Genomic DNA, 68,612 nt, shown 5'->3' with positions numbered 1-68,612 from the left:
CAGGCTTTGGATCAGCATCTGAATGCTGGAATAAAGACTGAGCTCCAAAGAGAAGCCAGGAGAGAACTTCTGTGCCCAGCCCACTGCAGCTCTAACCAATACATGGAAAGTTCTTCCTCTGCCAGGTTGACTTCTGCTAATTCCTGATTTGCTGCAAACTGAACACAGCTTCTCTGGTGACCTATTTGCCCTGGAGCAACAACAGCAGAAGACAGATCACAGTGAGCAATCAAATAGAAATTAATCTATGTGGAGATGGCACTGGCACTGCTGGCAGCCAGACACTGCCAGGAGCAACTGCAGCAGCTCAGGAGCAGCTCTGGAAGCTCAGCAGCTCTGATTTTTCAGCTAGTAACAAAAATGCAGGTCTCATCCTTTGGGGCTGTAGACCTGGGAAGAAGTTACCTGACCTCAGGGTCCAGTGACCACAACTGCAGCTGCCTCATGGCAAGGTGCTAAGATGTTCCCTGCATGCACCTTATGCCAGCCATTGCTGCCTCTGCCAGAGCATGGCAGCTGCACTGAGACATCCTCACTTAGCTGAAGAGGCCCCAGAAACCCTCCTCAGTAGCTCAGATTTTGTCCACTCCTCTCCAAGGCAGAGTGTGGCAGCTGCAGGGCAGGATGAGGTTTCTAATGAACATGTTCCCCTTCAAAGGCAGAGGCAGCAGAAACTCCTGGTGGCCCCAGAGAGCCTCGTGCCCCTCTCTCCCCTTCGCTTCTCACCATGATCCTTGCACAGCCTTGGTGGAATCAAAGATGTTTGGGAATTCCTTCCTTTGAAACCATGCCACACCAAGTGTCCCACCAGTGCCAGACATCATTTACTGCCTTCACAGGTTTATGCCCTGACCTCATTGTTCCAGCTCCTGCCGTGGGGGCTTTGCTGGCTGAAGAAGCAGAGCGCAGCATGCCCGTGGCTCTGCATGAGCAAAAAGCTGGTTCTGCAAGGCAGACCTACCCCTCCTGGAAGCCTCTTTGCTGCTTTTCAGGGAATCACAGGGTCTCCATCACAAGTCAGTGATTTTAGCCCTTCTCTGCCAGCCCAGTGCCTGGCAGATGAATGCCACCCCTCCCTGTGATGAGCTTTGTGTGCTTGCAGAGCCTAGCGGAGCCTGCTGCCAGCTTTAACTTGCCAAGGGAGGGTCTCTGGCTGTTTCTAGGTATTCCCTGGAGCCTGTGTGAGCGCCGTAGCTGCCTAATGGGGTGTTCACTTCCCAACCCAAACCACCTAAGGACGACCTCCAAAGAAAAGGCAGGGAGCGCCCGCCCCAGCCCGGAGCTGCCGCTGGGTGCGAAGGCAGCAGGGGCAGGAGCAGGGGCAGGAGCAGGGGCAGGTCCCCTTTGCTCCGCTCGGCAGCAGGGCAGCAGCCAGGCTACCCCTTCTCTGCAGGCAGCTGCCAGAGGAGAACTCAGCAAACTGGGCTCCAATGCTTTCTCTTCCCAGGCCGGCTCGCAGAGGGATCTGCTCATGCTCCTGCCAGCCTGCCCAGAGCTGCTGCAGAGGATCCGAACGGCATTTACGGCGTGACAGCAGGGAAGCTGAAAAGCCAACACTGAGGACCTAAAGGATATCTGAGGGACCACCACCTCCTCTGCCAAGGTCTGCGGCTTGGGGAAAGGAAACCTGTGGCCAGAGGAAGCTCCAGCAGACACAGCCTGATCTGGGACTCCATCTGAAAGCACTGCCAGGCTGACACCTTCTGGGTCACCCCTTGGGACTGTCTTTGCACCCACTCCTTTCTGCTTGCGAGGGAATGGCTGCGATGCCACCCTGCAGTCAGCTTTTGCACCCTGAGGACTCAACCCTTCTGTGCATGCTCAGCAGAGGAGGGATCACAGTCAAGGACTTTGGGATCCCTCTCTGAGTGCAGCAGCTGTAGTTCAGCCTGACAGCTTCTCCAAGCACCGCTCCACATCTCCATCCACTTGTCTGCCTGCTCAGCAGGTTCCTGCGGCATTCCCAACCTCCCTGGAGGAAGGTCCTGCTCCGAATCCAGAGGGAAGCCAGCTGGCATCCTGTCAGGGTGTTATCTCAGGACCTCTGGCCATGCTGGACACTGTTGCCTCTTGGCTTTCATGGAACTATTGTCTACCTAAGCACGGGAGACAAACCCCACAGCTGAGAGAAAACAGCTTCTGTAGCTCTGTAACCAGCTTCCTGTTGGGCTGTGCTATCACAATGCTCAAATTCATCACTGCTGAGGAGCACTTGTGAATTTCCACACTGCAGAAGAAAAGTCACTGCCGTAGGTGACTCAATTCCACGTCTGAGTTCTCTATAATGCTGTCCGAGCTGGCGGGAAAGAAGCAGTGGGCACCTGGTATCAGTTTCCTAGCTGGGTTTTTCCACAGCAGAATGGGAATTTTGTGAAGACTCAATTAAAAGGAGTGCCTCTCCTGTGCTCTGCCACCCATCAGCCCCAGCTGCACATGGATGCCAGCATGCTCTCATACATCCTCCTGGCTGCTTTGCTGCTCCCTCTGCGAGCACAGAATTGCACGTTCAGTGAAATCATCCACTTCACAAACCACCTACTTGTAAGTGGCTCCCTGGCACCCTCACTCTGCCCAGACACACGCAGGTAAAGCAGGTGGCAGCAAATCCTGACCGCTTGCTGCTTCTTCTTGTTGCAGAGGGAAGGTTCTCTGAGCTGCCCATGTGGAGGGACAGCTGTCAGGGTGAGTACACTGCTCCTCAAACTGCCTTGACACTTGAGTGCTGGGTGCTGGCAGTGCTGGCTTCTAACACTCACTCCTCTCATTTGCAGTCCTGCTCCTGCCTCCCCATTCCTGAGGTAAGTGTTAAAGCTGCTGTAGGCATTAACAAGGTTTGCTATTAACTGAGTTTGTTCACTTTGCTCCTTACAGAACCTTTGCTTTTGCTTACAAGGAAGATTCTAATGTACAGTGCAGCAAAGCTGAGCCTGAGGAATAGGGGTGGGGAAGGAAGCACAAGTCTTCCCATTATCAGTGCAGTTACAACCGAGCCCAGACTCAGGTAAAAGTCCTTTGTGGGCTTGACTTACAAATCAGAAGATCCAGGCTCTTGCTCTAAAAAACCTCTGCAAGACCTCATTTTATGGCTGGGTGCCTAAATATTGAGTGAAGCTGGGCCAGGGAGGTCAGGCCTCAGATGCTGAGCTCAGGAACCATCACTGCCTTACTTCTGTAAGCCTCCCCAGGCATGGTGAAAGCCAGCAGGAGCTGAAGCCATTCTGCCAAGAGGCTTCTTTCCCAGCTGGGGGTTTTCTGAGAGCTGTGGCAGGTGTAGGTTTGGGCAGACAGGATGATTTGGTGCTCTGGTAGCAGCGTTCAGCAGGATGCCAACCGCGCTGGGTCTCCTCGGGATGCGCTGCCCCGTGCAGGGATTTGCCTTTCTTCCTCCTGTGGGTAAATCTCTAGCTGCAGCTGAGCTTGCTTCCTCTAATGCCTTCTGCACTCAACAGCCTGGCCACGAACTAGCCTGCTTTGTGGAAGGGACTGAATACATGCTGAGAAACAACTTCTCCTCAAACACAGTGATCGAGTGGCTGAACCTCACCTTCCAGATCCAGCTGGACAGAAACCTCTGTGAAGTAAGACTTCTGCCTGCCAGTTGACCTCTCTCCATCTTTCACAAAAGAAAGAATGGTTGTTGTTGTTGTTGTTGTCATTTCAACATTTATAGCCCAGTGTTTGAATGCTGCCATAGGGGTTTTAAGCACTTGGCCTCTGGTGGAGTCACAAATGGTGACCACAATATGCCTAGGGCACTGGGCAGCTCCTAAAATCAGCAGAGGAAGCAGGGAGATGAGTTCTGCCCCACTGTGCCCTTTGCTGTCTCCAGAGCCCCTCAGCATGAGGTTGTCTGGGAGGAGCTCTACTGAAATGACTTTTCTCTTTCAGTCTTCCTCAAACTGTGTTTCTACACTTAAAAAGTGATGAGGTGAAGCCACAGAGGAGATGTGCAGCAGGCACATGGCTGGGGACACTCAGGCAGAGACATCCTCCTCTTGGGAGCAGTAATGCTACCTAAGCTGCAGTGCTTCCAAGGATGCTTGGCCATGAGACACTGCTGTGAACTGCAGCATCTTCAAACCGATGAGGATGCTCAGAGAGGCTCCTTTATCCCCAGCTGCCTCTTCCCAGGGTCCTGAAACTTGCCATACTGAGCAGGACTGCTGTGCAATTCAATGAGAAGAGGAAAATGCTGGTGCTGTGGTGTCTGCAGCTCCATCACACCAGCTTCACACCTGCTCCTTACTCTGTGAGGAGAGGCTGAGGGAGCTGGGGGTGTGCAGCCTGCAGCAGAGGAGGCTCAGGGCAGAGCTCATTGCTGTATGCAGCTCCCTGAAGGGAGGCTGCAGCCAGGTGGAGACACAGAACCAGGGGACAGAGTCTCAAGCTGTGCCAGGGGAGGTCTAGGCTGGATGTCAGGAGGAAGTGGTTGTCAGAGAGAGTGATTGGCATTGGAATGGGCTGCCCAGGGAGGTGGTGGAGTCACCGTGCCTGGAGGTGTTAAAGCCAAGCCTGGCTGGGGCACTTAGTGCCATGGTCTGGTTGATTGGCTAGGACTGGGTGCTAGGTGGGACTGGATGAGCCTGGAGCTCTCTTCCCACCTGGCTGGTGCTATGATTCTGTGTTGAAACTGTCTGGTTTAAATTATTTGGGTGCATTAAGTGGTTCTCCTCCCCTTCTACTCTGCACTAGGGAGGCTAGAACTGGACTACTGGGCTCACCTCGGAGCTTCCCAGTTCAACAGAGGCAGGGAACTGCTGAGGAGAGTCCAGCAGAGGCTGCAGAGCTGCTGAGGGGGCTGAAGCATCTCTGTGAGGAGCAAAGGCTGAGAGTCCTGGGGCTGAGAGCCTGCAGAAGAGCAGCCCCAGAAGGGATGTGATCAATGTTCAGCAAGAGCTAAAGGGTGGGGGGCAAGAGTATGGGGGCAGACTCTGCCCAGTGGTGCCCAGTGAAAAGACCAGGGCCAATGGGCACAGACTGGAATCCAGCAGGTTCCACTTAAAGAGCAAAACTTGTTTGGTGTGAGGGTGCTGGAGGCCTGGAGCAGGCTGCACAGAGAGGTGCAGAGATTCCAACCCCAGCTGGACACTGTGCTCCTGGGCAAGCTGCTGTGGGTGCCCTGCTTAGCAGAAGGGTTGGACTGGATGATCCCCAGAAGTCCCTGCCAGCTGCCAGCACTCTGTGATCCTGTGGTTTCAGCTATAACTACAGGACAGTCCATCTGACACCTTCTTGAGCTCCCTGAGAAGCCACTCTCACACTGACTGCCACAGAGCAGCTCTCTAGGGCTGTTTGTGCACTCCTTGCTCAGCTCCAGAGGCTGGCTGCTTTCACGGCTTCATCCCAGCCTTTGTGTTCGCCCACATCGCCAGTAACCCTTTGTTCTTCCTTCCATCGCAGAGCCTGGCCCGTGGGGATCAATGTCAGTACAAGACCAAGGGAAATGTGAAGGAATTTCTGGATAAAATCCGAGCAACCTACCAAGGAATCAACAAATCTCGAGATTACAAAAGCCTCTTTAGAAAACCCAGAACCCTCCGGTGAGAAATGGGACCAGAAGAGTTATTTATTGTATTTATTGCCCACTCCAACTAGGACAGGTAGAAACAATACCTGCTAAGCCAATAAAACCACCAACAGCATTCAAGAGTCTTCCTTTGATGTGTTTTGTGCTTGGTGAATGCTTTGGACAAGCTGGGTTCATACTGGCGGGTGCCTAAATGCTTCTGCAGAGCTCTGCCCCAGCAGGTGCACCCAGCGGAGATGCTCACAGGCAGTGCACACACTCTGACCCCTCTGCAGCACCAGACCTGGGGCTGAAGCAGATCCTCTTGAGTTTTCTTCCTGCATCGTTTTCATTGTTTGATAACATCTGCAACCCAATCAAGAAGCTGCTTAGCTTCCTTCTTGCAAGGTTGCAGATTTTCCTGCCCAGAGCCACTTGTTTGTCTTCTAAGTATTTGGTAGCAACGAATTCAGGAACATCTTCACACACAAAAGCGAGGCCAGAGCCAGGGTTAATCGTCTCTCTGGGAGGTGTGCTGGACCATGGTTTCTTTCTCAGGCTTTGAAGACCTTTCTGCACTGCCATGAAGCAGAGGATTTTGCTCTCCTCTGTTTAGTCTTTGAAGGCCTTTCTGCAGCGGCACGAATCACAGAATTCTCTTCTTCAGGACTGCAAGATCTTTCTGCCATGAGATATGCTTCTCCATCACCCCTCTGCTCAGCCCAACAGAAACAAAAGGCAGAAAAGGAGACAAGTGCTGGGGGAAAAAACAAACCAACATAGAAAGGGCGATGTTTATCTCAGCCACCTATTCCAGCAGCAGTTTCTTAGCTCTCTTTGCACAAGGGAAAAGCCCAGACAGGTTAGAGAAGGTCAGATTTCATCTCCTGTGTGCCTCAGAGAGGAACAAAAGAAATGAGAAATTGGAACAGGGCTGGCCTTTGAGATGGAGGATCTTAGGAGGCCTCCAAGCACACATCATTTCTTCACCACCTCCACCGAAGTGTGGTAGATCTGTCTGGGAGGAGCAGACCAGGCACACCGTCCCCTGCAGCGTGACAGTGCCAACAGCACGGTGAAAACTCTCAGCTGCACAGCAGCAGTCTTAAGGTTTCCACTGATGTGGGCAGGGGCCAAAAGACAGCAGCAGATTGTAGAAGCTGTTACCTGATGGAGACACAGAAAAGGAGATCAATGTATGCAGTGGATAGCAAACCAAGGGCATTTCTGGCTGTGCTTCTGCCACCTGCCTCAAACAGGGTGAGGAAATGATCAGAATTACTGAAATACAAAGGACTGCTCCTGTGGTAACAGCGTCACAGGTGGAACCCAGCAATAAAACAGCTGCTTTGCCCTTCTCACATTTTCAGGTCTTCCTGCAGTTTCTAGTGCAGGGTAACTCAGAGAGGTTTCTCCTAAGCCACCTTTGGGTTTGGGATGCTAGCTGAATGCAAAGCTAGGCACACTGTGCACTGGTTTGTCCAGAGTGCTCCTGGTCTTGAACAGAAGCAGCATCGCCTTCTGTTGGGCTCATGGCTGTTGCAGAGCTTCCAGCTTCAGAAACCTGGCCAGGACAGCTTTCTACCCTCAAGCCTCTGTTATGATGTTTATCAAAGCAGAAGTACAGCAGCAGAGCCAAATCTGATGTGTTTCCAGTCTGATATTCTTGACTTAACTCCATGACCTTCTGCAGGACCAGCCCAAGCCCTAAGTGGCATCGACGATCGAACAAGAAGCTGTCTTTAACAATAGATTGAGGCTCCATCCCCTCAAGGGATGCTCACCTCAAGGTGAGGCTTGACAGGGCTCAGGGCAACCCAACTTAGTGCAGGATGTCTCTGCTGATGCCAGAAGGTGTTGGACTGGATGGCCTTTGGAGGTCCCTACCAACCCAGGCCACTCTGTGATCCTAAGTTATCAGCAAACCCTGGCTGAGAAGCTGGTTCTGGAGGGGCTAGAGCTGTCCCAGTGCATCTGGCTATGCTCTTGTTTTCCCCTGAGTCTCCTGCACCTCTGTAAGAACAAGTCTGGCATATGCCACGCTGTGGGAAGGAGAGGCACTTGGCTGCCATTCAAACGCTTCCCAGCCATAAATCACCTTTGAAAGCAGTGTGACAGATTTGTAGAAGGCAGCTGATGCTATCTGGCTAATCCTCACAACACCCTCCTGAGGCATGTGGACAAGCCTCCCGAACCTAGTCTGCCAGAAAAGCACGAAACAAGAGTCTGGGGAGACAGAAGGCACTGCCCAGCAGCTGCCACAGCCTGCAGCGTGTGCCTGCAGCGCTCAGCACGCACCGGCACTGGGCAGGGCAGGGCTACTGGCAGCACCAGGCAGGGCTGCTGGCGAGCCTGAAACCAAAGTAACTGCCACTCTGCTTTTGGCCCCAGGTGAGCCTGTGCCTGCCCACTCTGGGCAGCCTGATCTAGTTGAGGATGTCCCTGCTGACTGCAGAGGGAGTAGGCCTGGATGCCATTTGGAGGCTCCTTCCATCCTGGACCATTCCACGATTCTAGGCTATCTCCCTTCTTATCCTGTCTATTGTTTTCCCACTCTGGTTCAGTCAAGTAAACCTCCAAAAGTTAGAAGTGAAAATTCCCAGGAGTTTTAGGTGCATCTCTGATGGAGGAATGATCACAGGATGCCAGAGGTGGGACCCAAAGAGCTCATCCAGTCCAACCCCCCTGCCACAGCAGGACCACACAATCTAGTTCAGGGCACACAGGAACACATCCAGACAGGCCTTGAAAGGCTCCAGAGGAGAAGACTCCACAGCCTCTCTGGGCAGCCTGTGCCAGTGCTCTGGGACCCTTACAGTCAAGAAGTTCCCCCTTGTGTTGAGCTGGAGCCTCCCGTGCTGCAGCTTCCATCCATTGCTCCTTGTCCTATCCCAGGGAGCAGTGAGCAGAGCCTGTCCCCCACTCCTGACCCCCAGCCCTCAGACAGTTGTAGACATTGATTAAATCCCCTCTCAGTCTTCTCTCCAGACTAAGCAGCCCCAGGTCCTTCAGCCTCTCCTCACCAGGCAGTGCTCCAGTCCCCTCATCATCCTCCTAGCCCTCTGCTGGACCCTCTCCAGCAGATCCCTGTCCCTGTGATGGTGATCTATGAACTGCAGCATCTTCACGGGTGCACACTTTGCAGGGGGAGCTGCACACCCAGCACCAGTTCAGGCTGCCACCTTTTGCTGTCTTACAGGGACTAGTGTAAACAATCCTGAGCCTTCACACTGCTGCTGGCAGACACATGAGAGACCCTTCCTGTTGGGAGCCCAACAATGAGGTGTGACAGGGCTGGAAAGAGAAGGCAGAGCTCCTCATTAACACAGCACCAGCACTGCCATGTTGGTCCTTCTCCCTGACTCAAAGGTATATCTAGGTGAGCAGTGTGCCTGAGTTACTTCTGCTGTCTCAAACCTACCTGTGTAGGAATACCTGAAACAACCCTAAGCTTCTACCAAGTTATCACACAAACACACACACAAAAGTGCTGCAAAGCAAGAAAGTAGGCCAAAGATACCTCTCCAGGTGAAATCACAGATCACAGAGTGGGTCAGGTTGGAAGGGAAAGGACCTTCAAGATCATCCAGCTCCACCCCATGGCAGGGACACCTTCCACGAGCCTAGGTTGCTCAAGGCCTCATCCAGCCTGGCCTGGAACAGCTCCAAGGATGAGGTACCCACAGTTTCTCTGGGCAACCTATTCCAGTGTCTCACCACCCTCACAGTACAGAATTTCTTCTCAATATCTAATCCAAACCTAAACTCTTCCCAGTTTAAGGCCACCCCCCTTGTCCTCTGCTGCCTCTCTTGTAGGAAGTCCCTCTCCAGCTTTCTTAGAGGCTCTGCTTCAGTACTGAAAGCTCTCAACAAGGTCTCCCTGGAGCCTTCTCTTCTCCAGGCTGAACAAGTCCAACTCTCTCAGCTCGGACTCACAGCAGAGGACTTCCAGCCCTGACATCCTTGCTGTGGCCTCCCCTGGACACACTGCAACGAGTCTGTGTCATTCTTGTGCTGGGGCCCCCAGGCTGGATGCAGTGCTCCAAGTGAGGCTTTCTGAGCGAGGAGCAGAGGGAGGCAATCACCTCCCTATCAGTGAGGTTTCTTCTTACTCATGTCAGCAGCAGCATCAGCAGGAGGCCTGACATGAAAACAGATGCCCATGATTTGTTAGTGAGTTAGCACTGATGGGTTTCGTTTGATAACTCTCACACTGAGTATTTTCCAGGGCTAATAGGTCAGCAAGAAGTGCAGGAGTGAGAGGAGTTCCCCCCAGCTCCCCACGAAGTTGGAATTGTAAAAGAGCAAAATGAAGGAAATCATGAGTGAGGAGGTGCAGATAATGATCAGCTTACTTCTGACTGCGAGCAGCCTGGGGGAGAGCTCTGTGTGCCACACTGACTTCAGGCAGGATATCAATCAGCCAGAGAGACATGAGATTGTTCCACGGTGGCAGAAAAAGCCTCTTGCTTTCATTTTGCTGGGCTTCCACGCACCTGACACCTCACTGACCACAATGGCAGCACACACAGTGCACCAGAAAGGAAAGCCTGAAGGCTTAGAGACCCCCAAGCCCACGAGGGATTTTCAGCAACATGGTGTGATCAGAAATCACAGGACTGCTGAATGGGCTGGAAGGGACCTCCAAAGGTCACCCAGTCCAACCCCCTCTGCAGTCAGCAGGGGCATCCTCAATTAGATCAGGTTGCCCAGAGTCCTCTCAAGCCTCACCTTGAATATCTCCAGAGATGGGACCCTAACCACCTCCCTGGGCAACCTGGTCCAGTGTTCCACGACCTTCATGTGCTGGGACATGGGCGTAGGTCTCACTTCCCTGTCCTGGAACAGAGCCGACCAAAGGAAGCTGTGCCAGCTCTGGGTGGGAAGAGGTACACAGGACACTGCCTTTAGTAGGTCTCAGCTGTTTGTGGCTCACCTGTCTGTGCTCCTATGCAAACTCTTTGGGCTGCCTGAGTGTATCAATGCACCCAGGATAAGGGCAGAAGCAGCAAGGCTGTGGTGCTCCCAATGCAGAAGTGCACAAATGCAGTTGATTGTTGTCACTTCTTAAGAAGCAAGCAGCCCTAAAGAGGAGTTGCCTCAGCAACTTCATCAGCCCCTGTCCTGCCACAACAAGTCCTGTCCTGCTAAAAACTCTGTCCCCATCTTTCAGTAAAGTCTCCCTGAAGCCTTCTCTTCTCTAGGTTACACAACCCCAACTCTCTCAGCCTGGCCTCACAGCAGAAGGGTTCCAGCCCTCAGATCATTAGTTGTGGCCTCCTCTGGACCTTCCCCAACAGCTCCACATCCTCCTTGTGCTGAGGGATCCAAAGCTGGATGCAGCAGTCTAGGTGAGGTCTCGCCGGAGTGGAGCAGGGCAGCAGAGGCATATGGCAGCCCAGGCATGTCTGGCACTAGAGGTATTTCTGCCAATGCCCTGTCCCAGAAGAGGTCATCCCCCTCAACATAAACTCCTTACAAAGCCATTTAGAACGTACTGAGTCAAAGCACAGCACTGCTGCCCTAAGCAAGGCACACTGCTGGACTGGCTAAGACATCAGCAGAAGGTGCAAGAGTTCTCCAGAGAAGTGCTAGATGGAAGATCCTGACCAGTGCTGACAACTTTGCTACCTGTGGTCCCCAGGTGCTGATGAGTGGCTGAAATATATGAACTATGGAGCACGTTCCTGGGGCTTTGGATCAGCCTGGCCATGCTAAAACACCTTCCTAGGCAGGAACCACAGGGCTGCGTGGGACAGAAACCTGTCTGGCCTAAAAACAGCCCTCCTTCTTCCCTCTGACTCTTCACACAGCTGGGAGAGGATGAAGAAGAAGGGGGCCCTGTGCCAGCTCACAGTGGATCTGTTCCCCAAGAGCAGTTCCAAGTGCACTCGTCCAAGGCATCCTGTTACTGAGCACCTGCACAAGCTCCTGTGGCAACATGCTTCAACCTCGCCTCTGTGCTCCACAACCTCCCTGGGCAACCTGTGCCAGTCACTCACCACCCTCACTGCAAAGAACTTCTCCCTAACATCCAGGTTCAATCTCTCCTCTGCCACTTCAAACCCATTCCTCCTCCTCCTCTCATAACAAGACCTTGTCAATAGTCCCTCCCCAGCCTTCCTGGGGCCCCCTTCAGACCCAGCAAGGCCACTCCAAGGTCTCCTCCAAGCCTTCTCTTCTCCAGGCTGCAGAGCCCCAACTCTCCCAGCCTGTCCTCAGAGCAGAGCAGCTGCAGCCCTCTGAGCATCTTCATGGCCCTATTTACTAGCAGGTGACTCAGACACACAAGGAAGTGTCACCTCAGAGTATGCTGAGACATGAATCAAGCCCAGAATGAGGACCAGCACACAAAAACAAAACCCTTGAGGGCCTGAGAGGGTCTTCACCTTCATGACAGTGTTTGAGCCTACATCCAGGCTGTGGTACCAGCAGCATGATACATGTCCATGACTGTACTCCTGGCTTGTGGTCTGAACAGATGCTTTAGAGCTTTCTTGGAGCCACCCCAGACTTTTAACATCTCCACCATCAGATTGTGCAAACTCTCTTAGCTCATCAGCTTAAACAAACAGAACAATAATGGTATGCAGGTGTGGTGCACTTAAATTAGTAATTGGATTGTTTAATAAACCAGATGTGCAGATTGGAGATAATTACTAGTTCCATGCAAGCTCCTCTTAGAAGTTTCAAGACCAGCAGCCCTATCATCTATCAACCTGCCAGCCAGCCATGGGATCTGTGGTTCAGTAAGCAAGCTCAGGTTAGCAAAGCTGCCTGCTACCTGCACTGCATAAACAAGAACCATCTGATCTGAATCTCCTCTTTGCTTCTGGAAACATCCCCAAACACCTGTGCCCAGATCCCAACAGGAACACCTCACAGTTCTTCTGAGAACCACCCCCATGGCACAAGGCACCTTCCTCTTCTCCCAAGGGCCTCAAATTCAGTGTGGCACATCACTGATCCCTCTGCATCTGTGGCAAGGCCACGGTGGGGATGTTCTTCGTGGAGCTCTGCTGGAAGGGGAGCAGCTGTACAGCAAGAAAAGCTGAAAGGAGCCAAGGGACTCAGGAGGTCAGAGGACAAAATGGGAACTGTGCAAAAGGGACACAACACAGGTGAGAGACAAACCAAGCAGCAGCCCTTCCCTATGGCACAGGCATGCTGGCACAGTGCGGGGTCTGCAAGAGCTTCTCAGCCCTGGGACGAGCTGAAGCAGAGCAACGTGTGCTGGAGACAGCAGCGCTTACTGAACCTGTGCTAGGGACCAGCTGCACCCCAGGGCTGACACAAGCTAACACAGGCACCAGCCCCTAGGAAACCAACCACTGAGCATCTACAGCCCTCAGATCAACAGATCCAGACCCAAAACTGGGCTGCCAGAGGAGAGGCTAAGGGAGCTGGGGTTATTTAGCCTGGAGAGGAGGAGGCTCAGGGGTGACCTCATTGCTGTCTACAACTACCTGAAGGGAGGCTGTAGCCAGGTGGAGGTTGGGCTCTTCTGACAGGCAACCAGAAACAGAATGCTAGGGGACAGAGTCTCAAGCTGTGCCAGGGCAGGTCTAGGCTGGATGTCAGGAGGAAGTGATTGGCATTGGAATGGGCTGCCCAGGGAGGTGGTGGAGTGGCTGTGCCTGGAGGTGTTGGAGCCAAGCCTGGCTGGGGCACTTAGTGCCATGGGCTGGTTGATTGGCTAGGACTGGGTGCTAGGTGGGACTGGATGAGCTTGGAGCTCTCTTCCCACCTGGCTGGTGCTATGATTCTGTAAGTGTGCACAGGCTGCCTTCTGCAGCAGTCGGCCAGAAACAGCAGCAAGTCTGCCAAGAGAAGGTTCCATGCTGAGCTGTTTATGAGGAGCATTTCTGAGGTGTTTTCTTGAAGGCTCCTGCCAGCCTCTGAGCAGGATTGCTGACCAGCTGCCTCATCACTGGGAGCACCAGCACAGCAAGAAGTGTGCTCTCAGGGCAATGCTAACTCTCAGCTTACAAAGTCCTGGATTTATAGCTTTGTTTATTGTAGAAAACCAAGCCTTGAGCACTTGGACATGATCCATGTTGCTGCCACGGGCAGAAAATGAAAGTTAAGTAGCATTTGAGGCTTCTCCTTTAATGAATGCAGTTAACATCCAGGTACATGCAACAGAATGAATTCTGGGACGGATCCCAAGTGCTGTCAAGTTGTGGCTGGCAAAGGGCTCTGTAGACGTGAAAGGTGATTCTGGGCTGAAAACAGAAGGTTAACACTAAAGCTGCTTGGAACTGCTGCTGAATAAAATCGCTGCTGCTGGTTGAGTATCTCTGGAGATATTCAAGGTGAGGCTTGCGAAGGCTCTGAGCAACCTGATCTAGTTGAGGATGTCCCTGCTGACTGCAGAAGGGGTTGGACTGGATGACTTTTGGAGGTCCCTTGCAACCCAGAGCATTCTGTGACTGTTCCTTATTTCATAGAATCAAGCAGGTTGGAGGAGACCTCCAAGCTCACCCAGCCCAACCTAGCACCCGGCCCTGGCCAGTCAACCAGACCATGGCACTAAGTGCCCCAGCCAGGCTTGGCTTCAACACCTCCAGGCATGGCAACTGCACCACCTCCCTGGGCAGCCCATTCCAATGCCAATCACTCTCTCTGCCAACAACTTCCCCCTAATATCTCCCTTCGTTACCAAGAGGTGTGGGTATATAAATGTATCTAGACTTACACATACACACTTAGATGTCCCTCACACATGCACACCCTGGTGTGTTCTCTTCGTGACTCTGTAGGGCCCTCAGTTTGCATGTACAAACGCAAACACTACCAATGCAAACAATCTGCAGATGGAGCTATAGCTGTAACTGTACTTAGGAACACATCAGTCCATGGAGACAGGCAGAGACACGGTGGCGGCTGGTACACGCGCGCCCTCGTGTGGCCAAGAGCTGCTATAGCAACACCTGGAAGCTAACCCCAAATCCATGTCTAAACCCCAGGCCGTTAAGGCGGAAAGAAACAATTCAAAGGGCAGGGAACACCCCAGTGCTGCATTCCTGTGTTCACTTGCCAGTGAGCTGGCGTTTCAAACCCAGAATTTTACACCAGCTGTGCATGGTAGAGAAAACAAGTAACAGAACAAGGAGACACAGGCTCAAGCTGTGCCAGGGGAGGTCCAGGATGGATGCTAGGAGGGAGTTGTTGGTAGAGAGAGTGATTGGCATTGGAATGGTCTGCCCAGGGAGGTGGTGGAGTGGCTGTGCCTGGAGGTGTTGAAGCCAAGCCTGGCTGGGGCACTTAGTGCCATGGTCTGGTTGACTGGCCAAGGCTGGGTGCTAGGTTGGGCTGGAGGAGCTTGGAGGTATCTTCCAACCTGCTTGATTCTGGAAAGGGTTTCTCACAAACATGAGTCACAAAAGGTTGCTAAAGCTAAAACATGAGAAAACTTCAGGGGCACCTTAGTGCTGCCTGATGGCACCTAAAGGCAGCCTATAGGAAAGCTGGAGGAGGACTCTTCACAAGGGTGTCTAGTCACAGAACAAGGGGGAATGGTTTGAAGCTGAGGAAGAGCAGGGTTAGATCAGATCTTAGGAAGAAATTCTGCAGGAGGAGGGTGGTGAGACTGGAATAGGTTGCCCAGAGCGGTTGTGGATGCCTCCTCCATGGAGGTGTTTGAGGCCAGCTTGGATAAGGCCTTGGGCAACCAGTTCTAGCTGAGAGACATCCCTGCCCACAGCAGGGAGGTTGGAGCAGATGATCTCTGAGGTCCCTCCCAACTTGAGCCATTCTAGGATTACTTTGTTCATGAAATCCAGGGCCCACAGACAAAATCAAGAGTGGAGGAAAACAATCACCCCCCCTTTGATGTTGGTCAAAAATGCCTAAATCCCTTTATCATTGTTAAGAGTTTTCCTTCCTGGCAGAGGAACTTTCTCCTCCTCCCAACTGTGTGAACAGATCTTCTCCAATCAATGGAAAAAGTGGGCCCTTGCCAGCAGCAGAAAAAGGAGACAGACATAAACAAAGCACGAATGGCTGAACCATTCAGGGGCTGGAGGGCAGCTTAAATGGTCACTGAAGCAGAGTTTTGTATGTCTAGACCATCCCTGACCAACATTTTGCTTGCTTCTGTGAAATGCCCCAGAGTTCTGCAGGCTCCACAGCCTGAGCTACAGCTCAGCTATACAATTACGACGCTTCCTCTAGCACTGACACTCAAAAGACCTACTGCTGCTTCAGCTCCTACCTTATTATCAGTTCTTCTCATTATCAGCTGGGTTTCTGATCAGCCCAAATCTTCAGCTGCCTAGGCTGGGCAGCCCTGGCCCTGCGTGGCTGCTGCTGATCAGTGTGGAGGGCACCTGCTTGTTACCGCAGGTTGTTACCGATGACAAAGATGATTCCTGCATGCTCGACTCAAAGGCACTCATCAGAACCTAAGTTCTGAGGTTTCCATCGCTCCACTCAGCCCCACCGTGGGATCTATCAAACAGCCAACAACACAAGGAAATTCGCATCAGAGAACCTCTCTGTTCTTTCCCAGCAATGACAATCATCATCACTGAGAAAGAGAACTCAGAGAGCCGCAGACCTGCCTGTGATGCTGCTGGGAGGACGTTCAGAGCCTGACCCAACCTGTCTTTTAGGGATTACTGAGCTGTCTCCTATCGAAAGTGCCAGGGCACTAATACATTAATCCCCTAATCAGTATTAATGGCCCTGAGCAGCCTCACCTGGGGCCTCACCCACACCCTCACCCAAGGGCCCAGGTGCCCATTTAAGCTCAGCCCTTGCCCTCTAATCCCTTCCTGAGCAATGCTGGAGGAGTGTTGGTCTGCAGACGCTGCCACCCTTGTGCCTGGACAGGGAGCTTCAGCTCGGCCCTGCCTCATCACCACGGACTGGCCTCACCATGCAGACTCTTGGTCGAACCTGGCTGCCTTCTCCAGACCTGCTGGCTGAGGCTGAGTGGGCGCAGGAGCAGCCCTCCTGAGGCCCTGGCTGAGCACTTCCTCAGAGAGCCAGCGACTCAAGAACTGCTCTCTGCTAGACAGAGCTGACATATACATGTAAGATTATTTAACCCTTCCCCCACGTAGAGAGTGAACCAGATTGCTCTGATGAGATTTCCATAACGTGCCTGTGTCATACCACAAGACTCTACAGCAGCTCTACTCTGAAGTATTTATTTTTAGACAAGTTAAAGACCATTACTATGTCTTTGTGGTGGCTCTTGCCATGGGATGCAGCATCTGTATCAATAATCTCCTTCCACTTGTTTTGCACTTAAGCACTCTCAACTGTACCTGTTACCAATTTTGTCCAAAAGAAGTATATATATATGAAAATCAACTGTAGCATCTTCACACCAGCAAAGCAAAGGCCAGGTTTAGAACATGCTAGGAGCTACTCCCTCCAGTAATTCATATTTATTCCTGAGGAGATAAAGTTAGCCTGTTACTGTATTTCTGAAAGCTTAATATAGTCTCATAAAGACTCAGGTGGTGGCTCTGCTATGAAGGCAGGCATTTACAAACAGGCACGAGGACAAAGTACTGCTGCCACTAATCTTGTGTCAGATTCAGTAGGGATTGTAGAAAGGTCCACGAAAGGTGATTGGATTCTGTTCCTTGAGTTGTTTCTTAGAATGATAGACTCAACCAGGTTGGAAGAGAGCTCTGAGCTCATCCAGCCTGACCTAGCACCCGGCCCTGGCCAGTCAACCAGACCATGGCACTAAGTGCCCCAGCCAGGCTTGGCTTCAACACCTCCAGGGACGGTGACTCCAGCACCTCCCTGGGCAGCCCATTCCAGTGCAAATCACTCTCTCTGCCAACAACTTCCTCCTAACATCCAGCCTAGACCTGCCCTGGCACAGCTTGAGCCTGTGTCCCCTTGTTCTGTTGCTGGTTGCCTGGGAGAAGAGGCTCTTGTTGCCTGCCTGTGCAGCAGCTGGTGTCCAAGCCTCCAGCAAACATAACACACTAACCTACTTTCTGGGCATGACCATCAGTTGCTGTTCTAGTCTGCTGAGCTCAGTTTTAGACAGAGATGCAGTGTCTGATCACAGAGCTCGAGTCATTAGTTCTGAACTCAGAATGACAGCCTGGCACTGTCTTTCCAGTGTGTTTGTGTGATGCAGGCTTCTAAAAATGAAGCTTTTACAAGGACAAGCTGCCACACTTACTGGCCTCAGCACAGCAGTACAAACACAGCTGCTTTGGGAGAGAGGCTGGACCGGGTCCGAGCATTGCTCAGCAGGGCAGTGATGGTGCCTGCGTGATTCCTCAGCCAGAGCCCAGCACCATGCTCTGCCAGGAGCTCAAGATGGCAAACCTGCAGCCGTTCTTTGGCTGTGTGCATCTGCTAGCACCATGGTAAGGACAAAAATGAAGCAGGGCTTGCACTGAAATGCTGAAGCCCTGCTTCAAAACTGAGCTGTGCTCCTTAGCACAGCAAACAAGCTGGCAGGAGTGGGAGCTCTGTGGGAGAGCTGCTTGCATGAAGGGCTGCTGCACAGCACAGACTCTGCAGCATTCCCTATCTGATCTGACAATAAACAGCCTCGAATGAATTTCTTTTATTCCCTCCCCATCCCAGCTCTCTCCTACCACTTCTGTGCTCCTCCTGTTAAGGACTAGCTAAGAAGTGCCCAATAACCTCAAGAGATTTGTCTTCAACCTGCCACACAGCTGCTGTAAACCTGCCCATTGCAGGCCCTACTGCTCATGAACTGATAGGAGGCCTCAGCAAACTCCAGCTTTCCTGGCGGCTTTCCTGCACTAACTGACCCCGGGGCTCACCCAAAGTGGTTTTCTCCATTACTATTTGAAAGCCTCATGATAAGAGAACATGAATCTCACTGCAGACCAAAGCTGAGCACCAGTAGATCATGAATGACTCTGCAAAGTGTTCCTGTGAGCACCACAAACATGAGATGTGAGTAGAGTATCTCTGCAAACCTGTCCCCAGGAGGAGGGCTACGCTTGGCTTGTAAGTGCTGGCTGCTGTGGGTAGCCCATGGAAATGGGCTAGGTAAGGAGAGCTTGTGTCCAGTGCTGCAGCCTGCCTTCAGCTCCCTGCACCTTGAGTAGGAGCGTGGGCAGCAGGGCCAGGGAAGTGATCCTTCCCCTCTACTGTGCACTGCTGAGACCCCACCTGGAGTACTGCATCCAGTTCTGCAGCCCCTGGGACAAGAGGGATATGGATGTGCTGGAAGGTGTCCAGAGAGGGGCCATGAGGATGAGCAGAGGGCTGGAGCTGCTCTGCTAGGAGGAGAGACTGAGGGAGTTGGGGCTGTTCAGTCTGGAGAGAAGGCTCCCAGGTGACCTTACTGTGGCCTTTCAGGATCTGAAGAGGGCTACAAGAAAGCTGTGGAGGGACTCTTTAGGCTGTCAGGGAGTGACAGGACTGGAGGGGATGGAACAAAGCTGGAAATGGGGAGATTCAGACTGGATGTTAGGAAGAAGTTCTTCAGCGTGACGGTGGTGAGAGCCTGGAAAGGGCTGCCCAGGGAGGTGATGGAAGCCTTGTCCCTGGAGGTGTTTAAGTCCAGGCTGGATGAGGCTGTGGCCAGTCTGATCTAGGGTGAGGTGCCTCTGCCCATGGCAAGGGGATTGGAACTGGCTGATCCTTGTGGGCCCTTCCAGCCCTGCCTGCTTCTCTGAGATGAAGGATCTGGAGCCATGGGCAGCAGCTCTGTGCCAGGCACCTATTTGATACCTGAAGACAAGTAAAAGATAGAAGCTGCTGGTGTGTGTGCCCACATTTGTCCTTATTTCCTTCCAGTGCTGACAGATCTGTAGCTGGGTTTTGTTGTTGTCCATACAGACCTGTAAGCATTTCAGAGCAAGAATGAGTGCACAGATCTGTGTGCTCCTCTTCGCCTCACTTTAGATGAGCTGCACAATCTCTGGCAGATTAGATCAGAAGAGGAAACTCTCCTATACAGAAAGCCCCACCGATGACTCTATGGATCTTTCTCGAGTACATCTGAACCTGTTCCTGTAGAGCAGCCCAAAGGTTACTGGCAAGGCACCAGAGGAACCCGAGGCTGGTGGAGTTAGACACTAGCTGCAAATCTGCAGTAATCTCTGTTTACAATCTGCCCTCTCCTCCTGCCCACAGACAGTGACTCCCCAGCCAAGGGGGCTTTCTCTAGCAGTCTTTACTGAAAAACTCCGTTGAGAAAACACAGACTAGGAACAAAAGATATGAAAATCTTACCTGGAACTTAACCTCCTACTTCCTTTAAGGTCTGAATGAAACAGTCAAGAATCATAGAGGGGGGTCTTGGCAGCTGCTCTGCACTGAATCGATTTAGCATGCAGCTGGACGAGGCACTTAGTGCCATGGTTTAATTAGAAGGGTTAGGTGATAGGCTGGAATTGGTGATCTTTGGGGCTGGTCAGTCTGGAGAACAGAAGGCTCTGAGGAGACCTTATTGTGGCCTTCCAGGATCTGAAGGGGGCTACAAGAAAGTTGGGGAGGGACTTTTTAGGCTGTCAGGCAGTGATTGGACTGGGGGGAATAGAACAGAGCTGGAAATGGGGAGATTCAGACTGGATATTAGGAAGTTGTTCAGCATGAGGCTGGTGAGAGCCTGGCACAGGGTGCCCAGGGAGGCGGTGGAAACCTCACCTCTGGAGGTGTTTAAGGCCAGGCTGGATGTGGCTCAGAGCAACACGATCTAGTGTGAGGTGTCCCTGCCCATGGCAGGGGGGTTGGAGCTGGCTGATCCTTGTGGTCCCTTCCAGCCCTGCCAGCTCTGTGATTCCAGCCTCGTTGATTCTGTGGCCCCCTGTGATGCTGTGTGCTTCGGCACCGTGTCAGTCGTACGATGACTGTCCCCCTGGCCCGTTCTACGCAGCTCTGCAGCAGGCCCACGGCCCCGTTTGAACCCCAGCCCCGTGTGGAAGAACCTGTGCTGTGCGGGCACACGAGCGGCTGCGCTTTGCCACCTGCGCTTTCACGTGGGGCGGCTGCAACCCCCCAGCCAGTGCTGCACCTGTTTAACGTTGGCTCTTCACAGAAAAGGCATCACAGACACTTCTGAGTGGCTAATTACTGCTCCATGCAAAAGCCAGGAAGCCTGTGGCTGCCTTTGGTAGCAGCTGGCAACGAACCAAAATCCAGCTCTCGTTGCAGCCATGAAGGAACAGTGACCAGCGGTGAGCTCCAGCAGTGTGCCTGCAGAGACACAGCCTGCTGGGTTCGTCCTCGTTACCTTCTGCTTCAATTAGAGGTGCACTTTTGGCATCAACAAGGGGACACAGTCTCAAGCTGTGCCAGGGCAGGTCTAGGCTGGATGTGAGGAGGAAGTTGTTGTCAGAGAGAGTGATTGGCACTGGAATGGGCTGCCCAGGGAGGTGGTGCAGTCGCCGTGCCTGGAGGTGTTGAAGCCAAGCCTGGCTGGGGCACTTAGTGCCATGGTCTGGTTGATAGGGCAGGGCTGGGTGCTAGGTTGGGCTGGAGGAGCTTGGAGGTCTCTCCCAGCCTGGTTGATGCTGTGGTTTGTGTACACAGCTGTGTGTAGCTGTAATGCACTGTAACTATCCGCTTGCATCGTGTGCTAAGCTGCGCATATAAAGCCTCATTTCTCAGCTCCCAGCCGGCGCAGACCAGGCTGGGTGATCTCACCAGAGTGAGCGGGGTGCGGGTAACTCCCTCACCACCACGGCAGGGAAAGGAGCGGGCAGATGGCGCGGCAGGCTCCCACCCCGCCCCGAGCCTCCCCATCTCCCCCGGGGCGAGGCGGCGGCGGCGCCAAATGGCGGCGGCGTCACGAGGCTGCTGCGCGGGCCGCGGGGCGCCTGCGCGCTGGGGCGCGGGGCCGTGGCGGGGCCGCCGGCTCCTCCCCCCGCGGGCGGTGGCGTGGCCAGGACGCGCGGCGGGCCGGGAGGCTTCGGGGCTCTTCGCGGCTGTAGCCCCCTGCTCTGCGGTCGGTCTCGGGCCTGCCACTGCGACGGAAGCGGCGGTGAGCGGCGGCGGGGGGGAGCAGCCCGTGCGGGGCGGTGGCCGTGCCGGGCGGGGAGAGGCCGCGGAGTTCCCGGTGGTGGAGGGGCCGGGGGGGAGTGGCAGCACGCAGGGCCCAGAGATCTTAATTCCCCCTGAGCCTTAGCAGCGATCTCGTGTGCGTGTGGCGTTCCTAAACCCTCAGCCCGGGGGGAGGTCACCGCCCCGGGCCGCATTCGCAGCCAGCTGCGCTGCTCTCCTCCAGGGAGAGCTGCGGAGACGCCTGCGGGAGAGGCTATGCCCTCCGCGGAGAGCCGCCTTCCGCTGAGGCCCCAGGTGGGATGGAAGCTCAACACCTCTCCGGGTTTGCTGTGCTTTGTAGTCGGCTTGTGCCCTCTCTCAAGTCGCTCGGTCGTCCCCAGGCCGGCGAAACAACCTGTCGAGGAGGACACCAGATGGGAGCAGGGTGCTGGGGATGCTTGGGGCTGGCGGTTGGGCAATAGAAGCGGTGGGGTTGTTTTTCCTCTATGTGAAGAGCTCGAGTAGCTTGAAAGTCGTTTGGAGTAGTTCGAGAAATGCTGTAGAAGAAATACGTTGGGGGTTTTCTGCTGTGTAACGTTTGGGTAAGCCCTCAAGAGAAGAGCTGTGGCGCCTGAGATGTGTCACTTAGAGCCAGCAGAGCCTTGGGTGTCGCTGGTGGTCCAGAAGCTGCTCGGGCGGAGGTGGCTTTCTTCTAGAACAGGAGTAGCTGAATTTTGTCACCTCAGCGAGGCTGAGGGCGGCAGGGTGCTGGCGTTTGTCAGCCAGGGCCGTTGCAGTCATTAGGATGTTCAGCCGAATGCTATTTTTAGTCCTCTGAGCTGTTGTCATAAACACACCAGAAGTGTGCCGGAGCCTTTGAGGGGCTCTGCTTCGGGAGATGAAGAAAAAAGCTAATTCATGGTGCTCGTCACACCGATGGACTTAGATCTTCTGAGCCTGAAGATCAAAAACACCTCTTTGGTTTGTGTTTTGAACCGTGCCCTGCAGTGGGACCGGGAGCTTGCAGCAGCTGCAACAGCTTCCCAGCGCTGCCTGCCTCTGCAGGGGCTGCTGCCCGCCTTCCCCAGAGGGATCCGCGTTCCTCAGGGTTGTGGCTGTCACCGAGCTGAGATTTCCCCAAGCCGCTGTGACTACCGCGACAGCTGTTTCAGCTGTTAAAGGCAGATCCATAAACATTCTTCTCCAGGTGTTAGAAAGTTAAGGTTTAGTTGTCGCGACGCCTGCTTTATCCTAGTGGATTTCCAAGCTTAGTTATGTGAAAGGCTTTTTTTGTTTCTCGGGAGCTTAATTTCTGCTGGATTTGGTTTGGTCAGGTGCAGGGTTTGGGTTTTTTTTTAACTGCCTAACAGAAACTCGAGTTTATGGGGTTTTGTTTTACGAATTCCTGCTGGGTCCTGGTGCTGAGAACCGAGAGAGGAATGTACGAACGGGAGGAGGCAGTTGTCTGTTTGTGGCTGAAGTGTCTGATAGTTGTAGTTGAAGTAATAAATACAACTACAGGTTGTAGTAATAAATCCTGGTTTTGCAGCGTGTGAAGTTACAAACAGCTACCAGCTTCACTCAGCTGCTGCTGACCACTTCTCACAATCCCCTGCTGAGACGCTGTGTCGTGGGAGGGATTGAAATGTCTTCCTTTTAGCCGAAGTTTATGGTGGTGTTACCAGGACAAGCTGCAGAAGCAATTATTTCACTTGGGTGTGTTTTTTTTCCCCCGGATCCCTCTTGTTGTTTTGTGGATTTGGGTTAGTTGGAGTAGGATTGCATGCAGCTGTGCTGAACACTTCCTCACAGGGCACTCATGTGGAAGGGTTTACAGAGGAAAGTGGCTGTACAGGGTCATACAATCATTTTGCTTGGAAAGGACCTTTAAGATTATCAGGTCCAACCATTAACAGAGTATTTGCTACTTTGCACTGCTGAGGCTGTGTAACCTCATCAGTTACCAGAGTGTTTGATTTCAGAGGGCTGTGCTGCTGCTGTTTGTCTTGAGTAACTACCCCAGACCAATGGTGAACTGTTACAGAGCAAGCTTGACTGCAGCTCTGAGAGATGCGGTTTAGTATTGTTATAAACGTTTCTGCTTCCATGAGCTGATGTGGTTTAAGCTGCTTGGAAGGGTTCTTGAGACCTTAGACACTTACAGAAGAATTACAGAATCAAGCAGGTTGGAAGAGACCTCCAAGCTCACCCAGCCCTGGCCAAGCAGCCAGACCATGGCACTAAGTGCCCCAGCCAGGCTTGGCTGCAACACCTCCAGGGGCGGCAACTCCAGCACCTCCCTGGGCAGCCCATTCCAATGCCAATCACTTCCTCCTAACATCCAGCCGATACCTGCCCTGGACACCGGGAACTGGACACAGCACTCAAGGTGTGGCCTGAGCAGTGCTGAGCACAGGGGCACAAGAACCTCCTTTGTCCTGCTGCCCACACTGCTCCTGAGCCAGCCCAGGATGCTATTGGCTCTGCTGCCCACCTGGGCACACTGCTGCCTCATGTTCAGCTACTCTCTACCAGTACCCCCAGGTCCCTCTCTGCCTGGCTGCTCTCAGCCACTCTGTCCCCAGCCTGTAGTGCTGCTTAGGGTTGTTGTGGCCAAAATGTGGAATCCTGCACTTGGCCTTGTTCAGTCTCATCCTATTGGCCTCTGCCCACCCATCCAGCCTGTCCCTCTGCAGGGCTCTGCTACCCTCCAACAGCTCCACACCTGCTCCTAGCTTGGTGTCATCTGCAAACTTACTGATGCTGCACTCAATCCCCTGGTCCAGATCATCAATAAAGGTATTGATTGGAGAACTGCATGAGCAGGAGTGCTCCTGCTCGATTTTTGCTTTGCCAGCAGGAGCATCCAGTAACTTTTTTAATAGAATATCTACAATTTTGCTGCTTTTATCTGCAGTGTAGAAGTAAAAGTTTTGTTCTGCATGGCAGGGTTGTAGGACAGGGCTGTGCCAGAGGTACCCTGTGTGTAGCAGGGAGTGTTCAGCCCTTACAGGTAACCACCTCAAACCTCGGTGAAATTAAGGAGCCTGCAGAGCATTGTTGCTATGTTGATGAACAGAGCTGCATTTGATGTGTTTCTTGTTGTTAAAGGATGTTACTGATCTCTCATTACTTTGCATCTGTTGTTGTTTTACTATTAGCAGCCAGTTTGCTTGCAGCCACAGAAGTGTTGGGAAGAGTACTGAAATTCTGAGGCCAGAGCAGCTGCCAGGGCGTGCTGTTCCCCTCTGGCCCTAACAAGGGTGTCAGGTTTATCAGGAGGAAGAGTTCAGTTGTTGTGTGTTTTTTGACAGCAAACTTGGTGATGTCTTTTGGAAGTAAAGGTTTGAATGATTCCTTATGATGGCAGAAAGTGAAACACAGACTTGGGTGTAAGCGAGCATGGAGGCAGGAGGGAGACTTGTGTTCTGAGCCTGCTTGGCGTGGCTTGTGATCCGCATGCCAGGCTTCACAGGCTGTCACCTGCCTTCTGGGAGCTCGTAAAGAGGGAGGAGGCTGCAGGCTGGGTGTTTTGTTGTTGTTACTCCTTGCCATGTGAGGGTGCAGCCAGGGCTGTGCCGGGTGGGGACTGGGTGGGTGGTAGGAGGCTGTGCCGTGTGGCCTCTCTGTTTTCTTCATCTCTCAAGCGGTTCCCCAGGCCAAGAGACAGCCTTGCCAACGAAGGGGGGAAAGGCTGGGGGAAAAGGTTTGGGTTGGTTTTCCCGTGTTTTCCATGGCTCTCAGCCTGCATTGGGTATTTACAGAGAATGCTGTTTACCAAAGTCTGCTGCCGATGGACAGGATAATGCAAATATTGGCCGAGCTGTGTTTGCACTGTGCTGCTGGCTGGGGCGCTCTGCATGCAGCTGCAGCCGTTGTTTCCCAGCAGTTCTGCCTTTCGGCTGACCCCGTGTTTCTGCTGACAGCCTGGTGAGGCAGTGCGGGGTAAGCTGCCTTGCGTGGGGATGCTGCCTTCAGGCTGCTTCAGGAAAGCAAGAAGGTGCAAACCGTTGTCAGCTTCTTGTCCTGTCGTTTTTTCCGTGGATGTGCTGCAAGGATTTGTCTTCTCAAAACTAATAAAGCTTCTTGTGGCTTTTTATCTGGACAGGAGGGGAAATCAGACAGATGCTTGTGAGTGCCCCATGGCTGCAGCTGCCTCCATTCATTCATTTATTGCCCATTGTAACTTGGAAGCATTCATTAGGTAAGAAAGCTGCTTCAAATCGTGTCTTGGAGGCTGTGAACTTGTACCAACTGTGCTTGTGTTGAATCTTGGAGTTGCGGTGTCCTGCTCTCAGCCGCAGTGTTGTGTGTTTTCTGTTCACACGCCCTTAGAACCTGCCTTCCCTGCGTTGGAAACTGACAGCACCGCAAGTGAATTTGAAGTGCCTCACAGAGTTAGCAAAGGGACAGTCTGCTGGCTTGGCAGGAGAAGATGTGGTGCTTGTCAGCCATCTCTGCAGGAAAAGGCCACCATAAATTATAGGCTTCTGAGTTTCTAATAATAGATCAAGCATGACTACTCAGCTCTTAAATTCTGGTGTGTGAGCTGAGCCACAGCATTACTGGCACAGATTGCAGGCCCTGAGTTGGATTTTTGCTGAGGAGAGGGAGCCTGTTGCTCTTGTGTTGATAATGCACACAGGTGCTACGCCTCTGTTAGACTTTGCACCTACCAAACTGGTATCACCAGGAAAGCTCTTCAAAAGACTAGAAGATGACTTTGGAGCACTCAAAGCCTTGTGTCTCACGTCTTTTAAAGAAAAGTAAAGGCTCAGTACTGGGAGGTTTTGAGAGATGTTCTCAGTGGCTGAGCACAGTGCCTTGGAAACACCTCTGGTTTCCAGATCTGCTTTCCATTTCAAGCCTGTCATGATCTGGAAAGATGGATTTTGCTGTTCCTGTAGCTTTCCATTGAACCACCCTCAAAGCCTGTCAAACAGGGAACTGGATTTGGAGCTTTGGGGTATACTTTGCCATAGCAGACCAAGATATTCTGTCATATTAAGAGACAGGGTTTAGTGCTTCTGAAAACTGCCATTTGTGTATATGAGGATATTTGTACACCATGAGTTGTTTCTTTTCCAGACAGAGGTTGATGAGCCAAAGTAGTTTGTTTACTGCCATGATTATCATGACACAGCAGCCATACTTGTGGAGTAAAATTGAGTCATATTTACAGCCAAGAGTCCTTTAATTTTAAACTGTTGAAACTGCTGTCTTTATTCTAATTCACGTGGTTTTGGTTAATGTTTCTTATAGAGCTTTGTAGTTTCTTTATCATTCAGGTGTCCAGAGGTTTATGTGTGCTGCTTAAGAGCACTGTTGTGACAAAAAATGTACTTAATGCAAGAGTCAGATTTATGCCAAGACTGGCACATACCTGTCAGTGAAATGAGAGCTTTCAGATGAGGTTGGGTAAAACTGGCTGGTTTGCTTGTCACTTCCACGTCTGCCTTGCAGCTCACAGTGTGCTGTTAATCCCATTCTCTTCTAAAACTGAGTTCAGCCCCCGCTGTGGGTCTCCCAGACATTGCAGAACAGTGTTAATGTGGTCGGTGGCTCCACAGGTCAGTTCATCTTCTGGGATCCATCCCTGCCTTCTGGTTAAGGACCCCAGGCACACATACAGGATGACTCAGCAGTGGGATGCATGCTCAGATACCAGAAAGGTGCTGGTAACTTGACAGGAACTTCCACATTCTTTGGAGGTATGTGTGCATGTAAACCTCTCATTGACTACTACCTGCATTGTATCACCTGGAGTTATCATTTACTTCACTTCACTTGTGTTCTAAAGTAGATACTGTTTGGAGTTTGTCTTCAGAACAAAATATCCTGATTTTTACTTTGTGTTTGGGAAAGGCTTCATGGAATCTTTCTGGCTTTCCAGAGTGAATATAAACCAGTTTTGCTAGATTTAAAGCACTGCAGTAGAGAGTACTAAAAGTAGCAATTCTGGAGTTAACCTAGCAACAAGAGCAAGCTCCATCCATGTTCCATCAGAAAGAGCACAGACACCATGGATGCCACACCTGCCTTGTCCCATCTCTTCATCCCTCCCTGCACTGGGGATGCTGCATCTGCTCTACAGCCTGGCTCGTGGTTCAGGGCAATGCCCCTCTGGTGCTTCTTACATGACAGCATTTCTTTGTGGGAGCCAAAACAGCACCCAGGAAGCTCAAATTAGTTTCACATAAGGGAGCAGAAGTTTCTTTTTATACTGAGATGTTGCAGATTTGCAGGAGATAGAAAAAGCACAGAGAAGCTGCTCAGGCAAAGAGGTTTGTTTAATTTCAGGTCTTTTTCAGGAAACAGCTACATTTATGATTCCTCCCAAGGAGAGAGGAGATCAAACCCAACCCAAGAGATAATTGACTGACAAAGCTTTTAGCCTTTGCTAAATTTAGCAAGGCTATGAGCAAGGGGAAGAGAGAGTTATGTAACAGCTAATTACTGCATCCACACATGGTCCTTTGGAAGGTCCATGCCTTGTGTGACTTAAAGCACTCAGAAGTTGTACAACATGCTGGTGTGGATGATAATGTGATGAAATGGTCTGGAAGCAACATGTTTATTCCTGCTGAACTTGCATTTTCATCACATTAGTAACACTGCTGTGTTGTTTAGCAGCACAGCTCTCTTGGAGCGTGGCTTGCTGCCTTGGCTTGGTGATGCAAGGCACAGGTGTCTGTCCAGGGCAGAGGAGCTTCTCTTGATAAATACCATTCAAAGAGTGCTGCTTCTTTGTCTTCCTGCATATATTGCCTGTCACTGTCAGAAACAGAACGTAGATGAAGTGAACTTTAAAGAGTCTGAGAGAGGATTTCTGCTGAGTGCTGGAGCAAATTCCTTGGTGGTGAGCTGGTTTGTGAGGAGGACAAACAGCAGTGAGGCTGCTCATAGGAGCAGCTTGATTAAGTGGCTAGGCTGTTCTTCCCCATTTCTTTTCATAAAAACAGAGCTAAACTTGCCTGTCAGGCACCTCATCAGCCACGCAGATCAGGCTTTATGTGTTGGGGGAAATGCCAGGCACGTCCTTGCTGGGATAGTCTGTGTTCTGGCAGCTCTTTCTGGGCTCGGGGTGGGGTTCTTCTCCTGTGCATGATGAAGATACCGTGGAAAAGTTTCAGTCCAGGAAGAGACATGCTGTGAGGTTTGCTGGGGGAGATTGCTCAGTAAAAGCAGACAAGTTCTGCTTGCTCTTGGAGCATGTATGGCTGCTTGGAAAATTCAGCTTCAGGCGGGTTGGGAAGAGAGGACGGTCTGGGTGATTAGCAGGACCTTTGAGAGACCCTGGGCCTGCTGTTGAGTGAAGGAAGTGACATTTGAAACGGTTTAGACTTGCTGAGAACTGCCTGCCTTGAATTCAGTCTGCATTGCACTGCTGCAGCATGTGGAAGCTTTTGCTTGGGCTGCTCCTTTCTCAGCTCTGGCGCACCTGGCAAACGTGAGACAGATTGCTGCAGTTTGCTGGGTACTCCTGGGTGTTGCAGGGCTACTGTCCTTTTCTGCTGGAAAACAGCATCTGAACTGTACTCACTTTGCCCTGCTTTGATAAATGCTCCTAAAGCTTTTTGTTGTTAGTCATACAAATGTTTGTCCTCTGCCTGGCACAGTTAGAAACCAGACCAAAACACAAAGCCAGCACACCAAAGCAGTGGAGGAGGCAAGCAAAGCTTTGGGATCTGATTCTTCAGAACACATCTGATCCGAGTTCAGTGGTGCTTGAAAGGAGTTTGTGAACTGGGTTCTGTAGTTGATCAAATTCTAGAGGTCACATAGGTTGAGACTAAACTTGTGTTAAATGCTTTTGAACTTTGCAAAGTGCTTTCTGTCCTGTGAAATACAGCTGGTAAAGGAACCCAACTTCTGCAGATTCAAACCCGGTGCAAAGCAAAAGGTGTCAGGAAAACAGATCCTTGCTTGTGTCTGTGCACTGGGTATTGCCATAGGAACATAGCTTTTGTCATAGTAACATGCTAGATTTAATTTCTACTAACTCATCATCTCTTGCTGTCTTTCTTCTGCCTTCTCTCCCTCTCTCTCCTAACCTCCTGTCTCTTTCTAGAGACCTGCTGTAGGCGAGTGAGACCTGGCAGGAGACCGCACGGCGGGAATACATACTATCTATCCAGGAACTGAAGATTCCACCATGAAGAGGGCTAGGCAGAAACCCGTGGTGGAAAATGAGAGTCCCCAAACATCCCAGGAAAGCAAAAAACAGAAAACTTGTTTCTATGGCTCAGGGTTTGGAGGCTGTCTGGACTGGGGCAGCCTCCCACACCACGTCATCCTGCGCGTTTTCCAGTTCCTGCCCTTGGTCGACCGAGCCAGGGCATCCTCTGTGTGCCGAAGGTGGAACGAGGTTTTCCACATCCCGGATCTCTGGAGGAGATTTGAGTTTGAACTGAACCAGCCAGCTACTTCTTACTTAAAGTCTACACATCCTGATCTCATTCAGCAGATTATCAAGAGGCACGCGGATCATCTGCAGTACGTCAGCTTCAAGGTAAGTCTGCTTTGGTCGCCTCGCCCTGCATGACGTCTGCAGTTTCTCTGGGTCAGTTGGCTCTAGTGTTTAACCTGGGCAGTTCTAGGCTTCACAGTGCATCTCCTGCAACAATACATTTCCATGCTTGTGGCTTCCTTCAGCTTCTCTACATGCCAGTCCCAATTAATTAAACAGCTAATGTCATGCTGAACATACAGAAGATGTAGCTTTGGAAATCACTATCAGTGGCAGTCTGGCTGCTTCAACAGATGATTAGGTCAGTAAATGTTTCTTATACATGGAAGCATTTGGAGAGATAAATTTATCTTGTGTATCTGATTGATTTGCAAAACCAGGCACTCCAGTGAACAAAGGCTGACAGTTCAGAATGGTGCTTTGAAAGTCTGAGTAAGGGAGAAACGTGCTGGGGCTGTATTCATGCTTGACACATAAGGACATAATTAAGTGCCAGTAAACTTGATTTCACTCTGGGCTGTGTTGGCAGTCTCAGGATTACATAAATACGGATCTCTTTCATTTGAATACCTGGTGCAGCCCAGTCTAGCTGAGAAAGTCATAGCTGGAGCTACAGGTGATGTGTTCGCTGTTTTACAGTCACTTCTTCTTAGTCAAGGTCATAGATCTATTCTGTGAAGGAAAAGCAGAAGGGACAATGGATGTTGAAGCTAGGCTGAAAATCACAGGCTTCTTTCTCAGCACTGAGAGCAGTTTTACACTGGGAGACGTTGGGGTTTGGTTGTGCAGCAGTTCATGGGTAATCAGCTCCTAAATACCTTCAACTTTGCGCTTCATACGTCACTTAACACACACCTCACATACACTGATTGTAGTAAATTGGCTTTCTGATGTCAGTGCAACTTCATGCTTTTTCAGCTACTTCTTCATCATGCCAGCTACCAGAGAGAGGGTGAGATGAAACAGTGACTGGTCTTAGGTTAGCCATCAGGCTTACAGGTGAACTCGGTTCATTATTCAAGATGCATGCTGGTGCCCCTGCAGGGTGTGATGGATGAGTGTGTTCCAGTAGATCTAAGCCCTGGCAGATGGGTTTCTTTCAGTTCTAGGAGTCGAGTTGGCATTTTAAATGAGGTGCATCCAGAGCACTGTCGTCTCACCAGTACTTGTTGCAGTTCTTCAGGAAGGCATAAGGCTGTTGGAAGAGAAAGCTCAGCTCTAGGCCCTCTGTTAATGCTAGCAGTACCCAGCAGGCCTGCTCAGGAACACTTGCTAGTAGCAGCTTTCCCCATCCCTTTCGTGTCTTGAAATTTCTAATCAGTGTTGCTCTTTGTCCTCTGGCAAATGAAGGCCGGTGCAGTAGAGCTGACTGGCTGTGCAGCTTGCAGTCTGGGCTGTCCACCTGCTGGTTTTAAAGAGTAATAAAGAATGACTTCATTAGTTTTTAATTGCCTTTATAGGTTGATAGCAGTACTGAGTCAGCAGAAGCAGCCTGTGACATCCTTTCTCAGTTGGTAAACTGTTCCATCAAGACACTGGGTTTGATTTCTACAGCAAAACCAAGCTTCATGAATGTCTCCAAGGTAATGTGCTTCCACCTGGAACTACAGCAACTTAATTAGCTCTTAAACCACCTCAGCTTTGCAGAATCATAGAATCATAGACTTGGTTTGGTCAGAAAAGTACAACCATTCTCTAACTGTACCGAGGTTAAACCATGTCCTTCAGCACCACATCTCAGCATGTTTTCAGTGCCCTCAAGGATGGGGATTCAGCCACCTTCCTGGGCAGTTAGTTCCAGTGTTTGAGAACCCTTTCAGTGAGGAAGTTTATTCTCATGTCCAACCTAAACCTCTCCTGGTGCAACATAAGGCTATTTCCTCTCATTCTGCGTTGGTACTGTGCTGTTACACAGTTGCTGATAAATCTTGCACACCACTCCCTGTTCATTGCATTCTTTAATTTGTATCCTGCATTGCTGGGAGGAATGGAGACATTGATTTCATTCATTACATTCAGTATTGTTGATGCTCTGTGGCAGAGACAAGGAATAATTGGAAGGCTTGAATTTCCTTATTCCATATTAAAAGTTGCAGTGGACAGCTGCTCCAGTGTCCGGGGAGAGAGGTGGTTTTTTCCCCTCTGGCTCTGCAGGTCACAGCAGATTTACTTTCTGGGAAAGCAAAATAGATGCCATTTCTTTTTTTCTGCAGGTAAGCTCTAGATGTTTCCTGTGCATCACTGTCTCCACTTAGCCCATTTTTATTACAGTGGAAAGATAAATCAGATTGAGCTGAGTGTAAAGTTGGTTTTTGTCCCATGTAGCAGCGTGTTTTTAAGCAGGTTTCCTACCTTCATGTTCAGAGGAGCCTTTCTTTGTTATACAAGGAAGGGGAAGCCTAAGGAGTGGTTAGTTTTGTACTTTCTGTGTGTGCAGAACCTGAGGTGGTTCTGATCTTGTAATTAAAGTTCTAAATGCTAAAGTTTAAGCCTGTAATAAGATACTGTTTCTCCAAACAGGCTCATTTTGCCTCGGCCCTGACAGTAGTTTTTGTCAACTCCAAGTCACTGTCATCGATCAAGGTCGATGACACACCACTGGATGATCCTTCCTTGAAGGTTCTTGTTGCTAACAATAGTGATACTCTGAAACTGCTGAAAATGAGCAGCTGTCCTCATGTGTCACCTGCTGGTGAGTAGTGAATATCTGTGGAAAATGTACTGGTAAAGTCTCATAAAGCAGTGGTCAGAACGAAACAAATTCTCTCTCAAACTTCCAGTGCCCTTCTGAGTCCTTTAGCAGAGGCCTTTTACTGATGTAGCCTTGGCCTTGGGCAGGTGGGAGGTGAAGAAGAGGAACGTCTTTGTGTCACTGAGGGAGGTGGGTTACTGTATGTGGAGACACTCCTTACTTGCCTGCATCTTCTGGGGCTTCTGCTTACATTGTCAATGGCATCAGTGCCTCTGATGATAGGCCTCGAGGAGCAGCAGCCTCCAAAATGAGTGCAGGCCTTCTGTGTGCATTCCAAAGAGCTGATGTTCATTGCAGCTTCTGTGTCAGGGGAACCGAGCCTGAGCTGTTTAACAGCAGCAGCTTGTGAACTGAGCTGCCTGGTGGAGTGTGGGACTTCTCCAGGTCCCTGAGCCATGAATCAGCTGCTTGCTGGGGTAGATGATATGAAAGCAGTTGTCAGTAACTGGTTTGCAAGGTGCTGCAAGTCTAACTTGAGGGGCACAAGTGTTAATCATTCCAAGTTGTATTCATAAACACAGGGAGCCTGCAGGAGCAGTGCAAGATTAAGTCTTCGAGCTCCTGCAGTGCCCTCCTGTGTCCAGGTCTGGTGAGATCAGCTGGCCTATTACAGCATTGATTGAGGGATTTTCGGTTGCTCCTCACTTGCCTTTCTCCTGCAGCCCTGGTGCCAGGAAAAGGGAATCTGGATCTAGTCTCTTTGCTGTGTTCTTGCCCAGAGTCCACCAAAGGTGATCTGATCTGTGTGCTTTGTATTCCAGCAGATGAGGAGCAGTTGTGTTGGCTAGGCCTGTGCTCAGGGAAAGAGCTCTTCTAGCATAGCTCTTAAACCAGGCTGCTGTTGGTCATTTAAACAGTGCTTGGCTGAACGCTGAAGGAAGGAGCACCAGGGAAGGGAAAAGCAATTTCAACTCAATCATAACCTGTTTTCTGTGGCATCCTCAAAGCCTGAGGAAGGGCAAAGAGGAACCAAGATAACGAAGATACAAGAGGAATGCAACTACTTAGATTTGCTGCTTTTACTGATAAGTGTTTATGGCCAAAGCCTCATAAAAGCATGTGGGTCTCTAGGACTTTCTGCTGTCTGATGGGGCTTGGCTACAGACATGAATATTCAAGCCAGCAGAGTCAGTTCTTGCTCGAGCTGCACAGCAACCAACCAGGCTTGCATTTGCTTTTCTTTTTACAGAGCAGTTCTTTTTGTTCCTCAGGAATTCTTTGTGTTGCTGACCAGTGTCACGGGCTCAAGGAGCTGGCTTTGAACTACTACATCTTAAGTGACGAGCTGCTGCTGGCGCTCTCCAGCGAGAAGCACGTGGACCTCGAGCACCTGCGCATAGACGTGGTGAGCGAGAACCCCGGGCAGGTGCAGTTCCACACCATCAAAAAGCAGAGCTGGGACGCTCTGGTGAGGCACTCCCCCAAGGTCAACATCGTGATGTACTTCTTCCTGTACGAGGAGGAGTTCGACGCCTTCTTCCGAGAGGAGACGCCGGTGACGCACCTGTACTTCGGGCGCGCGGTGAGCAAGGCGATGCTGGGCCGCATCGGGCTGCACTGCCCGCGCCTCATCGAGCTGGTGGTGTGCGCCAACGGCCTGCAGCCGCTGGACGAGGAGCTGATCCGCATCGCCCAGCGCTGCAAGCACCTGACGGCCATGGGGCTGGGCGAGTGCGAGGTCACCTGCAGGGGCTTCGTGGAGTTCGTGAAGATGTGTGGAGGCAGGCTCACCCAGCTCTCCATCATGGAGGAGGTGCTGATCCCCGACAGCGACTACAGCTTGGACCGCCTCCATCTGGAGGTCTCCAAGCACCTCGGCAGGATGTGGTTCCCTGATATGATGCCAACCTGGTGAATCCTCTGTGTCTGTGGATGAGATGACTGGGACAGGGTGTTGCTTTCTATGCAAACAAAGAATTTCAACGTGCAATGTGAAAACCTCTTCCCAGATTTGTGGTTTTCTACCTTGGCAGTGCAACAGCAAAATCGTTCCAGAATGCTAAGGGTGCGTGGAACTAGCAAATAGCTGAAGTGTGCTTAACACTGCTGAAAGGGTGTCTGTGGTTCACAGGTGCTTCACACTTCGGTGAACTTGGGCTTCTCTGAGCTTCGATGTAAACGTTCCACGCACATTAAAGTTTGGGAGGGTTCATGTCTCTCTTTACTCTTTTGACATAGTCAGCAGAGGGCTAGAGAACCTGTTCCTTTAGCAAACCCATCTCTATAGCAAGCTGGGTACCCCTTGGAATTCAGTAGTATTTGTCAGGATCTTTGAGTGCGGCGCTCTCCCAAAGCCTGTATGCAGAAGCCTGTACAACCAAATACTTGGAGTAGCCCAGGTTGCTCAGCTCTAACCGAGCTGAAACTCCTGCCACTGTGTTAAAATGCTGTGGTAAGTAAGCTGCTGCCTGCAGCAGGCTTCCCAGTTTTCAGCAGCACTTCCATTTTGTCCCACAAGCTGGACTGTAAGGACTGTGTTGCACAGTATGTTGGGCGTTGTGTCACAGGCTAGGAAAGGATGCTGAAATGAATGAATTGAAAAGTTTTAGTTCCAGACTGATTGCTTGGCTGGATGACAGAGCACTTTGGAAACTGCCAAAGAGTGTTTGGAATAGCTTCTGGAGTTGAGAGAGTTCGGGCCTTGGAATGACACAAGTTGATGTCTGAATGCTATTCCATGTTTCATTGCTGAGAGATGGGGAAGTGGCTAGAGAGAGGGAAGGGTCAGATTGAGTGCAGTTGTATTTGATTGCTTCCTATCTGTAATCAAAGATGTAAAGCACTTAATAAGTAATCTACCAGTTAGAGGCCAAAATGGCCTTGCAGTAACCTTGCCTGCATCCAGCAGAGCCCCAGTTTCTAGACTGAGGGCTGCTGGGGAGGATCCTATAACTTTTCTTCCGTTTAATACTTGTTGTTACTACTTGTTTGGGGAAGATTTTTGTTTTCTTTCTTTCAGGGGAAGGGAAGGGTGAGTTGGTATCAATTGGAGAATGTATTTTTGCATTGACCTTCTGCACACTGTAAACTGAACTGCATCATGAACAAGTTTTGCTGTCGTTCTTTTCATGCCGTACTTGATTTCTCTTCCTGCTTAACCACGAGAAGTCTTCACTGATGTGCTGGTGGCATTTGTCACATCAGATAGAACATCAGTTTCTTCCACGCTTCTCCACTGCTGAAATAGCAGCTGCAGAGTTAAACCACTGTTGTCCTGAGCAGGTTTATCCCAGTGGCAAGCCTGACGGCTTTAAAGTGACAGAAAATGCTGCTCTGAACCAGTGACGTTGTTGCCGGCTTCACACTTTAAGTCTCATCTGACTAATACTTGAGACCCAAGCACTTCCTTAACCAAGAGGATTCTAATTCTCTTCTACGCAATAGACTGAAGTATTTCTAAGCAGTATTTGGTTTAAGATGTGTGGTTTGCTTTAAATGTCAACAAAATAAAGTGATTAATACATGCACTCATCCTAGACTGGTGTCCGTCTGTTGCACCACATCCTCCTGTTAGGCAGGGGCTCCCCTGGTAGGAGCCATATGCTTGGTAGAGAGGCAGCAGAAATGTTCATCTCCTGCACACAAGTCATTGTCACTTCACATTTGTGCTGCAGGCCTGAGAATCTTTGCCGTGCTGAATCAGAGTGCGGGCAGCTCTTGGTTGGTGAGTCTCGGAGCCCTTTGTGTCTCTTTGGCATGGGGTGTCAGGCACTAGGGGCTGTATGCAGAAATGCAGTTCAGGAGGGACATTCAAATGCTTCCTCGTTTATTGTCCCTTCTCCCTCCTTACTGAAGCAGCTTTCCTGTGCAACCGTGACCATTAGCTTGCTCCAGCTCCAAGCTTCTAGAAAAGGAGGCTGCATTTATGGCTGGGGTGATTTTCTGGAGACAGGTTTTTGTGTGCATTCACTCTGCTACCTGGTCTCCTTCACCTGATCAGTAGATACTGGACTTTGTATCTAAATGGCAGCAAACCTGACATGTCAGTCGTCTTCTTAGATACTGACTCCTCACAAGCAGTGTGGGAAGCTGTTTTAACTGCAGGGAGACTTCCAGTGCTGGATCTGATAGTTTTGGTGTTAGATGTGTTTCATGCCGTGTTGGTGCTAAGGGAGCAGTGTCAAACACTGCCCTGTTCACAACAGCACTAAAGACTTTTTTTTTTCTCCTTCTTAAGCAGGTGTTCCTGACTGGCTGCATTTGGCAAGAACCTGGAGACAGCTGCCTTTGCTTCCTCACAGCCTGCACTTCAGAACTCTGCCTCAGCCTAGCTAAGGCAAGTTTTGTCTGATTCATTCCTAGGTGTACTGCCCTGCTGAGGCTTTCTAAAACACCATCTCTGAAGCGTGGCGGGCAGTGGTGAGAGTAACAAAACCCCTCGAAGTACAGCCAGGCTAAGGAGGTTTGCACTCCAGCTGCCTGTAATGCGCCTCCGCTGCCACAGGAGGGCGTGCGCGGGGCAGACTCTCGCAGTAAGCTGCTAATTAATCGCTGCTAATTCCTTCATTCTCTTGCAGAGCAAATGCCAACAAACACTCGGATCCTTTTCCCCCGTGTGAGGCTCCTTCTCCCATGCGACAGACAGCAGTCGTTCTGGCCTGACGACTCGACACAGCTGCTTCTGTGCCTCCTGCAATGTTGTGACAAATTCCTCTCTAATTTTCCTCAGCTGGAGTGTCTTCAAAAATCTCAGGCAATGACGTTTGCTAAGGTGTAGTAAGGTGTGTCAGTTAGCTAAGACATAACAGTTACAGGTAGTTAAAAGGAGTAATTGGTGCCTGGAATAAATGTTATGTAAGGCTCAAAGTATTGAATCAGTAGGAATACAAACTGTGTTTGTGCATGAGAGAGTGGGGATCAAGTGCACAATGTTCATCTGGAGACCATTGCCAAGTGGCTTCCTCAGGGGTCAGTGCTGGCACCAGGACTGTTTAACATCTTTGTCAGATACGGACAGAGCAATCGAGTGCACCCTCAGCAGGTCTGCAAATGACACCAAGCTGTGTGGCACAGTCGACTTGCTAGAGGGCAGGCTGCAGAGGTGTGCCCAGGCCAACCTCATGGCATTCAACAAGGCCAAGTGTAAGGTCCTGCAATCCTAAGCACAACTTAGGGCTGGGTGAGGAATGGCTGAGAGAAGCCCTGAGGAACAGGACCTGGGGGTCTGGGCTGATGAAAAGCTCAACAGGAGCCTGCAGGGTGAGTGCAGCCCAGACACAACCCTGTGCTGGGCTGCAGCAAGAGCAGTGTGGGCACAGGGCAAGGGAGGGCATTCTGCCCCTTGGCTCTGCTCTCCTCAGACCTCACCTGCAGTCCTGTGTACAGTTCAGGAGCCCCCAGCACAAGAAGCACGTGGAAGTGTTGGAGCCAGTGCAGAGGAGGCCACCAAGATGCTGAGAGGGCTGCAGCAGCTCTGCTCTGAGGACAGGCTGAGAGAGTTGGGGCTGTGCAGCCTGGAGAAGAAAAGGCTTGGAGGAGACCTTGGAGTGGCCTTCCAATATCTGAAGGGGGCTCCAGGAGGGCTGGGGAGGAACTATTGACAAGGTCTGGGAATGAGAGGATGAGGAGGAATGGGTTTGAACTGGCAGAGGGGAGATTGAAAGTGGATGTTAGGAAGAAGTTCTTTGCAGTGAGGGTGGTGAGACACTGGCACAGGTTGCCCAGGGAGGTTGTGGAGCACAGAATCACCCAATATGATCTTTGATCTTTGATCACATTGGGTGATTCTGTGCTCCACAACCTCCCTGGAGGTGTTCGGGACCAGGCCGGATGAGGCCTTGAGTGAGCTGTTCTAGTGGGAGGTGTCCCTGCCTATGGCAGGGGGTTGGAACTGGCTGAGCTTTGAGGTCCCTTCTGACCTAAACCATTCTGTGAGAAGGAAAACCAAAGGCAGGCCAAGCCCAGCCCACACCAGGCAGCTTTTGGATGCTGAGATGAATTTATTTGCAGTTTACCACGTTTTCATTTCACTCCCTTTGCCCTTTCCCCCTTTCAAGGTTGCTGGTGGGATCCGAGTGGTCGCAGTTCTCCACGTGGATGTGAGATGTGATCCCAGGGAAGACTCTTTGCATGGGTAACATTTTGCCAAGGATCTGCCCCTTAGTGATCCTGCCGCTGTATCTGATGGGATGGATGCAGACCAGCTTGACACAGAAGTCTGGAGACGAGAGGAGAGATAGCATCAGGCACCTGGTGGGGCATTTGTTCTACTGGACTAACTGCCTCACAAATGCTTCTGGTTTCTGTCTTGTCCTTTCCACTGCAGTACCAACAGTGGAAATGCCAAAGTAGCCAAGCCCCTGTGGGCATCAGCAATAGGGAGAGTGGAGCTGCTGACATGGGGGAGGGCGGAATGGGAGGAAGAGAAGGGATTTCCATCCTGCTTCAGTCAAGAGAAGAATGTGAAGAGGTACTACAGAAGTCAGCTCTTGGCAGTGCTTGAGAGTGCATCCCTTGGCCAGCGGCCAGGTGACCTCAGGACAAAGCAGGGTGAAGCAGAAGGCAGCTGCTCACCTTGTCCCCTGATCTGCACCCCATCGTCGATGGCGTTGCCGTTGTGGAAGAACTTGACTGGCCCGGAGAGCTCCCCGGAGAAGGGCGCGTAGACGGTGGCGCCGTCAGCGCAGATCACATCCACGCCCGTGTGCTTGTGCCTCGCTTTCCCAGCTTGTCTGAAACAAACAGGCCTTTAGAGAAGTCTCCTGTCGGGCCTGACCTGGGTGAGTTAGCACACTGCAAGGTCTGGGAACGGGCAGATGTGCCCATGTGGTGCATAGCTGTCAGGGAAAGGAGGGCTGGAGTTTGGGGTGGGTGATGTAAGGCCATGGTTAGTGTTGGAGGCAATAAATGTCTTTCCTCCAGGCCTTTCAATGCATTCTTGGGTGGCAGACACCTGTGGAGGACCAACCTTCCACTTCAGACCTTTCTCAGCATCAGCTCAAGTTAGGCACAACTTAGTCTGAGGCATAAAAACCTCCAAGCGTGAAGGGGAACAATGTGGACAACCTGTTCTGGTGCTTCATTACCCCTGCAGTGAAAATGTTACCTCGTGTCCAATCTAAACCTTCTAAGCTGTAGAGCTTAAACAGTTCAACTCCATTGCTCTTTTCAGTGGCACCCAGTAACGGGCTAAGGGCATAAGCACTGCCTGATGAGGAGAGGCTGAGGGCCCTGGGGCTGCTTGGTCTGGAGAAGAGAAGACTGAGAGGGGATTTAATCAATGTCTCTAACTGTCTGAGGGCTGGGGGTCAGGAGGGAGGGACAGGCTCTGCTCACTGCTCCCTGGGACAGGGCAAGGAGCAATGAATGGAAGCTGCAGCACAGGAGGCTCCAGCTCAACACAACGGGGAACTTCTTTACTGTGAGGGTCACAGAGCACTGGCACAGGCTGCCCAGAGAGGCTGTGGAGTCTCCTTCTCTGGAGCCTTTCAAGGCCTGCCTGGATGTGTTCCTGTGTGCCCTGAGCTAGTTTGTATGGCCCTGCTCTGGCAGGGGAGTTGGACTCAATGATCTCTTTGGGTTTCCTCCAACCCCTGTCATCCTATGAGCCTGTGAAGGGGCAGTGGCTGTAAGCTAGAACCCAAGAGGTTCCACCTCAGCATGAGGAGAAACTACTGTGAGGGTGCTGGAGCCCTGGAACAGGCTGCCCAGGGAGGTTGTGGAGCCTCCTCTGGAAGCTTCCAAAGCCAACCTGGATGTGTTTCTGTGTGGCCTGCCCTGAGTGGCCCTGCTTTGGCAGAGGGGTTGGACTGGATGATGTCTCCAACCCCTAGGGTTCTGTGATTTCAGTGGGGGAGCCTGTGCTGGTCAGACAGTACCTTGGGGCGTTGTAGTATCCGCAGCCGTACTTATCGCAGCCTCTGATCTCGTTGGTAGGGTTCCCAGAGCATATTTTGGCCCAGCCCTTGTCTTCTTGTGGGAATGGCTGAACAGCTGAAACACAGAGCACAGCACATCCAGGCTCCCTTTCAGGCTCTAGCTGCAGCTCTGGTTTGCTTAGCTGGGACTGTGCTGGCATTGTGTCCCACATGTGTAGTTGGATATCTCCTCCCCAGAAGGGATCATCTCAGAGGGGGTCAGGCTGTTTCCAGATTGGGATTCTCTCATAAGGGACATGCTTGGAGGGCAAAATCTCAGCCAGGCTCTCATGGCTTTGCAGGGCTGGGAAAATGCTCAGGTTTGCTACTTACTCCATCCCAGGCTGACAACCCTGGACTCATCAAGTCCTCTTCTCCAAGATTACCAATTTCTATTGACAGACTCCTCCCAAAGATGCACTGCTGAAAGCACTGCTGGCAGCTGAGGAGATTCCTGACTGAGCTTATTGCTGAGCCTGGCTGCTGGTGTGTCATTTTAGGGGGGGCTAGAAATAACATGAAGCTGAAGTATTCCCCCTCCTGTCACATTCCCTGCAGCCCTGTGCTGCTGAGTTTGTCGTGGATGCTGTCAGGGAGAGCCTGAGGCACATGGGACTTGCTGTTTGGTATGGGCTGAGCCCCATCCCTGGAGATAGTGAAGGAGAAGCTCGACAGGGCTCTGGGCATCCAGATGCGCTAGGAGGATGCCCCTGCTGACTGCAGAGGGAGTTGGACTGGATGACCTTTGGAGATCCCTTCCAACTCACACTATTCCCTGGGTTTGCTGCCTTAATTTGGGATTAATTGCTAACTGGATTTTCATTCCTCGTATCCATGCTCTGGAGAGGTTTGTTGTTTTGTGTGGTGTTTTTTACCAGGTCTAAGCAGAGGAGTAGGGTCAGAGTGGTCACAGTTCTCCACGTGGATGTGAGAGGTAATGCCAGGAAACACCTTCTGCATGGGCAGCATTCTCCCCAGCAGCTGCCCCCTCCGGATGTGGCCGTGGTACTGGGTGGGGTGGATGCAGACCAGCTTCACGCAGAACCCTGCAACAGACAGGAGAGGAAGCCAGGTCAGAGGCATGAGCTGCAGCTGCTCGTGGTGTGAGCCAGAAGCCTCCTGTGCTAGCCTCTTACTGGAGGCTAGACTGAGGAGCTGAAATGTAGTCAAGGTACCAACAATCCTGGAATCAGCTACTTGGATTGTTGTGGAAAAGACAGACAGGAGAACACCCTCCCAGCAAAACTGAGGGCCTGTGTCTGAGACTTTATTTTTGCAGCTTCCTTGTTTTCATTTGGGGTTGTTGTTTTCCTGCTACTTGCTTTATCAGCTCCCTTCTTCCCTCCTCTCCAAGAAAAGCATAGTGAGAGGCCGGCGTCCTGCTGCCAGCGCTCTGGAGTGGCAGGCTGGCTCACTGCAGGCTCTAGAGAGCTGTGCTGGTTTGAGGCTAGTTGGAATATTTTAACGAGAGAAATAAGATCGTTGGGTGTGGAAAGAAAACAATGGTGATGTCTGTACTGCCCCTTCACTCAGCTGAGACGTATGAAAACAGGGAGGTGAGCAAAGGTAAGGTCAGACTCTGCCTGGCCATTGCTTACTTCGTTATCTCTGCCTGAGCCTAGAGTAGTAGAATCAGTCAGGGTTGGAAGGGACCACAAGGATCATCCAGTTCCAACCTCCCTGCTGTGGGCAGGGACACCCTACCCTAGATCAACCTGCATAACTCGAACTATTCAGTCTCCTAACAGCTCTGGCCGCCCTTCCCCAGCTCAGCCTGTGCGTGAGGGGGATGCTGGGGTGCGGCAGGGGAGTTGGACATCAGCAGTAATATCAGTTCCTCATCTTGCAGTTCGCAGCGCAGAGAAGGCTTCCCGCAGCAGGGGAGCTGGCACCTCATGCACGCCTCCAGCTGTCACTACTTGCCTTCTCCCCTGATCTGGACCCCGTCGTCGATGGCGTTGCCGTTGTGGAAGAAGCGGATGGGGCCGGAGAGCTCTCCGCCGAAGGGCGCGTACACGGCGGCGCCGTCCGCGCAGATCACGTCCACGCCCACGTGCTTCTCCTTGCCCCTGCAACCACCAGCACAGGCAGTCAGAGCAGCCTCAGCGCCGGCGGCAGGTAGGTCACACACAGCACAATCCACAGAGTCACAGAGTTTGTGTGGGTTGGGAAGGCCCTCTGAGAGCATCGATTCCAGCCCAGCGCCGCCACGGCTGCTGCACCGTGTCCCAGCTGCCGTGGTCACGCCTTTGGTGGAGCTTGCCCCACTAAGTTCCTCACCTGCAGTGGACTTGGAAAGAAGCAATGCTTTGAACCATCTTCTGGTTTGGTGGCAGGTGTCCCTGCCCATGGCAGGGGAGTGCAAGTAGCTGAGCTTAAAGGTCTCTTCCAACCCAACTCGTTCTAGGAATCTCTGAGTTCCTTTATTGCTATCACTCCAACCTGCTTTAGAAGCACTGTGAAGCACTTTCATTTTCCCAGGTCCACGAGGCACTGCAAGCTGCTCTAGCAAAGTGCCCCTCTCCTACCCGACAGGAATCCTCTCTGGGAGCAAATAGGACTTTGATCTTTGGCATTTTCTCCTTTGAAAACTCAGTAGCTGTGTAATGAGATGGAGACTACCCCTAGGACCTGGAGAGAGGAGATGGCAGGAAAGGGCAGGGGAGGCAGGAGTCATTCTAGCTCTAAAAGCAGTTTCCAGGGAAATGAACCCTGCTCTATGATGAGAGGCCTGTTTGCAGGGAATGCTGCTGGCAGACCTTTAGCTTCTCTTATTTAATCTGCTTAGCTTCCTATAAGCTGCTGCTGCATGCTAGTTCAGTCTGGCCTGCACGAGCTGCTGCTGCTGCTGCATGCTAGTTCAGTCTGGCCTGCACGAGCTGCTGCTGCTGCATGCTGGTTCAGTCTGGCCTGCACGAGCTGCTGCTGCTGCATGCTGGTTCAGTCTGGCCTGCACGAGCTGCTGCTGCTGCATGCTGGTTCAGTCTGGCCTGCACGAGGAGCTGCTGCTGCATGCTGGTTCAGTCTGGCCTGCACGAGCTGCTGCTGCTGCTGCATGCTGGTTCAGTCTGGCCTGCACGAGCTGCTGCTGCTGCATGCTGGTTCAGTCTGGCCTGCAAGCAAGCAATGAAGGACCCAAAGCCTTGAGCTGTTCCCTGTTTGCTGTTAGTTTGTGCAATGCTCTCACTCCTTCCCGCAGTGCACCAGGTAGCAGCAGTGGCACTGCTGCACACTGATGAGATTGCCAAGTGGTGTCCCCAGAATGGGTGAGAGCCACCACTGGCAGCAGCTTTCTCTCCTTGCAGTGGCAGCTCTGGCTGAACCTCTCCTTCTCGGGCATGGACAATTCCTTTAGGAGAAATGAAGTCCTGGAGCAAGCTGCCCAGAGAGGCTGTGGAGTCTCCTTGCGAGAGATTCCAGCCCCACCTGGCCGTTGTGATCCCAGGCAGCATGCTCTGGGTGCTTCTGCCTTAGCAGGGGAGCTGGACTGGATGATCTGCAGAGGTCCCTTCTAGGCCCCACCGTGCTGTGGGGCTGTGCAAGAGCAGCAAAGCAGCAACCCCCCTGGCGCAGGCTCCTGCTGTGCCACTGTTACCTTTGGGCACCGAAGCTGCCGCAGCCATAGCGATCGCAGCCCCGGATCTTGTTGAAGGGGTTCCCGCTGCAGATCTGTGCCCAGTGCCTGTGCTGCTGCTGGGGGGGGTGTGTGTCCAGCTGCTTGGCAAGAACTCCTCGAGGAAAGCAGAGAAAAGGCAAAGAACTCAAGCAAAACCCAACGCTAAGTGCTAAGGTGTAGAGGCGTAGAGAGGTGTTTCACTTGGAAAAGGCCTCTGAGATCATCCACTCCAACCATCAACCCAACACCACCATGGCCACTCAACCATGGCCCCAGCTCACACATCTGCACGTTTCTGGAACACCTCCAGGGATGGGCACTCCACCACATCCCTGGGCAGTCTGTTCCCATCCCTGACCACTCCTACAGCAAAGACATTTTTCCTAATCTCCATCCTCAACCTGCCCTGACCCAATCTGAGGCCATTTCCTCATGTTCTATCACTGGATGCTCAAGAGCCCAACTCCCCCCCCCTCTGCAGCCTACATAGAGGTTGGAAGTGAAAGACCTGAGCTGTATTAAACCATTGTCTGACCTGCTGTATAAATTTGATCTCGCTCTCTTCAGCTCTTGTTTGAAAGCAGAGACCCAAAGCACAGGTACAGATAATGACTGTTTTTAGTATTCAGTTGTGAAATAATTCAAGCTATTCTCCACGAACCTTCTAAATGTTCCAATCTGTGACTGTAATGCCTTTAACAGGACCCTAATGTTTCAAAGTTCATCTCCCCCCATGTTTTATAGCAGCCCTGACTCTGCAGGGCACTGTAGTTCTTCAGCAACCTCTGACTGTAAAAACCCTCTTTACATCCGAGCCAATCCCAGCCAGTTCGCGTCTGCCTCAAACCAGCCCAAGCCCAGCTGCCTGCCAGCAATCCCAACTCACCAGTGGACACTAAGCTGACCAGAGCCACCAGGCTGAGGGCTGGCATCTTGTGGCTGTTCCCCCTGGGTGTTCTTTGATCGGCTCAAAGACGCTGAGCAGCAGCTGCCTGGGATATTTATGGCTTTGGGCAAGTCCAAGTGTCTTGTCTTGGCCAATCAAGTCTTGAGCAAAGTCTTACAGGTGGCTGCTGCTGATGTTGCCACATGGGGCACTGGGGATGTCTAACAGTTGTTTGATCCATCTTTCCCAACCAGCCCTACCAGTTGTGTCTCTTAGCACACAGGAAGGGATGGAAATGAGCAGTCCCACATTGCAGCAAGCTCTGCTTGAACCCTTTCTTAACACCTTCTCTTCTCCCTCCTGCAGCAAGGGCACACTCTGGCCAAAAATGGTAAGAACCAAGCATATGGCCCAGAACATTGAACTGGAGAGAAAAGATGAGCAAAAGCCCATAGTGGATGTCCCCAGTTTGGCCTTTGCTGCACACTCCAGCACCTCCTCCCCAGGTGTGTAAGCCCAGCAGAGCTTTCTGGCAGACACCACCTGGGCTTGGAATGTTTGGTGTAGCAGGAGGAGTCGCTTAGGTTCAGACAGAGGCTGTTCTTTCCTGTGCTGCTGCAATTATCACCTAGCCTGGCCTCAAACCCACAGAGCTTTTTCACTGATACCCTACTTCTTGACAGCTGAATCCATATCAAAACATCTTCAAGCTCTGAACCAGCTGCAGACTCGGGCTGCAAGGCACAGCTGCCATGGAGTTCAAAAATGTCAGGGTTTTAAGATGATTCATTTAGGATCTGCTTGATTTCAGCCACTGTGCTATTAAGGAGGCTCCTCTCTGTCTCTCCTAATCCTTCACTTAGGTTTTTCTGCATGGCTTAGTGAAAAGGATTAGGTTTTCTTTGCAGCCATGGCATATTAATAAGAAGCTGAACTGAGCTGTGGTGCTTTCACATGAACCATCTGACATTGCAAGTGTCAGAACCCTCTGGAAGTCCTGCAGGTTATGCTCAGAGGAGGAAGATTTGTGTCCCTGCCCCACTTCTGGCTCACCAAGAACATCTGAACATTGTGTTTTCTGAAAACTTCCACGAAGCAAGGAGCTGGAGACAAATTTCTCACTTGTGCTTCCAGGCTCTCTTTGCAGCCAGCATTGAGCTGCCAAACAATGTTTCAGCCCTCCCTGGGATTACTGCAAGTCGCTTTGCTGCTTCTACCCTTGCTGCTTTCTCCCCCATCCTGCCAAAAAGGGCTGCTGGCTTTCACACTTGCAGCCACCAACCAAGTGTCTCTTTAATGTTATAATCAGAGCGAGACTCAGGGAATGGCCTTAGTTGGAAAAGACCTCTAAGATCGTTGACTCCAGCCATTACCTAACTCTACCAAGTCTGATCTCAAACTATGTCCTCTAGCACCATATCCATGCATCGTTTAGACACCTCCAGGGATGTGGGGACTCAGTTACCTCCTGGAGGAGACTCTTCCAGCATTTGAGAACCATTTCAGTCAAGAAGTTTCTTCTAATATCAAATCCGACCCTCCCCTGGTGCAACCTGAAACCATCTCCTCTCATCCTGTCACTCATTGCTGGTGCTGTCCCCTCAGTCTGGTTTGGGTGAGGCTTTTGGTGCTCAATAGATTCTGGGCTTACAGGTGAGGGAAGGTGGTGGGGAGAGCTCCTAGGGGATGTTCAGGGCATGGGGCTGCTGCTCACCCCTCAACAAAAAGATGAGGCCTGTGGGTTTGTGCAAAACAGTTTCAGGTCTGTGATGCTGCAGGTGATGTTTCTCAGTGTGTTTCTCACCTTTTGCAGGTGAGCTGCAAGGTGCAGGGGGAAGCTCAAGAGGAAGCTCTGAACCCAAGCTGGTGGCATTGCCACGTTGGGCAATGGAGCTGCTCGCACGACGGTTGGCAGGGGCAGTTGTGAAAGACACAAAGTGGCTGCTTGGCACACACCAACAGAAGAGTTTGGGACAACTGGCAGGAGTTGCACAGCCCCTGGGAGCCCCACTTGCACCATTTCCTGACCTGTGGTGAGGAGAGGGCAAGGAGCTGGCAAGGAACCAGCATGGAGTCCTGTGAGGAGCACAGCGAGAGCAGGTAAGCTGGCATGGGAAGTGCTGGCTTCCCTCTGCTGCATGGAGTGAGGGTGCCCACTTTGCAGGGGGGTGCCTCACTGCCACTTTCCACTGAGTCATTGCATCGTTTTGGTTGGAAGAGACTTCAGAGAGCAAAGAGTACAAGCCTTAACCCAGCACTGCCAGGTCACCACAGAACCATAGCCCTCAGCACCGCATCTCCACAGCTTTCAAATCCCTCTGAGCATGGGGACTCCACCACTTCCCCAGGCAGCCAGTTCCAGGAGGGCTGGGGTAAGAAGTTACTCCTCGTGTCTAACCTAAACCTCTCCTGGTGCGACCTGGGGCTGTTTCCTCTTGCCCTGTTTTGTGTCAGTAGTGACTTCCCTCTGTATGTCCCTTTGAGCTCTCCTCTTGGACTAAGCAGGAGTGCAGCAGTGTTTGTGCTGATGTCAACAGGCAGGGAATGAGTTAAGCCTGGTGGTGTCCAGGAGAAATCCCTGCTTTGCTCTTCAGCCTTTCCAAGAAGTCAAAGCCTCTGCTGTTCCAGGGCTTGACAACCCTTTGACAAACCATTACATTTTCCCTCATGTCCAGCCTAAACCTCCCTTGGTGCAACTTGAGGCTGTTTCCTCCTGTCTTTGAGAGAAGAGACCAGCCCTCACCTGGCCTCGACCTCCTTTCAGGGAGGTGCAGAGGTTGAGGAGGTCTCCTCTGAGCCTTTTTGTCTCCACCCTGAACAGTCCCACTTGTCCCGGCTGCTCCTCAGCAAGCCTCTGGAGCTGTCTTTCTGTAGGTTCTTGGATGAAACAGCTCTGCTGACACAGCTCCCTCTGAAGCAGCTTCCCTGCTTGTCTGCAGGTGGTAGGAGACACAGGAGGCTGCAGCCCTCGTAGAGCCCTTTGGCCCTGGAGACTCCCAGTAGCACGGCAGTAGCCCTGCACTGTTGGCAGGAGCTTGCTGTCCCGGGAAGGGCTTCAGCTGATTTACACGTGGAAAGAAATGTCTCACTTGGACCAAAAGGACCCTGGCTCTGCCAAGGCAGTCCTAGAGCAGGGCTCTGGGGAAAAGGAGTGAGTTACTTCATGAGGCTGGGTTCTGGGTTTGGTGACAGCCCCAGACAGAGTTGAGTTTCAGCTTCACACAAGGGTTTGGTTTTTTTCTCCCCAGCCTACGTTAAAAAAGCAGAAGCCAGCCCAAGGCCTGTGGCAGCAGCAAAGACGTTCAGAGCACTCTGCAGTGAAGCAGCCTCTTAGCAATGTGGTTTTCCATCTGCAGGCACAAGTGACAGTGCTGGCCGCTGGGGGGAAGCTTGGCGTTTGGCAGCAAAGGGAGCAGGGAAGGCCAAGACGAGAGAGCTGAGCACTGAGGGCTCGCCCCCTCCTGGCCCTCCTTTGCTCCCCTCTGCTCCAGCTTCCATCCAGGAGTGCAGTGGTGTGCAGGACATGGGATGTAATTCCTCTGTAGATGCTCTGCAGGGGCAGCAGGACACTGCGAGCTGACAGATCCTACTCCCTACCTGCAAACGGAGGTCTGCACAGCAGCGGCAAACCTTCACCCCCCACTCGTGCATGCATTGAGGTGCTTGGGCACAGGTAGCCACTCCAGTACAGCACCAGGCACTGTGCTGCCAGCACTGCATCCCTGGACGAGATGCTGGTGGGGAGCTGAATGTAAGCAGGCTCAGAGCAAGGTACAACTCACAGCTTAAATCTGTCCTGTGAAGTTCTGACAGACCTCCCTGAGTGAATGGAAGGTGGTTCAGACTCCATTCCTTGCTGGTGTTTTCCACGGTGCCCTGAGATGGAGATCAGGAGGGTAGAGAGTGAGTCCTGCAGGCACTGTGTGAGAGCAGCAGACGTTTTGCTCACCTCTGTGCCCACCAGGTGGCATTTCATGGGGGTCACAGGCTTACCCTGAACAGCATTCCAAGGACTGAAGCATGAGTGTAAGCTGCAGCCAAAGGCACTGAGGCTTTCCCTTTGCAGCACAACCAACTGCATGCAGCTGGCAGCGATTGGTAGTTGCTCAGTTTTGCATTGGCAGTTGATGGTGTAGAAGAGTTAAAGCAGGACAGGAGGAGTGAAGCCAAGGGCAGAACCTGTGGGATGCAGACAATGAAAGGCTCCTTCATTGGGGAGGAGGTGGGGAAACCTTGTGGGAGGCAGGACAGGGATTTTCCTCCTCTGAGCTGGTGCTAGGAGCTGTCTGAATCTGCCCTCTTCCAGTTTAAATCCAGTGCTCCTCATCCTATCACAGTGAACCCTTGTGAAAAGTCCCTCTCCAGCTTTCTTTAGCTCACTTCAAGTAAGGTAAGGCTGCTCCCCTCTCAGGCTGTCACCACATTGGAGGCTCTCCAGCACTCTGCTCATCACAGGGCAACGAAGCTGGGGAGGGGCCTGGAGCACAGCCCTGTGAGGAGAGGCTGAGGGAGCTGGGGGTGTGCAGCCTGCAGCAGAGGAGGCTCAGGGCAGACCTCATTGCTGTCTGCAGCTGCCTGCAGGGAGGCTGTAGCCAGGTGGGGTTGGGCTCTGCTGCCAGACACCCAGCAACAGAACGAGGGGACAGAGTCTCAAGTTGTGGCAGGGCAGGTCTAGGATGTGAGGAGGAAGTTGTTGGCAGAGAGAGTGATTGGCACTGGAATGGGCTGCCCAGGGAGGTGGTGGAGTTGCTGTGCCTGGAGGTGTTGAAGCCAAGCCTGGCTGGGGCACTTAGTGCCATGGTCTGGTTGGTTGGCCAGGGCTGGGTGCTAGGTTGGGCTGGGTGAGCTTGGAGCTCTCTTCCAACCAGGCTGATTCTGTGATCTTTGTAGTTCTGCTCTGGTCCTGTTCCAACAGCTCAGTGTCCTTCTTGTGATGACAGCTTGTAGGGGGAAAAAACATCCCCCCACATGGTAGCTTTGTAGGCTTTGCAGGACCCCCTGTGCTGTATGGGCCCCCCTTGTGCTGGGGGTGACAGAGAGCTGAGTGCCTGGCTCAGAAGGGGCTGGAGGAGCAGTAAAATGGTGAATTGCTCCATGGCACAATCAAATTAAATGTAACTGGGATAAGAGCAAATTTAAAAGACAATGACATTAAATCTGAGCTCCCAAACTCCTCAAACCCACTGAAAGCAATTTCCAGAGTTGTCCCCATGCTGGGATCCAATAAAGGCTTCATTGCAGAGGAAGTGTTTGGCTCAGGCTCTGGCTGAGCAGGATGAAGTGCTCTGATGTGGGAGGGATGCAGACAGCTCTAGCAGCTTCCTATCTGCTTTAGCCAGCAGCAAGGCAGGACTGCGTTTGGTGGCCACGCTCCCCGGGCGGTGAATTCCCCCCTCACCCGGGCTGAACATGCTCTTTGCTCCTCCCTCCCACCCCTTCCATTCTGAGCTCTTGCTGCCACAGGTGTGCTGAGGCTCACAGCTAGCTCTGGCTTTTGCTGTGCCGCAGTCACCCAACACACAAACCCAGCAGACAGCAACCTTTCCACTTCTAACTGCCTGGCATCACAGAATTGGAGAATGGCCTGGGTTGGAAGGGACCTTAAAGATCATCCAGTTCCAACCCCTCTGCTGTGGGCAGCACTCCTGTGTGCACAGGCAGCTCTGCTCTGAAAGCCTCCCAGCCCTTTAAAGAAATAGGAACCAGTTCATCATCAAAAAGCCTTTTTCCTTCTTACCTCTGTTCCTTTAGGTGGAAGTATTTTTGTGCTTGGCACATAACAGAGTGCAGCACCCAGCTGGTGTAAGGGGTGCTGAGGGCAAGGATGCCAATGAAACCCTGTTTAACTAATGAGTGCAACTTAGAGAGAGGCTTTATTGCAGAGTTTAGTGGGAAAGAGGCTAGAAACGTTCAGCTTGTGGGGAAAAAGGAAAAGGGGGAAGGAGGGCTGTGGTTCCTCAGAAAGCCCTGCTTCAGTCTGTAGAAACACACTGTGGGCTTCTGTCAGTCGCTGTGAGCAGCTGTGGGCATGCATGGCAATGGCCTTGGCTCTGCACTGCTCCCCGGCTGCCCTCAGCCTGCTCTGGGCTGTTGTAGAACCATGCAGGGTTGGGTTGGAAGAGGCTCTCCAGATCATCCACTTCCCCCCTGCCATGGGCAGCGACACCTCCCTCTAGCCCAGGCTGCTCAAGGCTCATCCAGCCTGGTGCCAAACACCTCCAGGGAGGGAGCAGCCACAGCCTTCCTGGGTGACCTCTTCCAGTCTCTCCCCACCCTCACTGTAGAGAATTTCTTCCCACTGATGTCCTGTGGATGCCTCTCCAAAAGCAGGCTCTGCACCCAGTCTTTGAGTCAGTCTCTTGTTCACAGGGTTCCAGAATGGGTTGGAAGGAACCTTAAAGCCTGTCTAGTCCAATCCCCCTTCCCTGCCGCAGGATCCCTTTTCCATCCGTCCTCTGCTTCGTGCAGGCAGTACCTGCCGTGCCCGTGTGCCGAGGAAGGGCTGTGTGGTGCACAGCAGGTCCCTTGCCCCTTTAGGGCAAGTTCCTCCCCTGCCTTGGGGGCTGCTCTTAGCAGAGTTCTGTGGGCAGGGCTGGAAACGTTGCTTGGCTTCTCCTTTAGTGCAACAGCAGCTGCTCTTGGCACCCACGGCTGGGCACCAGCACCTCTCCTTTCATCTGGAGGAAGCAGCAGGCACATTTCCCTCACCTCAAATAGCTTAATGCAAATCTCAGAGCAGGTCTTGCGTTGCCCAGGGTCCCGGATCCGTGCTGTCCAGGTAGCCCAGCGCCAGCCCCCAGCCGCTGCTCGCTGCTCTGCCCCCAGAGCCGTGCTCTGCTGGGTGCTTAAAGGTGAGAGCACTCCGAAAACAGCTGGCACAGCTGTGGTGCTGATTGCTGCTCTTGCGTGTTCAGCAGCTTTCCCTTCCCACTTCAGGAGAAGCTATTGTTGGATTTTAAAAAGCTGGGGAGAGAAAATGTGGTGCTGGAGCCGAGCTGAGCCTGGCTGTGCCGATAGGCAAAGGCAGACAGTGCCTGCCTCCATCACCTGTGGCCTCACCAAATTACAGACCGAGTGGGAATGGCCCCTTGGCAGGGCTCTGGTTGGAAACCATCTAATTACAAGCCCCTGTCTGGGCCAAAGTGCTGCTGAGTGTTCATCCTATCGAGTTTCCATGGCTCCTTCAAGGGTATTTTTAGTGGTGGTGGCAAAAGTTGCTGACTCTAGGTCAAGCAATCCCTCCTGCAGCCTGTGGTGCTGATCTGAGAACGTTAACCATTTGCTTAGATGTGTGCTGTGATGTAGCCTCTGCCCAAGCCTTGGCATGGACAAGGATTAGGCCTGGAGTAGAAGCATGGAGAAGGAAGATCAACTTGCATTAATATTGGCCTCAGATTGCACCAGAGGAGGCTTGGTTTGGGCACTGTTAAAAACAATGTCTTCCCCCAGAGGGCTGCAAGCACTGGCACAGGCTGCCCAGGGCAGTGGTGGAGTCCCCATCCCTGCAGAGATTTCAAGGCTGTGTGGACATGGTGCTGAGGGCTGCGGGTTCGTGGTGACCTGGCAGTGCTGGGCTGGCACTTGGCCCTGATGACCTTCAGGGTCTCTTCCAACCTCCATGGTTCTGTGGCCCCATGAACTCCTGGAGTAGGAAGGTCTGCTGCTAAAGCATAGAGGTTGGCCAAGCAGCGTTCCTCTTCCCTTCTCCCAGTGCACAGCCCTGCTTTGGCCAGAGGGGAGGCCAGCAGCAGAGAGCAGCTTCCACAGCAGAGCCTTGGCCAAGGCTCCCCGCGCTGCAGGCTCCCACTGTGCAGCAGAGCTGCTGGTTTGTTTGTAACAGGTGGGGAGGCCTGGCTTGACTGCCCCTCACCCAGCAAAGAGGGAAGCCCTGAGCTGGAAGCTTCTGTGGTGTTTGTGATCCTCTTTGATCCTTGGTCGTGGCTGGCATCTCCATGGTGGCACTCTGGTCCCTCAGGCTCAGGGCTGTGTGAAAGCTCACCGAAGGACATCTGTGCACCAGGTGAGCAGGCTGGACCCTCAGGAGGGCCAAAGCAGCAGAGGGACCATGCTGGCCAGCACCATGGGTGAAGAGCTCCAGGAAACATGTGAGGAAGGCTGCTGGGTGATGGAGAAGAGCTCTTCTGCATGTGGCCAAGCTGGGGACAGTGCACAGGACTGCTGTTGGCAATGGAGGTGAGTAGTGCTGGCAGAGTGGAGGTGGGTGCTGATGGCTTGGCAGCAGCTGGGAGATGGGCAGGGAAGGGAGAGCGGTGAGGAGCCTGGAGAAGATGAGTTGATGTGTTTGACATGACAGAGGGGGAGCCAAGGAGGGAGCAATGTGTGGCTGTGCTGACAGGAGATGAGCCCAGGCTCCTCTGAGCCAAGCAACATCTGCTGTTAGAGCCAGAGTGGACTGCTGAGGTGACTCAAAGACCAGGCTGAGTTAGACAAATCACCACAGTTAATTCAACTCCTTCAGTGGGTACCCACCAGCAGCTCTTTCTTCTGGTTGACTAACTTCAGAGTGAAGAACATGAGCACATCCAGGGGCCCTTTGATTCATTTGAGATGTCTCAGCTGCTCTGTGACACCTCAAGTACCACTTCCAGCAGCATCAGCTCCCCCTCCCCATCTGAACGTGGGCTCCAGGTTTGGTAAGGACACTGCACCACGGAGAGAGGCTGTGTAATGACTCCCTCTTGCACCATTAAACCCACAGCTCATCCCCTGCCTCTCTGCTTTATCTCTTGGGTTCTGATAACTTCCCTGCATGGCTCCTCTAGGAAAACAGCCTTTCCTGGTAAGATTTCCTTCCTCTGACACATGAGGGCTAATTAAACTCTCCCTAGGATTCGTTGCTTTGATGCACTGAGGGCTGGGGAAGCTATTTTTGTCCTTTTAAGAGACCATCAAGTGCCTGCAGGTAGTCTGAGAAGAAATGGCTCCGTATTTGAAAGGTCCTTGGACACAGAGCTTTGGTTGGTTGTGCTGTGGGTTGAGGCAGACCTCATGGAGTAATGGTTTGCCATGGAGAGCTCAGAGCACTCTGCCTCAGGTCGTGGCTACCCAGCTGAGGAGCTGGATGGAGCCTCTCGGTTTTGCCCCATGGCCCCTCGGCAGCAGACTGTGTCCCACCAGGAGCTGTGGGAGGAGTCCTGCTCACACATATCTGGGGATCCCCAAAACCTGGTGCAGGGAGGGCCATGCTCTGTGCTGGTTCAGCTGCCTGGTGGGGTCTCCAGCAGCAGAAGATTGCTTGGCCCCTCTGGTGTTGCTGACACAGGAGTGTTGGATGCCTGTCCTCTATTTCTCCCGGGCAAGCTGCAAGGCTGTCGCCTGAGCCACTTTGGCTAAATAGGCTCAAAGCTGTTTGCTGCTGATCACTGATCAGACTTGTCAGCTGCCCACTCGCTCTCAGCCTGGTGAGATGCTGATGCTGGGCTCACCACTCCCGGTGCCCAGAGCACGGCTTGCACCACTGATATCTCCGCCTGGGCTGGGAGCTGCTTTGAGCCGTGCTGTGGTTTTGGGTATGCTGCACAGCTGGAAAGGCAGCATCGGGGGAAAGAAATTCCTCTTGCAGAGAACAAGACAGGCTGCATGGAGCTCGTCTGGAGGGCTCCTCCGGGCAGTGCCCAGCAGAGGGTGCAATGGGCTCGCATCTCTGCTTGTGCGGGTCAGGATGAGCTCAGCCTTCGCCTCTGGGCTTTGGGTTTGCTTTGGGGGTTTTGGCAGTAAATAATTTAGTGCCCATATGAGAAAATAAACAATTTCTACTTCATGTCAGAGAAAAGTGCAGTACAGGTGGCCAGCAGGACCAGGCAGGTTCTCCTGCCCCTGTGCTCAGCACTGCTCAGGCCACACCTGGAATGCTGTGTCCAGTTCTGGGCTCCTCAGTTCAAGAGAGATGTTGAGGTGCTGGAAGGTGTGGAGAGAAGGGCAGCAAGGCTGGGGAGGGGCCTGGAGCACAGCCCTGTGAGGAGAGGCTGAGGGAGCTGGGGGTGTGCAGCCTGCAGCAGAGGAGGCTCAGGGCAGAGCTCATTGCTGTCTGCAGCTGCCTGCAGGGAGGCTGTAGCCAGGTGGGGTTGGGCTCTGCTGCCAGGCAAGCAGCAGCAGCACAAAGGGCCAGAGTCTGAAGCTGTGCCAGGGGAGGTCTAGGCTGGATGTTAGGAGGAAGTTGTTGGCAGAGAGACATCCAAGCTCATCCAGTCCAACCTAGCACCCAGCCCTATCCCATCAACCAGGCCATGGCACTAAGTGCCCCATCCAGTCTCTGCTTGAACACCTCCAGGGACAGTGACTCCAGCACCTCCCCGGGCAGCCCACTCCAGTGCAAATCACTCTTGCTGTGAAGAGCTGCAAGCGAGAGGTGCCAGTTCAGAAGCTTTGAAGGTCTGTTCCAACCCCCTCTGTGGCTCTGTGGCAGTGAACCCTCGCAGGCTGGAGTGCAGGGTGAGTGCTTCTCCAGTCAGCAAAGCAAGCTGCAGCTGTATCGTGCAAGAGTGGTGAGTGAGCTGTATCCTGCGCTCCCCATCCCCTCCGGGAAGGAAGCCTCCCTCCTCTGGCTCGCTGTGCTTCCTAGCCAAAGGTTGGGATCCTGCCTGAGCTGGGCACCTTTCCTCCAGAGGTGCTGAAGCAAGGTGTTCTACTGCAAGGTTGTTGCACTCCTCCGTTGTCGTGTCCTTTGACAGACAAACCTCTTGGTTCAGCTCTCTCTCCTGCTCTCCATCTTCTGCGCTCGCAGCTTGCTTCCTGCTGCAGAGAAGAGCAGAGAGCCTTTGATTTACTGGACTGGGCTGCGTTCAACATCCTGCCCAGAAACAGTGGCTCAGTGTTTCCTAACAATAAGCCCGAATGTTTGCACGATAGAGTTTCCTCACTCCTGACACTCCTCTGAGCCAGGGCTTCTATCTGCTTCGCTCTCCCTCGCCTGCCCGTGGCAGCCGAGCGTAAATTCCAGCCCCTCGAAGCGATCCCTGTGCTTGCCACACAGCGTCCTAAAGCTGCGAGGGCTGCTTCGTGCTCCCAGCAGCAGGCACAGTCGGACACCTACATCGAGTCTGTGTGATGAGATCACTTCCAGTAAAACCTGGAGAGGCAGTAATGTGAAAACCATCTGCTGCTGTGCGCCCCGGGCCGGGAGCCTCGCACAAAGGCACCACACATGTGCGCGGAGCTCGCTGCTGCGCGCAGCCTCCCCTCGCTCCGCCGGCCCCGGAGCAGGCAGCCCCGCGGCTCTGCGCTGCCATTAGCTGATCGGATGTGGAAGGCAGGCAAAGGCACAGCCTCCTGGTGGCAATGAGTTCTTGCCCTGAGGGGCCTTCTTGTGACGGCCTGCGTTTGCCTCCCCTGAGCCCACCACCCGCGCAACCTGCCTGCCCCTGTTTGTGCACCGGGGTGCCAGAAGCAGCCTGTGCCAGCAGCAGGGCGAGGGAGCTGCTCCTCCCCCTCTGCTTCACACGGTGAGACCACAACTGGAGCACTGCCTTCAGTTCTGGGCTCCCCAGTCAGAGACAGGGAACTACTGGAGAGAGTGGAGCAGAGGCAATGAGGGTGATGAAGGAACTGGAACATCTCTCTGAGGAAAGGCTGAGAGACCTGGGACTCATTGGCCCTGAGAAGGGATCTGCTTAACGCCGATGGGTAGCTAAAGGGTGAGTCCCAAGAAGCAGGAGCCAGGCTCTTCTCAGTGGTGCCCTGTGACAGCAGGAGGGTCAGTGGGTACAAACTGGAACCCAAGGAGTTACACCCCAGGCCAGGAAAAGCTTCTTTACTATGAGGGTGATGGAACTCTGGAGCAGGCTGCCCAGAGAGGTTGTGGAATCTCTTCTGGAGACTTTGAAAACCCACCTGGACATGTTCCTTTGTGGCCTGCCCTGGGTGATCCTGCCTTGGCAGAGGGGTTGGCCTGGATGATCTCCACAGGTCTCTTCCAAGCCCTTCTGTTGTGTGACTCTGTGGCTGTTGGCAGCTGGCCACACCGAGCCATGCAGCCTCCTGTGCTGGAGGTGCTGGTGTGACTCTGTGGCTGTTGGCAGCTGGCCACACCGAGCCATGCAGCCTCCTGTGCTGGAGGTGCTGGTGTGTGTATCAGGGATAAGGCCAGAAGAGGGAATCCTGTGGTCTTTGCCAAGGGTTTAAAGCTGTGTGGAGAGGCTCCATGATGTCTGTTCCCCAAGGCAGGGATCAGGTATCATCTGTGCCATCACCTGCTGCCTGGCCTGGTCCCTGCCATCACCAGGCAGCAAGGTGGGGCTCAGCCCTCTGCTCCGGGCAGTTGTATAGGAGCAATTTGGTGCCTGCACCTCCCCAGCAAGAACGTCCAGTGTGCCTGGGGCATGTCAGTGGGGAGGCCTGGTAACCATGGAAATGCAGCTGTTTAGCAAACTGGAGGGAGGAAAATGCAACAGGGGATGAATTAGAGCTGCCCCTTGCCAAGCACGGCCTAGAAGCCTGTGAGGGTTTCCTTGCCTTCAGAAATCAAAAGCATGAACACATCTGAAATTCCTTATTCTTCATCCCCTGCTGCCTGCCTGCTCCAAGACGTGGGAAGTGTTTGTGGGCCCTTGTGATGTGTCCTGCGTTGCACATCTCCTGGGATGGCCTCTCCTTGCGCCGTGCTGGGCTGCCCTCTGCTCCTTCTCCCGTGCAGAAATGTGTCATCCAGACACCAGTCTTCGTAGGTGAGCTCTCTCTCAGCCTCCTGTCACACCCAGCCCCCATGAGCACCCAGGAATCATGCCTGGACCGTTCTGCCAGGGTGGGAGCTGTGCTGGCAGATGCACTCTAGAGCAGCAATGTCGATTTTAAGCCATATTGGCGTTTCTGGAATGGTTTCTGGTATCTGCCCCCTGCTGCTGCTGCAAGGTGCATTTGCTGCTGCTTTTTAGTTGGTGCTGCTGAGGAGTTTGCTGCATTGGTCTTTAGCTCTTTATACATTGCTGTGTATTCCTGTGGTGTCTCATGGTTTTAATGCCTGTAATCTCTGCTGCAGGGTAACACAGGCGGCAAAGTAGCACAGCTCTGCAGCAGTCCCTCCACCATCCTTGCGAACCTGAGAGGCCACCCAAGCGTTAGTTAAGTAGTTATTCTGAAGAAAAGGTTGTTTTTATCTTCCCACGGGCCACCTTCTGGGGACACAGATACATAAATCCCTTGGCTTGGGCACGGTAGGGGTAAACAGAGCAAGTGTGGAGGCTCTAACCCAGGAGGTGTTCAATGCCAGGCTGGATGAGGCTTTGGGCAACCGGGTCTAGTGCAAGGTGTGCCTGCCCATGGCAGGGGCTTGCAGCTAGAGGATCATTAAGAGGTCCCTCCCAACCTAGACTGCTCTGTAATTCCATGGAAGGGGACAAGTGGGGATAAACAGAACCAGGTCTGCAGCAGAAAATGGTGTAGAACTCAGAAGTTTCTCTAAGCCATTCCCTGAGTTGTCATTTTTAACTCAGTTTGCTCTGGCTCTTTAGCTCGTTGGGTCCAGCAGGGTCTCAGACATGGCTGAGATTTGACTCACTGTGTCCTCATGCATGGGCTGGGGAAAACCTGTCCTGTGGATGTGCAAACAGTTACTGGAAAACACTCTTCCATGAAGCCTCTGTGTGCAGTCTGACTCATCTGAAAGCAGAGCAGCAGGACAAGTCACCTCACATGTTCAAAGCAGCTGGCTTAGCCCCCTGTACAAACACTCTTTTCAAGCACCCAGGCATTGCAGACATCAAGCATGCTCTGCTGAGCCCACCAGGGCTGGGCTTGCAGGAGAGCACACCCAAGACAGAATAATCCCAGCTTGGACTGAATATCTGCTCTGTGCCTTCACATGATTTATGGTTACATACTGCAAACACACAGGCATAGGAAAGGATAGTACATCAGCACTGCCCAAACCCCTGCTTCTGGCTCTAGTGCAACAACCCCAGCCCTTACCCTCCACAAACCACTTCCTGTCCACATCTATATGTGGCATCCTTAGAATCATAGAATCAAGCAGGTTGGAAGAGAACAATATCACCCAGCCCAGCCTAGCACCCAGCCCTGGCCAATCAACCACACCATGGCACTAAGTGCCCCAGCCAGGCTTGGCTTCAACACCTCCAGGCACGGCCACTCCACCACCTCCCTGGGCAGCCCATTCCAATGCCAATCACTCTCTCTGACAACAACTTCCTAACAACATCCAGCCTGGACCTGACCTGGCACAGCTTGAGGCTGTGTCCCCTTGTTCTGCTGCTGGCTGCCTGGCAGCAGAGCCCAACCCCACCTGGCTACAGCCTCCCTGCAGGGAGCTGCAGGCAGCAATGAGCTCTGCCCTGAGCCTCCTCTGCTGCAGGCTGCACACCCCCAGCTCCCTCAGCCTCTCCTCACAGGGCTGTGCTCCAGGCCCCTCCCCAGCCTTGCTGCCCTTCTCTCCACACCTTCCAGCACCTCAACATCTCTCTTGAACTGAGGAGCCCAGAACTGGACACAGCACTCCAGGTGTGGCCTGAGCAGTGCTGAGCACAGGGGCAGGAGAACCTGCCTGGTCCTGCTGGCCACCTGTACTGCACTTTTCTCTGGCATGAAGTAGAAATTGTTTCTTTGTTTTTCACATGGACACTAAATAATTTACCACCAACCACTGCAGCTCCCTCCAGCTCTCCTCACAGGGCTCGGAGGACAAAAGGAGGACACAGCAGCTCCACTGATCTTCAAGCTGCACTTGGTTTTTCTCTGTGTCAGACTTGCACACAGCATCTCTGTAGCCCTGCAGCTGCCCAGCAGTAAGGGACTTAGGACTGTAGAATGACTTGGGCCTGTATGGGCTAATTCATCTTCCTGTGGTGCCAGTGAAGGGCTGTAAGTATTTAAGGGCTTACAGGGTTGACAACCTTAGCTCAGGTTCCTCACATGGGGCTCTTCATTTGCTTTATGTTCTGGAAAATGTGATAGCCCTTGGAAGAAAGGCAGTGTTGGGCTTTTTTCCTAGGTGAAAAGAAATCTGAGCTATGACTTCAGCAGGAAATTCTCTTCATGAGAGCCTTAGTAACCAGATTTCACCACTGCTATGCTTTTGAGTTTTCCTCTCACTCTACCTTTCTTTTCCTTTTCCCTTTCAATAGGAAGGATGTTTTCTTCCTCCCTTCCTGCCTTGTTACAGCTGAAGCAGAACAGGAGGCACAAGCAGCAGAGGCTGATGTTGTGCCAGACCATCCCAGCGGGCAGGCAAAACAGGAAAGCCAAACCTTGACAGTAAGAACCCTACAAACACTCAGTGAAGAGACCCCAGAGTCTGTGGCAGTACTGTGGCCGGGCCCTTGGCTCCCACCAGTGCGTGTGGGTGGGTGAGCAGCAGTGAGGCAGCTCTGCTTAGTGTGGGTGGCGCTGGGGGTGCTGCGGGACCTGCCCACGTTGGGCAGCGCAGGCTCGGCCGGTGCTTGCAGGTGGCACTTGCCTGTGACGATGGAACTCCAGGCACGGCATGGCAACAAGCAGCTCTGCTGCTTTCCCTCTCCCTCCTCTCGCCGTTCATGCTAACCACAATGATTTCATCCTCCCGGCGCTGCAGCCTGGGTCCCCTCCGCCGCGCAGGCGATGAGCAGCAGCCCTCGGCAGCCGCGAGGAGCCCACGGTGGGCACAGGGGTGGAGATGAATCATGGCCTGCAGCTCCGGCAGGCTTCACAATGTGGTTCTCATTTGCTGAACTCAGGCTTTTGTGAGCCAATAGTGCGGCGTGCTGTGGGAAAGCCAGGGAGGGTGGAGGGGAAGGCAGAGCAGCAAGCAGCAGCCAGCCCCTGGTGGGTGAGGACCTTGCTTCCCACCCCGATCTGTAGCTTAAACTCAGTCACTCAGCTCATAGCACCAGTTCCCTTGGAACAGCCCTTTCAGCTCACCCAGAGCAGCTGTTCTCTAACTTCCAAGTCCTGCAGCACCACATCTCTGTGTCTTTCAAACACCTTCAGGGATGGGGATTCAGCCACCGACCCGGGGAGCCTGTTCTGGCAGTTGAGGACCCTTCCAGTGAAGAAGTTTATCTAACATCCAACCTAAACCTCTCTGGTGCAACTTGAGGCCATTTCTTCTCACCCTATGGCTGGTTACTAGGGAGAAGAGACCGACTGCCACCTCACTCCAGCCTCTTTCAGGTAGTTGTAGAACTCCTCCTAGTAAAAGCAGTACTGCACCTATCCCACTTTCTTCAGGCTACTTAGAGCCTTCCAGTGGAAGGGCAGGAGAAAAATCTCACCCAGTTAATATTTCTTGAAGAACATTACTTGGCAGTTACCACAGAACTCTAGAGTGGGTTGGGTTGGAAGGGACTTTAATCTCTCTGCAGTCAGCAGGGACATCTTCACCCAGATCAGGTTGCTCAGAGCCTCAGACAGCCTGAGCTGGAGTGGTTCCAGGGATGGGGCATCTACTACATCTCTGGGCAACTTGGGCAGTGTTGCACTACTCTCTGTTTTATGGGATGGAGTTGTTCATTAAGCTATTAATCAGAATACAAACTGTCTTGCTGCTGGCTTTGATTCAAAGTGAATCATAGAATCAACCAGGTTGGAAGAACTCTCCAAGCTCACCCAGCCCTGCCCTATCAACCAGACCATGGCACTAAGTGCCCCAACCAGCCTTGGCTTAACACCTTCAGGCATGGCCACTCCACCACCTCCCTGGGCAGCCCATTCCAATGCCAATCACTCTCTCTGCCAACAACTTCCTTCTCACATCCAGCCTGGACCTGCCCTGGCACAGCTTGAGGCTGTGTCCCCTTGTTCTGTTGCTGCTTGCCTGGCAGCAGAGCCCAACCCCACCTGGCTACAGCCTCCCTGCAGGCAGCTGCAGACAGCAATGAGCTCTGCCCTGAGCCTCCTCTTCTGCACACTCTCAGCCTCTCCTCACAGGGCTGTGCTCCAGGCCCCTCCCCAGCCTTGCTGCCCTTCTCTGGACACCTTCCAGCACCTCAACATCTCTCTGGAATGGAGGAGCCCAGAACTGGACACAGCACTCAAGGTGTGGCCTGAGCAGCACTGAGCACAGGGGCAGAAGCAGCTCCCTTGTCCTGCTGCCCACACTGCTCCTGAGCCAGCCCAGGATGCCATTGGCTCTGCTGCCCACCTGGGCACTGCTGCCTCATTTTCAGCTACTCCCTCCCAGCACCCCCAGGAGCCCTCTCTGCCTGCCTGCTCTTAGCCACTCTGTCCCCAACCTGTAGTGCTGCATGGGCTTGTTGTGGCCAAAGTGTGGAATCCTTCACTTGGCCTTGTTCAATCTCATCCTGTTGGCCTCTGACCACCCAAAGTGAGTTGCTGATGTCTTTGAGGAGCTACCTGTGTGTTCCTGCGCAGCACTCAGCTGTGCTGGTTTGCAACCAAAGCTCTGTGTTTGGGATTCCTGTTGAAGTTGCTCCATTTTCTGCTTCCCCTGTTTGTGGTCCAGTGCTGTGGGCATGATGCTGATGCTGGTGCTGGTTTCACTCCTGCTAGAACATCTCAACCTGTGGCAGCTCTGCAGCAGAAAGAGGTGAGCAAGGTCTTGCTGGGTTATCTGGCAGATGCCTGCTGCTTGTTTCTGAGGCTGCCCTGAGGAGCAGGGTTCCCAGAGGTGCCTGCTGACCCTCCCCAGGGCTTTGGGCATCCAGATCAGGCATCTCAGATCTGATCACTGAAGGTCCCACTGAGCAGATACAAGAGGCTCCAAACTAGGCTGTGGCCTGAATCCCAGGTCACTGGTGAATCCATACATGAGGAATAAAGCTCCAGGAGTCAAACCTTTCCTCCTGCCAACCTGGGAGAGCTTTGCCCAGATGACTTCTATGAATTTTCATGGAAACTATGTGTGGAAACCACAAGCTTAAATCAAGCAGATTACGTCCAGAGAGCAGACTTTGTGCTCATAACTCCAAGTGACAGACTCCAAGTGGGTTTAGCTGCTCGCTGCAAAGAGCTCATCACTGTTTTCAGCTTCTTGAAGCTGACACAATCCCAGCCCTCATGGGGATCAAGTTCTGGAATGGTTTTTATCTTTCAAAGAATAAAGGAAGAAATCTCCCCAAGCAGGGCCATGTTAATAAGCAGCTACACTCAAAGAGTGGTTCTCAGAGGCTCAGCACAAGTTTTGGCTTGGGACCATGGCTGCAGCCTCTGTGGGACAAGCTGCGGAATATCTTTGCCTTGTGGTGAGTTGGGAGCATGGCAAAGGATGTTGCATCAGTCCATCCCTCCCATCCCAGCAAGCAAACTGGCACTTTCTATGGCAGAAACAGCCCTTGCTGGCCAGCTGCACTTTCAGTTCTATCCATCAGCTGAGGTGGAAGGGGAGGAAGCTGCAAACATCAGGAATCTCCAGGATGGATAGTGCTGATTTGTCTGAGGCTCCTCTGATCCTGGGGAAGTACCTCCTGAGCTTGCGAGGAGGGCAATGACAAATCCAACACAAGTGTCAGAGACTGATCAAAGTGCACTCAAAGAAGGGTTTGGAATTCTGTGTGGTTTTGGGCAAGCAGAAAGGAAAAGACCTGGCTTCCAGGCTGGCAGCCAAACTCCTGCTGCATCTTGTGCCTCAGAGAAGCCCTTGACACACAGCTCCTGGCCTTCTCCATCAGCAGAACATCACAACGTGGCTGCCCTTGCTTAAGGGCAAAGCAGCCAGCTGATTTCCTTCTCTTCTAGCCTGAGCTGCTGCCAGCAAGCCCTCTGGCTTGCTCGTTGTTCTGCAAAGCTGTCCTGACCTTGGTGCCTGCTCAGGTTCATCCCTGGCAATGCCAGCGTGGAAGAAGCACTCTCTCTGGAGAGCCTCGGGCCTGGGGTCTGCCAACCCTCTCCAGCTGCATCCAGGTCTGGCACTTGCTCACTGCTCTCTGTAATCCTAAATCCTAAGATGCCTTTGTGATGTGGTGCCTCGTGCTTGGCTTCTCAGTGACAGTGCTGGGGGAGCTGAGGGCAGCTCTTGATGTCAGTTGGGCCAGGGAGCATCTCCTGGGCTATCAGATAGGAGCCCTCTTCCTGGGGAAGGAAAGAGAAACCTTCCTTGCCAAACCTGCTCCTGGAGCTTTATGGCAGGGGGAGAAAGGGCTTTTCTGCCAGGAAACAGTAGCCATGGCTAATGATCAGGGAGCAGCTCACTGTTAGGCTCTTGTCAATGACTGACATGTTTGTGGCTCTGGACATCTGGAAGGGATTTAGCAGAAAGGGCTGGCTCCTGTGATACTGCTAATCTGCCTCTCTGATGGATTTAGAGGGAATGAGGTTGAAGGAGCAAAGAAAGCTGAAAATGCAAGGCCTGGTTCTTGCCACCACATGTGAGATAAATGCAGGACCTGCTTGGAAGGAGAGTGACCAACCCAGCCCTGCAGCACCATCACTGTTCTCTGGCTGGTCCCTTCTCTGCTGCTTGCCAGGGCTGGCTGCAACGTGCTGAAAGCAAAGCCTGCTCAGCTCTGCAAGGTCTGGGGTTCTGCAGGGTAGTCCTGGGGACAGGACTCTCCCCTGTGCTGGTCCTGTGGCCACCTTCCCTTCTTGGACTGAGGGCTTGGGGCTCAGCAGTGCTTGCCCTAGAGAGGTGGTGAGTAGAGCTTGAACTAAGCCCCAACCCATCCCATGAAGCAAACTTCCATCCGGATTGTGTGGTTATATTTGAGGCTTAGCCTGAGCCCCTGCCTTTGGCCCAGCACCCTTGTGCCTCTGCCCAGCAACCGGAGCCAGCAGAGCCAGCACCGACCCGAGAGGGGGAGCGCTGCTGCCGCAGCAGGCGCTGGGCAGAGCCCTGCAAACCCAGAGGCTTTCATCGCTGCTTTCGTTTTGGTACGATGGAAACCCCAGCACCTCTCTACAAAAACCTGTGCAAGGAGAGACTTCTCGAGGCCAAATTCAGTGCTTAGTGGTTGGGGCTCACCTGGGCTGTGGGAGATCCAAGGTGGCCACTTGGGAAGCAGCTGGCTGCAGGGAGAGGAGCTGCTCGGGGTTAGGCGTGCTCAGGAATCAGTCGGTCCTGCGGAGGGAGCACTGCGGAGCCAAAGTCTGGTTCAAAGGCAAAGACGTGACCTGACTTTCCAGCCTCCTCCATGGCTTGGCTGGCAGCTTCTTCTGGGAGTGACCCAAACTTTGTCTTGTCGAAGGTTTGGGAAACCTTCCAGCTGCAAACACAGCACAGAAGATGTTGGTTGTGCTCTTTCTGCTGGGTCAGTCCTGCTCCAGACAACCTCCTCCCTAGACGGAGCTGCTCTGTGCTGCGTGCTGAGGAGTGACATATTCTCAGTTGTCCCACTTCATACCTCAATATTTGGAATATTATGGTATGGGTGGAAGGAGAAAGCTGAAGGGATATAGATGGGCTCTGTGTTTAACATGCAGCCCTAAAATACGCCATTGAATGCCTCATGGGTTTGGGAAGGTCTTATTTTAGGACCATCTGGGCTAAAATAACAAGGGTCTGTTTGGCAGCTATGAGCCACTCTGTTTGCTCAGAGCTCAGTAGGATTCAGCTGCAATTCCTAATTTGGACAATTCCTGATCCTAACACCCCCTGGAGGAAAACAGCCAGGGAATTCTCTGGTTCTTCAGTTTGAAGTGTAAATCATCAGAGGCAAATGAAAGCCAGAGATACCTCAGCCACCTTAAACACAAAAGACGCTTCAACCACCTGAAAACCAAAGGTAGCTCAGCCACCTAAAACCCAGAGATGCCTCAGTGCCTAAGCAAGTGTTCCTAGGGGTACCCAGCTTGGGACATCTTCTGATCAGCTTTCCAAACTCTTTTCTTGTCTTCTTTGTGGGTGTTCTTTGTTTCTCATTTGAGAAGGGTTTTATTTCAAGACCTTTGGGGGAGTTTTGCCACTGGCTTTTGACAAGTTGTGACAACTCAGAGCAGCAGGTGCCTGGTGTTGGTGCTGGACAGTTAATGTTGCACCCTGACAGCCCTGCTGTGCCCTGAAGCAAACCTTTGTGTGCTCGTGGGTGCCTGTTTGCACATCATGTCCCTGCAACCCTCTGCTTTGCTCTCAGTGAGCCCCAGGAGGGGAGGAGCAGGTTTCATCTCCTACCTGCCTCATCTGGCTGAGGGAAAGAAGAAAGCACAATTTGGGATTTAAACAGCCATGACCTCATCCTGGGCGTTTCAGAGTGCTGTGAGGATTAGGAGCAGATGACTGGAGAGCCTGGCTGATAGATGTCTGCTCCTGCTCATGGAGGAAACCTCTCTGCTGCAGCAGCTGGAGCCAGGCGGCAGAGCCTTCCCACTGCTCCTGCAGCCACCCTGGGCTCCTGGGCTGAGTTATCCCTCCCCTCTGCTCTAGGGAAAGGAGAAAGTAAGGGTGTCCACTTGCCAGCTCCAGAGTCAGAGAGTGATGAGTGTGGACAGTGCCAAACCATTGTGAAAAGCAGACTTAGGAGAATTAAAACCCAATAATGAAGAAATTAGTCTGTCTCGATTGTGCTGCAGCTGCCAGGCTAATCCTGCTGGACTCCTCCCAGGCCAAAGCATCACTCAGCCACTTTCTCAGGAGCTGCCAACTTTACTTGTTCAAAGTAGTGATGGAAACAACACTGTTTTAAGAAGCTCTTTATTTGTAATGAGGTTTTGCTTCATTGGAATTCCAGATCTCCAGGCACTTGGGGCCAATGCTAATACAGTGTCCTCTGGTGTCCCACTTCTCTAACCCTCCCCACCCAAGCCCAAAGCTGCATTGCTGCTCACCTTGCCTGAGGGAGCAGCACCACTGAAACCAAGAGGTCACTACTGCAGAAGAGACCTGCCTTTGGCTCGAGATGCCTGCATTACAACCTGCTACAGCTGCTGTAAAGTCCACCCCTCCAGCTTCTCTCTGCTTTGAAACGCCAAAGCCCTGCTGCTGCATGTGCAGCTATCCTCTGTGGGACCTGCTCCCACATCTGCACCTCCTATGAAAAGCAGGAGCACCCCAGAGCTGTGCTGGAGCAAAGAAGCCTCTTCCCAATACAGAAGGACAGAAGCACCGACACATCCAGGCTGGAAAAGTCCAACTCTACTCTGGAAAGTTCACCCTAAACCATATCCCCACATCTAAACCACCTTTAAAGACTTCCGGGGTTGGTGGCTCCACCACCTCCCTGCGCAGCTCATTCCATACTTGCCTGAAGCCTGCACAAAATGCTGCTCCTCACATTTTATGGCAAAACAGCTCCACAGCCCTGGCTCCCTGTGGAAGTGGCTGCTCCAGGAACATGTGTCTGTGCCCTGAGCTTGCATGCTGCAGGCAATTCTTTTCCGTCCCACCCTCCCAATACATATTGCAGCAGTGAGGAAATGGATGCAGCCTCTTCCAGCTCTGCCTGGCCCTTTATCAAGGAGCCTTTACAAGCTCTGGAGATGATGTCCCGAAATCATTCCCTCTGAAAAATGCTTACCAGCCTTGTCATGTCTGGAGCTCTGTCAAGGTGAGAGCTCTCTCAAGGCAGGACCCTCGCACCTTTTCCCCTTGCCCTGTGTGTGCTGTTCTAGACAGAGTGTCCATTTGTCACGTACGCTGGCTGCAAGAACCCAGGCAAGCACCAGCCTGGCCCCAGCCTGGGCTCCCACACGGGTCAGTGCACTGTGGAAAGGCCTTTTGCTGTTCCCCCTTTGAGCCCAGGGTGGGGAAAGCAGCTTTTGTGCCTTCTCCTCCCCATTCAGACCTGCAGGGAGGGGAGAAGGAAGGAATTTGGAGCGCTCCAGAACACTCAGTTCAAGAGGAGCAGAGATATATGAGAGTGCCCAAGGGAGGGCTATGAGGATGATGAAGGGACTGGAGCACGTCTCCTATGAGGGAAGGCTGAGGCTTGGGACTGACATGAGGGAGAGGGAGAGAGAGGAGCATGCTCTGTGGAGAAGGTCGGGCGTGCGGCTGAGCTCGCCCAGCACAAGCTCTCAGGAGCCTCAGCAGGCGCAGCGCCCGCTGCCAGCTCGGGCATCCCGGCCATGCCCTGCCCGGGGCTGGCTCCGCACCGGCTCCCCGCCCGTGCCTGTCTGAGCTCTGCCGGCCAGCGGGCAGGATGCTCAGCTTCCTCCCTGCCAGGCCCTCTCCCATCGCGGGTCTGTGATCACACAGGAGGGTCTGAGTTCTTGGTCTGACGCACGATGGGGGAGGGCTGTGCCTCTCCCTGGTGGCCTGGCACCGCACAGACTGGGTGCCTTGTGAGCTGTCCGTCTGCTGCCACTGCCGTTTGTTCTCTTCATGACAGAGGGGGACTTGTCTTCGTTAACACCTTGTGTTCCTGAGGTTTGTTGCTGCTTGCATGCTCTTCTGTCCTGTGCTTTGTTAGGTACCTGCTGCAGCTTGGTGCTCGGAGGGGCTGCTGTCTGGAGAATGGAGTAACCAGAAAGCAACATCCAGCACTTAGAGCAATGGAACCAGAGAACTGTTTTGGCTAGAAGAGACCTTGAAGATCACCAAGCCCAGCACTAAACCATGTCCCTCAGCATCACATCTACAGAGCCTTTCAAACCCCCCCAGGGATGGGGACTCCACCACTGCCCTGGGCAGCCTGTTGAAGTCGGGCAACTTGGCAGAGCTGAGGTACCAGAGGCGTGCAGCTGCTGTGTGAAGCAGCCCCCAGTCGCGGTTTAGTCAGGAGCATTCTTTAAGGCCCCTTCTCCC

At 52.7% G+C, this 68,612-nt stretch overlaps 3 protein-coding genes and 1 long non-coding RNA gene across 8 annotated transcripts in view; 3 read left to right on the top strand and 1 right to left on the bottom strand.

Annotated features, from left to right (window-relative positions):
- Window positions 1-1,532, top strand: part of SLC25A48 (solute carrier family 25 member 48) — a 26,336-nt gene extending 24,804 nt beyond the window's left edge. The window contains exons 7-8 of one of the 3 annotated variants that reach the window (XR_010306478.1): window positions 1-221; window positions 1,448-1,527. The exon at window positions 1-221 is cut by the window's left edge and continues 214 nt beyond it. Coding sequence is in view for 1 of the 3 variants with exons in the window: in XM_064162184.1 (XP_064018254.1) it covers window positions 1,448-1,531 (84 nt within the window). In the remaining 2 variants the exon portion in view is untranslated. Of the gene's footprint in view, window positions 222-1,447 lie in introns of all 3 variants that reach the window. The other 2 variants (XM_064162184.1, XM_064162183.1) reach the window with 2 other exon arrangements.
- A 19,788-nt stretch (window positions 1,533-21,320) lies between these two features.
- Window positions 21,321-36,144, top strand: LOC135185426 (F-box/LRR-repeat protein 21-like). 2 transcript variants are annotated; one of them, XM_064162179.1, is made up of 7 exons: window positions 21,321-21,452; window positions 25,560-25,655; window positions 27,022-27,162; window positions 29,523-29,963; window positions 31,382-31,504; window positions 32,442-32,613; window positions 33,885-36,144. In XM_064162179.1, exons 4-7 carry the CDS (start codon window positions 29,607-29,609, stop codon window positions 34,526-34,528), a joined length of 1,296 nt encoding a protein of 431 aa, XP_064018249.1. In that variant the 5' UTR covers window positions 21,321-21,452; window positions 25,560-25,655; window positions 27,022-27,162; window positions 29,523-29,606; the 3' UTR covers window positions 34,529-36,144. The 2 variants fall into 2 exon arrangements, with proteins under 2 accessions (XP_064018249.1, XP_064018250.1); XM_064162180.1 differs by lacking the exon at window positions 27,022-27,162.
- Window positions 36,145-38,561: 2,417 nt separating this feature from the next.
- Window positions 38,562-45,077, bottom strand: LECT2 (leukocyte cell derived chemotaxin 2). The gene is given in 7 exon segments (XM_064161332.1): window positions 38,562-38,830; window positions 39,187-39,344; window positions 40,491-40,647; window positions 41,405-41,575; window positions 42,453-42,598; window positions 44,119-44,257; window positions 45,032-45,077. Coding segments are annotated over 7 exon segments (1,008 nt in total). The 3' UTR covers window positions 38,562-38,639.
- On the top strand, window positions 38,587-60,240 carry LOC135185037 (uncharacterized). 2 transcript variants are annotated; one of them, XR_010306338.1, is made up of 5 exons: window positions 38,587-39,392; window positions 42,379-42,647; window positions 46,845-47,131; window positions 53,007-53,224; window positions 60,127-60,240. It is a non-coding gene; the product is annotated as an uncharacterized LOC135185037 (long non-coding RNA). The 2 variants fall into 2 exon arrangements; XR_010306337.1 differs by lacking the exon at window positions 60,127-60,240 and adding an exon at window positions 53,555-53,715.
- Window positions 60,241-68,612: the final 8,372 nt, after the last annotated feature.

Source organism: Pogoniulus pusillus, chromosome 22 (assembly GCF_015220805.1).
Source record: "Pogoniulus pusillus isolate bPogPus1 chromosome 22, bPogPus1.pri, whole genome shotgun sequence".
NCBI lineage: Eukaryota > Metazoa > Chordata > Aves > Piciformes > Lybiidae > Pogoniulus > Pogoniulus pusillus.
This window is presented reverse-complemented; position numbering and strand designations above follow the sequence as displayed.

Coding starts and splice junctions, on each gene's coding strand:
- LOC135185426 (XM_064162180.1), top strand. CDS start 29,607: ATGAAGAGGGCTAGGCAGAAACCCGTGGTGGAAAATGAGAGTCCCCAA. Junction 31,505..32,441: donor GCTTCATGAATGTCTCCAAG/GTAATGTGCTTC, acceptor TTCTCCAAACAG/GCTCATTTTGCCTCGGCCCT. Junction 32,614..33,884: donor TCCTCATGTGTCACCTGCTG/GTGAGTAGTGAA, acceptor TTTGTTCCTCAG/GAATTCTTTGTGTTGCTGAC.